General features: G+C 41.3%; 1 long non-coding RNA gene across 10 annotated transcripts; it reads left to right on the top strand.

The window, feature by feature from the left end:
- The first annotated feature begins 22,208 nt into the window (after positions 1-22,208).
- LOC123180615 (uncharacterized) lies at positions 22,209-45,004 on the top strand. Of its 10 annotated transcripts, XR_006491156.1 has the most exons (9): positions 22,209-22,484; positions 23,262-23,406; positions 24,722-24,948; positions 25,352-25,482; positions 26,517-26,620; positions 26,701-26,800; positions 32,134-33,691; positions 33,765-33,973; positions 34,066-34,279. It is a non-coding gene; the product is annotated as an uncharacterized lncRNA (long non-coding RNA). The 10 variants fall into 10 exon arrangements; XR_006491153.1 differs by lacking the exon at positions 25,352-25,482 and adding an exon at positions 44,933-45,004 and having other exon boundaries at positions 26,701-33,691; positions 34,066-37,736; XR_006491155.1 differs by lacking the exon at positions 25,352-25,482.
- Positions 45,005-72,089: the final 27,085 nt, after the last annotated feature.

The following is a 72,089-nucleotide window of genomic DNA, read 5'->3' as shown; positions in this document are numbered from 1 at the left end:
GTGATCTACTCCTAGATCACTATTGTACTCCCTTTGCCAAACTCAGTGTAGGGTATACAATAGGTCAGGTACACAGCATGGCATACTTTATAGAACCTATGGCTGAGGCATAGGGAATGACTTTCATTCTCTCTCTATTTTCTGTCGTGGTCGGGCTTTGAGTCTTACTCAATTTCACACCTTGTAACACAGGCAAGAACTCTTTCTTTGACTGTTCCATTTTGAACTACTTCAAAATCTTGTCAAGGTATGTACTCATTGAAAAACTTATCAAGCGTCTTGATCTATCTCTATAGATCTTGATGCTCAATATGTAAGCAGCTTCACCGAGGTCTTTCTTTGAAAAAACTCCTTTCAAACACTCCTTTATGCTTTGCAGAATAATTCTACATTATTTCCGATCAACAATATGTCATTCACATATACTTATCAGAAATGTTGTAGTGCTCCCACTCACTTTCTTGTAAATACAGGCCTCACCGCAAGTCTGTATAAAACTATATGCTTTGATCAACTCATCAAAGCGTATATTCCAACTCCGAGATGCTTGCACCAGTCCATAGATGGATCGCTGGAGCTTGCACATTTTGTTAACACCTTTAGGATCGACAAAACCTTCTGGTTGCATCATATACAACTCTTCTTTAATAAATCCATTAAGGAATGCAGTTTTGTTTATCCATTTGCCAGATTTCATAAAATGCGGCAGTTGCTAACATGATTCGGACAGACTTAAGCATCGCTACGGGTGAGAAGGTCTCATCGTAGTCAATCCCTTGAACTTGTCGAAAACCTTTTGCAACAAGTCGAGCTTTATAGACAGTAACATTACCGTCAGCGTCAGTCTTCTTCTTGAAGATCCATTTATTCTCGATGGCTTGCCGATCATTGGGCAAGTCAACCAAAGTCCATACTTTGTTCTCATACATGGATCCCATCTCAGATTTCATGGCCTCAAGCCATTTTGCGGTATCTGGGCTCACCATCGCTTCTTCATAGTTCGTAGGTTCGTCATGGTCTAGCAACATAACTTCCAGAACAGGATTACCGTACCACTCTGGTGCGGATCTTACTCTGTTTGACCTACGAGGTTCAGTAACAACTTGATCTGAAGTTCCATGATCATCATCATTAACTTCCTCACTAATTGGTGTAGGCGTCACAGGAAACGGTTTCTGTGATGAACTACTTTCCAATAAGGGAGTAGGTACAGTTACCTCATCAAGTTCTACTTTCCTCCCACTCACTTCTTTCGAGAGAAACTCCTTCTCTAGAAAGGATCCACTCTTAGCAACGAATGTCTTGCCTTTGGATCTGTGATAGAAGGTGTACCCAACAGTCTCCTTTGGGTATCCTATGAAGACACATTTCTCCGATTTGGGTTCGAGCTTATCAGGTTGAAGCTTTTTCACATAAGCATCGCAACCCCAAACTTTAAGAAACGACAACTTTGGTTTCTTGCCAAACCACAGTTCATAAGGCGTCGTCTCAACGGATTTCGATGGTGCCCTATTTAACGTGAATGCAGCCGTCTCTAAAGCATAACCCCAAAACGATAGCGGTAAATCAGTAAGAGACATCATAGATCGCAGCATATGTAGTAAAGTACGATTACGACATTCGGACACACCATTATGCTGTGGTGTTCCGGGTGGCGTGAGTTGCGAAACTATTCTGCATTGTTTCAAATGTAGACCAAACTCGTAACTAAAATATTCTCCTCCACGATCAGATCGTAGAAACTTTATTTTCTTGTTACGATGATTTTCAACTTCACACTGAAATTCTTTGAACTTTTCAAATGTTTCAGACTTATGTTTCATTAAGTAGATATACCCATATCTGCTTAAATCATCTGTGAAGGTGAGAAAATAACGATACCCGCCGCGAGCCTCAACATTCATCGGACCACATACATCTGTATGTATGATTTCCAACAAATCTGTTGCTCTCTCCATAGTACCGGAGAACGGCATTTTAGTCATCTTGCCCATGAGGCACGGTTCGCAAGCATCAAGTGATTCCAAAATCCCATCAGCATGGAGTTTCTTCATGCGCTTTATACCAATATGACATAAACGGCAGTGCTACAAATAAGTTGCACTATCATTATTAACTTTGCATCTTTTGGTTTCAATATTATGAACATGTGTACCACTACGATCGAGATCCAACAAACCATTTTCGTTGGTGTGTATGACCATAGAAGGTTTTATTCATGTAAACAGAACAACAATTGTTCTCTATCTTAAATGAATAACCGTATTGCAATAAACATGATCAAATCATATTCATGCTCAACACAAACACCAAATAACACTTATTTAGGTTCAACACTAATCCCGAAAGTATAGGGAGTGTGCGATGATGATCATATCAATCTTGGAACTACTTCCAACACACATCATCACTTCACCCTTAACTAGTTTCTGTTCATTCTGCAACTCCCGTTTCGAGTTACTACTCTTAGCAACTGAACTAGTATCAAATACTGAGGGGTTGCTATAAACACTAGTAAAGTACACATCAATAACATGTATATCAAATATACCTATGTTCACTTTGCCATCCTTCTTATCCGCCAATTACTTGGGGTAGTTCCGCTTCCAGTGACCAGTCCCTTTGCAGTAGAAGCACTTAGTCTCAGGCTTAGGTCCAGACTTGGGCTTCTTCACTCGAGTAGCAACTTGCTTGCCGTTCTTCTTGAAGTTTACCTTCTTCCCTTTGGCCCCTTTTCTTGAAACTAGTGGTCTTTTCAATCATCAACACTTGATGTTTTTCTTGATTTCTACCTTCGCCGATTTTAGCATCGCGAAGAGATTGGGAATTGTTTTCGTCATCCCTTGCACATTATAGTTCATCACGAAGTTCTAGTAACCTGGCGAAAGTGACTAGAGAACTTTGTCAATTACTATCTTATCCGGAAGATTAAATCCCACTTGATTCAAGGAATTGTAGTACCCAGACAATCTGAGCATATGCTCACTGATTGAGCTATTCTCCTCCATCTTTTAGCTATAGAACTTGTTGGAGACTTCATATCTCTCAACTCGGGTATTTGCTTGAAATATTAACTTCAACTCCTGGAACATCTCATATGGTCCATGACGTTCAAAACGTCTTTGAAGTACCGATTCTAAGCCGTTAAGCATGGTACAGTAAACTATCAAGTAGTCATCATATTGAGCTAGCCAAACGTTCATAACGTCTGCATCTGCTCCTGCAATAGGTCTGTCACCTAGCGGTGCATCAAGGACATAATTCTTCTGTGCAGCAATGAGGATAATCCTCTGTAGCGACCAGACCTCAAATAGTCTGATCTACCATGCACCAGTGTCATGCCTGGATCAGTAATGCTGACACGCACAGTACTTGGAGGATTTATAACAGAGTAGCAATCACACACTTATTACATCGAGTATCTCAAGAGAGAAATAAGTATGGTAAATATGGCTTAAGGCCATCTAAAATGATAACAGCGGAAGACTTGGAAGATAAGTGAGTCCATCAACTCCAACGGCATCACTGAGTATAAGACCATGACCTAAGGCACCTTACTCGTCGTCTGAAAAGTCTGCAACATGAAACGTTGCAGCCCGAAAACGGGCCAGCACATGGAATATGCTGGCAATGTAACACATAGAGAGTAATGAACATAATAATGCTATACTACATGCATATATGGCTGGTAGAAGGCTCTATGGTTACAGTTTTGCGAAAAGGCCAATTTTTCCCTACTGCAAAGGAATAAATTTTATTTAACTATCATGGTGGTTGTTAAACATTGAGAATGGTTGACAGCATTCTCAATCCCAATTAAGTATCATCATCAAACCCAACAAAATTAATTAAAGTAACATGATGAGATTCACATGATAATCCAAGTACTAGATACTCAAGATGTCCATAACCGGGGACACGGCTAACCATGATTAGTTTATACACTCTGCAGAGGTTTGTGCACTTTTCCCCACAAGACTCGATCGCCTCCGCTTGATTCTCGCACTACATGATGTTTGAGAAACGGATGACCGAGACACAGTCTTTCAGAAACAATAACTCTTTACTCCGGGTGGACAGTTACACCTACTTTCCCCTACATCTGCTAGCCCACCTCTTCAAGAGATCATGTAACCTACTCAACTATGCTAGAGCCCATAATAGCTTGTGGCTGCACACGGAAGTTTCTAGCATGAATAATCTCATGATCCCTTTGAACCTGGGTGGCGGTCCAAAAGAAAAACAGGCAATCCTGGAATACCCAGGTACCTCAATCCACCCAGATGTGAGTTTTAGTTGCCACCTTAAGGTTAACCATTAATTAACAATCTCACATCTGTCATGGTAACACTCAAACCCAATCCACGTCTACTAGCATAGCATAGCAATATGAGCAAACGTAGAAGTAACTCCCAAGGTTTGATAATAAACAGGTAATAGGTACTACCTCAACTACTTCCCAATACCCACAATTTAATTAGATCCTAATCATGCAATGTTTGAGGATTGGTCTAATGCAATAAAACTGGGTAGTAAAAGAGTATGATCAAAGTGTTACTTGCCTTGCTGATGATCCGTGAAACCTAGAGATTCGAAGTAGCAAGCGGCGCACTCCGGGTACTCTATCGCAAACAAACAAGCATACAATAAGCACTCATCTAATGCACAGGTAAAACTCAAATAAAGATCTAACCAGAAAGTTCAACTTAAGAACTCCGGTTTGCAAAAAGAATCAAATCAAACGAAGCAACGAAAGTCAAACGGTGAAAGAAACAAGCTTCGTTTACTAATCTGGATCTAGGTCAAATTTGACAGTAGAATAAACTTGTTTGAGTTGGTTAAATGGAAAGAGAATTTCGAGACAAAACTCTAGCCGCTTGAATCGCCTGATTCCGATAAATGAGCAAAAAGATAAACTAAAACGAAAAACAGATCAGAAATCGCGATCTGGGAAAATCGCGGATAATCCGACGAAAAAGAAAACTGACGAACAGTTAAACGAACGGATGTTCGTTAACTGCGACTAACCGACGAACACGTTCGTTAAAATGAACGGATCGGGCGAACGCTCACTAACTAACTAAACCGACAGAAAAAAATAAACCGATCTAAAAAATAAACCTAGGGTTCGGAAAAAAACCGAGGCGGTTTTTATAAAAAAATCGGACGGCGAACGGCGGCGGCTAACCTCTGGCGAGGCTCAGGACGGGGCTCCGGCGGGGTCGTAGGGGTGCGGCGAGGGGCGGCGGGGTGCGGGCGTCGTCGGGGAGGCGAGGGGCGTCGAGGGGCGGCGGGACGGCGGCTTCCCGTGGCGGCGGCGGCGGGCTCCTTCGGCGGCGGGCGTCGGGCGGCTCCGGTGCGGCTCCTCTCGGCGGCAGCGACTTCGGGTCAGGGGCGGGGTGAGGAGAGGGGCGGCGGGGTGCGGTATTTAAGAGGGGAGGGGGTGCCGTGGGGAGGGGGCGACGGGCGGCGGCGGGAGTCGTCCCCGATCGGGACTCGGCGGCGGCGGTCTCCAGGAGGGAGACGGCTCGCGGGGTGGGCTGGGCCGCGCGGCTGGGCTTCGGCCCAGTCGGCGCTCACGCGTTTTTTTTAAATAATTTCGCCGAACCTAAAAAATCGTAGAAAAATATATAAAAATCCAAAAATGCCAAAACAAATTTTCACCGTCTAATTAAAATAATTAGGACGAGATGAACATTTTCTTGGCCCAAAAATGCAGTTTTGAAAACGTGCAATTTTTTCTAATGCAAATAAATTGCAAATAAATCCGAATAAAATCAAATATTTGATTTTAATATTTTCCTCTAATATTTCAATTATTTTGGAGAAGTCATATTTTCTCCTCTCATTTATTTTAATACGAAATATTTTTCGAAGAGAAAAATAATTAAAACCAAAAATCCTCGTTTCATTATTTGATAAAAGTCAAATATGAAAACCGCGAAAAATCCCCAACTCTCTCCGAGGGTCCTTGAGTTGCTTAGGATTTTCGAGGATTTTGCCAAAATGCAATAAAATATGCTATGCAATGATGATCTAATGTATAACATTCCAAATTGAAAATTTGGGATGTTACAAACCTACCCCCCTTAAGATGAATCTCGCCCTCGAGATTCGGGTTGGCTAGAAAATAGGTGAGAGTGGTTCTTTCGTAGATCTTCCTCTCGCTCCCAGGTGGCTTCGTCCTCGGTATGGTGACTCCACTGAACTTTGCAAAACTTGATAACCTTGCTGCGGGTGACTCGGCTGGCATACTCAAGAATCTTAACTGGTTTCTCCTCATAGGTCAAGTCACTATCCAGCTGAATCGCTTCCAATGGCACCGTATCTCTCAGTGGTATCTCAGCCATCTCTGCGTGGCACTTCTTCAACTGGGAAACGTGAAATACATCATGAACTCCTGACAATCCTTCAGGCAATTCCAGCTTGTAAGCAACTTCTCCCATACGCTCCAAAATTTTGTATGGTCCTACAAAACGTGGCGCTAACTTTCCTTTAACTCCAAAGCGCTTAACTCCTCGAAGTGGTGATACTTGAAGATAAACTCTATCTCCGACTTCGTAAACTGTCTCCTTTCATTTAGAATCTGCATAACTCTTCTGCCTGGACTGGGCTACCTTGAGCCTATCGCGAATCAACTTCACTTTCGTTCAGACTCTTTAATCAAATCTGGTCCAAACAACTGGCGGTCTCCAACTTCGTCCCATAACAATGGTGTTCTACACCTCCTTCCGTATAAAGCTTCGAAAGGGGCCATCTTCAAACTGGTTTGATAACTGTTGTTGTAAGAAAACTCTGCATACGGCAAATTGTCGTCCCAACTAGATCCATAATCTAGCGCACAAGCTCTCAGCATATCTTCCAAAATCTGATTGACTCTCTCGGTCTGTCCGTCTGTCTGTGGATGAAAGGCTGTACTGAACTCTAGCCTGGTACCCAAAGTTTCATGTAACTGATTCCAAAACTTTGAAGTAAACTGGGTTCCTCTATCTGATACAATGGTCCTCGGAACTCCATGCAGACATACGATCCTGGTCATGTATATCTTTGCCAACTTAGCACTGGTGTAAGTGGTCTTCACTGGGATGAAATGAGCTACTTTCGTCAAACGATCGACTACAACCCATATTGAGTCATAGCCTGAACGAGTCCTGGGCAATCCCGTGATAAAATCCATGCCTAGTTTATCCCATTTCCATTCGGGTATCGGCAATGGCTGTAGCAATCCTGCTGGCTTCTGATGCTCTGCCTTCACTCTCTGACATACATCACAAACTGCTACATACTCCGCAATATCTTTCTTCATTCCGGTCCACCAGAAAGTATCCTTCAAATCCAAATACATCTTGGTATTTCCTGGGTGAATCGAATACGGTGAATCATGGGCCTCTTGCAAGATCAACTTCCTGATCTCCGGATCATTGGGCACATAAACGCGGTCCTCAAACCATAAGGTATCGTGCTCATCCTCACGAAATCCCTTGGCTTTTCCTTTGCTCATCCTTTCCTTTATCTCGTCAATCTCCTTGTCTGTCTTCTGAGCTTCTCTGATCTTTTCCATCAAGGTAGACTGAATCTCCAACGTTGCTAAATAGCCTCTTGGAACTATCTCCAAACATAGCTCGCGAAGATCCTCGGCTAATAATTTCGGTAACTCTCCGGTCATGAGGGTGTTAACATGGCTCTTGCGGCTCAACGCATCAGCTACTACGTTAGCCTTCCCTGGGTGATAATGCAATCTCATATCATAATCCTTAATGAGCTCCAACCATCTCCTTTGCCTGAGATTCAACTCCTTCTGCGTGAAAATGTACTTCAAACTCTTGTGATCCGTGTACACCTCACAGTGATTTCCGATGAAAAAATGTCTCCATGTCTTCAACGCATGCACTACGGCTGCTAACTCCAAATCATGGGTGGCATAATTCTTCTCATGGGGTTTAAGTTGTCGTGAAGCATATGAAACAACTCTTCCCTCCTGCATTGGCACTGCTCCAAGTCCTCGACGTGAAGCGTCGCAATATACTTCATAATCCTTGCGTTGATCTGGCAGAATCAGCACTGGTGATGTAACCAAACGTTTCTTCAACTCTTGGAAACTAGCTTCACATTCCTCAGTCCAATTGAACTTGGTGTCCTTCTTTAACAGCTCTGTCATGGGCTTAGCAATCCTCGAGAAATTCTCAATGAACCTCCGGTAGTATCCTGCAAGTCCAAGAAAACTCCGGATCTCTCCAACTGATGCGGGTGATTCCCAGTTTGTCACAGTGTCGACTTTGGTGGGGTCTACTGCTATTCCTTCTCCGGATATAACATGTCCGAGGAATCCAACTTCCTTCAACCAAAACTCACATTTGCTGAACTTGGCGTATAACTGATGTTCTCTGAGCTTCTCAAGTACCAAACGCAAATGTTCCTTATGCTCCTCTTCATTCTTGGAGTAGACCAAAATGTCATCAATGAACACTACGACGAACTTATCCAAAAACTCCATAAACACTTTGTTCATCAGGTTCATGAAATAGGCAGGTGCGTTAGTCAGACCAAATGACATAACGGTATACTCATACAGCCCATACCTGGTGGTAAAAGCCGTCTTAGGTATATCCTGCTCTCGAATCTTTAACTGATGGTATCCTGATCGTAGATCGATCTTGGAAAATACCTTAGCTCCTTGTAATCGGTCAAACAAATCATTGATCATCGGCAGTGGGTACTTATTTTTGATGGTCACTTCATTCAATCCACGATAATCAACAACCATCCTCAACGATCCATCTTTCTTCTCCACTAGAAGTACGGGTGATCCCCAAGGTGAAGAACTTGGGCGAATATAGCCTTTATCCAGTAACTCCTTAATCTGCTTCTTAATTTCTTCCAAATCCTTAGCGGGCATCCTGTACGGTCTCTTAGATATCGGCCCTGTGCCTGGCAAAAGTTCAATCAAAAACTCTATGTCTCTATCTGGTGGCATGCCTGGCAACTCTTCTGGAAATACATCCGGGTAATCCTTCACCACTGGTACTTCTTCCTGTACAACTCCTGATAAGGAATTTACTTGAGTCGGCATATGCCGGGATACATACTTAATCCTTCTTCCTTCTGGGGTGGTAAGCAAAATCGTCTTACTGGCGCAATCGATGTTTCCCCCATACATCGATAGCCAATCCATACCCAATATTACGTCCAAACCTTGCGACTCCAAAACTATTAGGTCTGAGGGGAAAACATGCCTACCTATGGCCAATGGCATCTGAAAACATCCTTGGCTTGCCATATACTCTGCTCCTGGCGAGGTTACTAACATAGGTGTTCTGAGAACTTTGGTGGGCAACTTAAACTTATCCACAAATCCCCTTGATATGTATGAATGCGATGCACCAGTATCAAAAAGAACGAGTGCAGTAAATGACTTAACCAAAAACTTACCTATTACTGCATCTGGCTGAGCTTCAACCTCCTCCACGCTAACGTGGTTCACATGTCCTTTGTTGAAAGGGTTCGGCTTCTTCCCAGAGCTTCCATTGCCATTTCCATTCTGGGCTTCAGGACATTCATTGGCATAATGTCCAGTCTTCTGGCACTTAAAGCAAGTGACTTGGCTCAGGTCTCTCTTAGCTGGGGTTGAAGGGTTGGTACGGTTCTGGCCGTTGCTTCCTCCATTCCCATTACCATTCTTGGGGCCATTATGGTTGTGCGAACTACCTCCTCCATGGGTATGCTGAAACTGTCCTCCCGATTTCGGGGTAAAACGTGGCTTCTGCTGAGCTCCAGAATTGTACTTCCCTTGTCCATACTTCCTCTTACGGTTTTCAATCTGCTGCTGCTTCCCTTCAATCATGAGAGCTCTATCTACCAACTCCTGGTAGTTGTTGAAGGTTGCTACCATCAACTGCATGCTCAGCTCATCATTCAGTCCTTCCAGAAACTTCTCCTGCTTGGCTGCATCTGTAGCAACGTCATCTGGAGCATAACGTGCTAACTTACTAAAGTCCTCCACATACTGGCCTACGGTGCGTCCTCCTTGGCGTAGGTTGCGAAACTCACGCTTCTTCATGGCCATAGCTCCTGCTGAAACATGGGCAGTACGGAAAGCTTGCTGAAACTGGTCCCATGTGACAGTGTCAATAGGGTGTGTGGCTGTGTAATTCTCCCACCATGATGCTGCGGGTCCATCAAGCTGATGTGCGGCAAAACGCACTCTCTCCGCATCTGTGCATCCTGCAGTGGTCAACTCCCTTCCAACTTTGCGGAGCCAATCATCTGCAACAATCGGCTCGGTGCTGCTGGAAAACACCGGCGGATTTAGCCTCAAGAAACGGGCTAAGTGATCAACAGGTGGTGGTGGTGGGTTGTTGTTGTTGTTGTTGCCTTGGTTCTGTACTAACACTTGCATCAGGGCATTCTGCTGCTGAATCAACTGAGTGATCTCCGGTGGGAAAACAAATCCGGTGTCGCGTCTCGGAGGCATCTGATAGGTTTAGAAAAGATGAGAATTTAGAATAGAATGAGGTCTAGAGGGAAAACACTACCCATATGCTCATGAGACAAACACAAACAATATCACTCAATCAAACAAGGCATACAATCGATCTAACTATCGTTAGAAAGTGCTCGGACTATACTATATACATGGGGGAAATACTACTACTGATTATGGTGGTCTACTAGAAATTTTGATCGGTCGAAGACTCCATGATATCTGCTCCAGCTTCATCAACAAAATCATCTTCACTGGGCTCCGAGTCGGTGTCGTCGATGATGATGTAGTTATCCAGGCAAGTAGAATCGTCATCTTCTCCTCCTGGTGCTGGGTCTCCCATGAATACTCCGATCTTCTGTGTCAGGTCGTCATTCTTCTCCGACAACGTGGCGATCTCCTCCTCATATCCATCGCATGTAGACTTGAGTTCTTCCTCCAACTCCGTGATCTTGGTCAATGCCTTCTTCAGATCTATCATGTCTGCGCACATCTGGTTCTCCTGGCGACGAATGTGTTGGTTTTGCTCCTGGATGAAAGCTGCAATTGATCCATCCTTCTTGGTGCTGATCATCTCCCATTGCTCATCTCGGCATCCACAAATCCGATAAATAGTATCCTTAAGCTCCCTGTGGTAGACTTCTCCAATGCGTCCCATAGAGATGTGGGCTGCCATGCTCTTCCCTAAACTCCAGGTTGGTGCATCAAAGGAAAACTCTATAGGCTCAGTGACTGGCGTAAACGTCCTTCCTGGAACTTGAACTTGAATCTTCCAGCGCTCCTCTTCTGGTAGTGTGGCTTTGTAAGTCCCGGTGAAGCTTGGTATTCCGATGTTCAGGTACTTAGTGACTTCCTTCAAGTGTCGTCCAAAAGGTGTATCTTCATCCGGTTGCATGAACTTGTTCCTTGCATCCGCCATTCCTAAAAGAGTAGAAAGTGGAGAGGAGTCAGAAATGAGAAGAGAGTAGTGTTCTAGGGTTTAAGCTTAGTGGTCGTGTCCTACAGTCAGCGTGTGCTCTGATACCACCTTTGTAGCGACCAGACCTCAAATAGTCTGATCTACCGTGCACCAGTGTCATCCCTGGATCAGTAATGCTGACACGCACAGTACTTGGAGGATTTATAACAGAGTAGCAATCACACACTTATTACATCGAGTATCTCAAGAGAGAAATAAGTATGACAAATATGGCTTAAGGCCATCTAAAACGATAACAGCGGAAGACTTGGAAGATAAGTGAGTCCATCAACTCCAACGGCATCACTGAGTATAAGACCACGACCTAAGGCACCTTACTCGTCGTCTGAAAAGTCTGCAACATGAAACGTTGCAGCCCGAAAACGGGTCAGCACATGGAATATGCTGGCAATGTAACACATAGAGAGTAATGAACATAATAATGCTATACTACATGCATATATGGCTGGTAGAAGGCTCTATGGTTACAGTTTTGCGAAAAGCCAATTTTTCCCTACTGCAAAGGAAATTTTAACTATCATGGTGTTAACATTGAGAATGGTTGACAGCATTCTCAATCCCAATTAAGTATCATCATCAAACCCAACAAAATTAATTAAAGTAACATGATGAGATTCACATGATAATCCAAGTACTAGATACTCAAGATGTCCATAACCGGGGACACGGCTAACCATGATTAGTTTATACACTCTGCAGAGGTTTGTGCACTTTTCCCCACAAGACTCGATCGCCTCCGCTTGATTCTCGCACTACATGATGTTTGAGAAACGGATGACCGAGACACAGTCTTTCAGAAACAATAACTCTTTACTCCGGGTGGACAGTTACACCTACTTTCCCCTACATCTGCTAGCCCACCTCTTCAAGAGATCATGTAACCTACTCAACTATGCTAGAGCCCATAATAGCTTGTGGCTGCACACGGAAGTTTCTAGCATGAATAATCTCATGATCCCTTTGAACCTGGGTGGCGGTCCAAAAGAAAAACAGGCAATCCTGGAATACCCAGGTACCTCAATCCACCCAGATGTGAGTTTTAGTTGCCACCTTAAGGTTAACCATTAATTAACAATCTCACATCTGTCATGGTAACCCTCAAACCCAATCCACGTCTACTAGCATAGCATAGGAATATAAGCAAACGTAGAAGTAACTCCCAAAGGTTTGATAATAAACAGGTAATAGGTACTACCTCAACTACTTCCCAATGCCCACAATTTAATTAGATCCTAATCATGCAATGTTTGAGGATTGGTCTAATACAATAAAACTGGGTAGTAGAAGAAGTATGATCAAAGTGTTACTTGCCTTGCTGATGATCCGTGAAACCTAGAGATTCGAAGTAGCAAGCGGCGCACTCCGGGTACTCTATTGCAAACAAACAAGCATACAATAAGCACTCACTAATGCACAGGTAAAACACAAATAAAAGATCCAACCAGAAAGTTCAACTTAAGAACTCCGGTTTGCAAAAACAATCAAATCAAACGAAGCAACGAAAGTCAAACGGTGAAAGAAACAAGCTTCCTTTACTAATATGGATCTAGGTCAAATTTTACAGTAGCATAAACTTGTTTGAGTTGGTTAAACGGAAAGAGAATTTCGAGACGAAACTCTAGGCGCTTGAATCGCCTGATTCCGATAAACGAGCGAAAAAATAAACTAAAACGAAAAACAGATCAGAAATCGCGATCTGGGAAAATCGCGGATAATCTGACGAAAAAGAAAACTGACGAACAGTTAAACAAACGGATGTTCGTTAACTGCGACTAACCGACGAACACGTTCGTTAAAACGAACGGATCGGGCGAACGCTCACTAACTAACTAAACCGATCTAAAAAAATAAACCTAGGGTTCGGAAAAATAAATAAACCGAGGCGGTTTTTATAAAAAAACCGGACGGCGAACGGCGGCGGCGGCTAACCTCTGGCGAGGCTCGGGACGGGGCTCCGGCGGGGTCGTAGGGGTGCGGCGAGGGGCGGCGGGGTGCGGGCGTCGTCGGGGAGACGAGGGGCGTCGAGGGACGGCGGCTTCCCGTGGCGGCGGCGTCGGGCTCCTTCGGCCGCGGGGTCGGGCGGCTCCGGTGCGGCTCCTCTCGGCGGCAGCGGCTTCGGGTCGGGGGCGGGGTGAGGAGAGGGGCGGCGGGGTGCGGTATTTAAGAGGGGGAGGGGGTGCCGTGGGGGAGGGGGCGACGGGCGGCGGCGGGAGTCGTCCCCGATCGGGACTCGGCGGCGGCGGTCTCCAGAAGGGAGACGGCTCGCGGGGTAGGCTGGGCCGTGCGGCTGGGCTTCGGCCCAGTCGGCGCTTGCGCGTTTTTTTAAATAATTTCGCCGAACCTAAAAAAAATCATAGAAAAATAAATAAAAATCCAAAAATGCAAAACAAATTTTCACCGTCTAATTAAAATAATTAGGACGAGATGAACATTTTCTTGGCCCAAAAATGCAGTTTTGAAAACGTGCAATTTTTTCTAATGCAAATAAAATTGCAAATAAAATCCGAATAAAATCAAATATTTGATTTTAATATTTTTTCCTCCAATATTTTAATTATTTTGGAGAAGTCATATTTTCTCCTCTCATTTATTTTAATACGAAATATTTTTCGGAGAGAAAAATAATTAAAACAAAAAATCCTCGTTTCATTATTTGATAAAAGTCAAATATGAAAACCGCGAAAAATCCCCAACTCTCTCCGAGGGTCCTTGAGTTGCTTAGGATTTTCGAGGATTTTGCCAAAATGCAATAAAATATGCTATGCAATGATGATCTAATGTATAACAATCCAAATTGAGAATTTGGGATGTTACATCCTCAGATCACGGATCCAATTCGCATCATTGCTACTAACATTTTTCAACTTAGTTTTCTCTAGGAACATATGAAAATAAAACAGGGGAGCTAAACGCGAGCTATTGATCTACACATAGATATGCTAATACTACCAGGACTAAGTTCATGATAAATTAAAGTTCAATTAATAATATTACTTAAGAACTCCCACTTAGATAGACATCCCTCTAATCATCTAAGTGATCACGTGATCCATATCAACTAAACCATGTTCGATCATCACGTGAGATGGAGTAGTTTTCAATGGTGAACATCACTATGTTGATCATATCTACTATATGATTCACGCTCGACCTTTCGGTCTCAGTGTTCCGAGGCCATATCTGCATATGCTAGGCTCGTCAAGTTTAACCTGAGTATTCTGTGTGTGCAAAACTGGCTTGCACCCATTGTAGATGGACGTAGAGCTTATCACACCCGATCATCACGTGGTGTGTGGGCACGACGAACTTTGGCAACGATGCATACTTAGGGAGAACACTTTTATCTTGAAATTTAGTGAGAGATCATCTTATAATGCTACCGTCAATCAAAGCAAGATAAGATGCATAAAAGATAAACATCACATGCAATCAATATAAGTGATATGATATGGCCATCATCATCTTGTGCTTGTGATCTCCATCTCCGAAGCACCGTCATGATCACCATCGTCACCGACGCGACACCTTGATCTCCATCGTAGCATCGTTGTCGTCTCGCCAATCTTATGCTTCTACGACTATCGCTACCGCTTAGTGATAAAGTAAAGCATTACAGGGCGATTGCATTGCATACAATAAAGCGACAACCATATGGCTCCTACCAGTTGCCGATAACTCAGTTACAAAACATGATCATCTCATACAATAAAATTTAGCATCATGTCTTGACCACATCACATCACAACATGCCCTGCAAAAACAAGTTAGACGTCATCTACTTTGTTGTTGCAAATATTACGTGGCTGCTACGGGCTTAGCAAGAACCGTTCTTACCTACGCATCAAAACCACAACGATAGTTTGTCAAGTTGGTGTTGTTTTAACCTTCGCAAGGACCAGGCGTAGCCACACTCGGTTCAACTAAAGTTGGAGAAACTGACACCCGCCAGCCACCTGTGTGCAAAGCACGTTGGTAGAACCAGTCTCGCGTAAGCGTACGCGTAATGTCGGTCCGGGCCGCTTCATCCAACAATACCGCCGAACCAAAGTATGACATGTTGGTAAGCAGTATGACTTATATCGCCCACAACTCACTTGTGTTCTACTCGTGCATACGACATCTACGCATAAAACCAGGCTCAGATGCCACTGTTGGGGAACGTAGTAATTTAAAAAAATTACCTACGCACACGCAAGATCATGGTGATGCATAGCAACGAGAGGGGAGAGTGTTGTCCACGTACCCTCGTAGACCGAAAGCGGAAGCGTTAGCACAACACGGTTGATGTAATCGTACGTCTTCACGATCCGACCGATCAAGTACCGAACGCACGGCACCTCCGAGTTCAGCACACGTTCAGCTCGATGACGTCCCTCGAACTCCGATCCAGCCGAGCTTTGAGGAAGAGTTTCGTCAGCACAACGGCGTGGTGACGATGATGATGTTCTACCGACGCAGGGCTTCGCCTAAGCACCGCTACGATATTATCGAGGTGGATTATGGTGAAGGGGGGCACCGCACACGGCTAAGAGATCAATGATCAATTGTTGTGTCTCCAAGGGGTGCCCCCCTCCCCGTATATAAAGGAGTGGAGGAGGGGGAGGGCCGGCCCTCTCTATGGCGCGCCCTAGGAGGAGTCCTACTCCCACCGGGAGTAGGATTCCCCCCCCCCTTCCAAGTAGTAGGAGTAGGAGTCAAGGAAAGGGGAGAGAGAAGAGAAGGAAGGAGGGGGCGCAGCCCCTCCCCCTAGTCCAATTCGGACTAGGCCTTGGGGGGCGTCCAACCTCTCCTCTCTCTTTCCCCTAAATCCCAATAAGGCCCATATACTCCCCGGCGAATTCCCGTAACTCTCCGGTACTCCGAAAAATACCCGAATCACTCGGAACCTTCCCGATGTCCGAATATAGTCGTCCAATATATCGATCTTTATGTCTCGACCATTTCGAGACTCCTCGTCATGTCCCCGATCTCATCCGGGACTCCGAACTACCTTCGGTACATCAAAACACATAAACTCATAATATAACCGTCATCGAACGTTAAGCGTGCGGACCCTACGGGTTCGAGAACAATGTAGACATGACGGAGACACGTCTCCGGTCAATAACCAATAGCGGAACCTGGATGCTCATATTGGCTCCCACATATTCTACGAAGATCTTTATCGGTCAAACCGCATAACAACATACGTTGTTCCCTTTGTCATCGGTATGTTACTTGCCCGAGATTCGATCGTCGGTATCTCAATACCTAGTTCAATCTCGTTACCGGCAAGTCTCTTTACTCGTTCCGTAATACATCATCCCGCAACTAACTCATTAGTTACAATGCTTGCAAGGCTTATAGTGATGTGCATTACTGAGTGGGCCCAGAGATACCTCTCCGACAATCGGAGTGACAAATCCTAATCTCGAAATACGCCAACCAACAAGTACCTTCGGAGACACCTGTAGAGCACCTTTATAATCACCCAGTTACGTTGTGACGTTTGGTAACACACAAAGTGTTCCTCCGGTAAACGGGGGTTGCATAATCTCATAGTCATAGAAACATGTATAAGTCATGAAGAAAGCAATACTAGAATACTAAACGATCGTGTGCTAAGCTAACGGAATGAGTCAAGTCAATCACATCATTCTCCTAATGATGTGATCCCGTTAATCAAATGACAACTCATGTCTATGACTAGGAAACATAACCATCTTTGATCAACGAGCTAGTCAAGTAGAGGCATACTAGTGACACTATGTTTGTCTATGTATTCACACATGTATTATGTTTCCGGTTAATACAATTCTAGCATGAATAATAAACATTTATCATGATATAAGGAAATATAAATAACAACTTTATTAATGCCTCTAGGGCATATTTCCTTCATTCACATCTATAGATTCATTATTATTCTCAATCAAAGACGACAAAGGCATATCATTAGGATCAGAAGAAGCACTCTTATTAGCAAACAATTTCATAAGTTCATCCATCTTTCCACTCAAAACATTAATCTCTTCTATCGCATGGACCTTTTTACTAGTAGATCTTTCGGTGTGCCATTGAGAATAATTAACCATAATATTATCTAGGAGTTTAGTAGCTTCTCCTAAAGTGATTTCCATAAAAGTGCCTCCCGCGGCCGAATCTAAAAGATTTCTAGAAGCAAAATTCAATTCGGCATAATTTTTTTGTATAATCATCCATAAATTCAAACCATGTGTAGGGCAATTACGTATCATTAATTTCATCCTCTCCCAAGCTTGCGCAACATGTTCATGATCAAGTTGCTTAAAATTCATAATATCATTTCTAAGAGAGATGATCTTAGCGGGAGGAAAATACTTAGAGATAAAAGCATCTTTGCACTTATTCCAAGAATCAATACTATTTTTAGGCAAAGACGAAAACTAAGTTTTAGCATGATCTCTAAGCGAAAACGGAAATAGCATCAATTTAACAATATCATTATCCACATCTTTCTTCTTTTGCATATCACACAAATCAACAAAATTGTTTAGATGTGTGGCGGCATCTTCACTAGGAGGGGCAGAGAATTGATCTTTCATGACAAGATTCAGCAAGGCAGCATTAATTTCACAAGATTCGGCATCGGTAATAGGAGCAATCAGAGTGCTAAGAAAATCATTGTTGTTGGTATTGGAAAAGTCACACAATTTAGTATTATCTTGAGCCAGTGTGACAAACAATCCAACACACAAGCAAACAAGAAGCAAGCGAAAAAGAGGCAAATGGAAAAGGAGGGCGAGGCAAATGGCAAATAATGTAATGCGAGGGATAAGAGTTTGTGATGGGTACTTGGTATGTCTTGACTTGACTTGACTTGACTTGGCGTAGATCTCCCCGACAATGGCGCCAGAAATCTTTCTTGCTACCTCTTGAGCACTGCGTTGGTTTTTCCCTTGAAGAGAAAAGGGTGATGCAGCAAAGTAGCGTAAGTATTTCCCTCAATGTTTGAGAACCAAGGTATCAATCCAGTAGGAGACTACACGCAAGTCGCCTCGTACCTACACAAAGAAATAAGAACCTTGCAACCAACGTGATAAAGGGGTTGTCAATCCCTTCACGGCCACTTGCAAAAGTGAGATCTGATAGAGATAATAAGATAAATATTTTTGGTATTTTTATGATATAGATTGGAAAGTAAAGATTGCAAAGTAAAATAGATTGGAAACTTATATGATGGGAAATAGACCCGGGGCCCATAGGTTTCACTAGTGGCTTCTCTCAAGATAGCATAAGTATTACGGTGGGTGAACAAATTACTGTCGAGCAATTGATAGAAAAGTGCATAATTATGAGAATATCTAGGCATGATCATGTATATAGGCATCACGTCCGCGACAAGTAGACCGAAACGATTCTGCATCTACTACTATTACTCCACACATCGACCGCTATCCAGCATGCATCTAGAGTATTAAGTTCATAAGAACATAGTAACGCATTAGGCAAGATGACATGATGTAGAGGGATAAACTCAAGCAATATGATATAAACCCCATCTTTTTATCCTCGATGGCAAACAATACAATGCGTGCCTTGCTGCCCTTGCTGTCATTGGGAAAGGACACCGCAAGATTGAACCCAAAGCTAAGCACTTCTCCCATTGCAAGAAAGATCAATCTAGTAGGCCAAACCAAACTGATAATTCGAAGAGACTTGCAAAGATAACAAATCATACATAAAAGAATTCAGAGGAGATTCAAATATTGTTCATAGATAATCTTGATCATAAACCCACAATTCATCGGATCTCGACAAACACACCGCAAAAAGAATTACATCGAATAGATCTCCAAGAAGATCAAGGAGAACTTTATATTGAGATCCAAAGAGAGAGAAGAAGCATCTATCTAATAACTATGGACCCGAAGGTCTGTGGTAAACTACTCACACATCATCGGAGAGGCTATGGTGTTGATGTAGAAGCCCTCCGTGATCGATTCCCCCTCCGGCGGAGCGCCGGAAAAGGCCCCAAGATGGGATCTCACGGGTACAGAAGGTTGTGGCGGTGGAAATAGGGTTTCGTGGTGCTCCCGGATGTTTTCGGGGTATATGAGTATATATAGGCAAAAGAAGTCGGTCAGGGGAGCCACGAGGGTGGAGGGCGCGCCTCCCTGCCTCGTGGCTTCCTCGTTGCTTGCTTGACGTCCACTCCAAGTCTCCTGGATTGCGTTTTTTCCAAAAATCACTCTCCCGAAGGTTTCATTCCGTTTGGATTCCGTTTGACCTTTTCTGCGAAACACTGAAATAGGCAAAAAAAACAACAATTTGCACTGGGCCTTTGGTTAGTAGGTTAGTCCCAAAAATAATATAAAAATGTATAATAAAGCCCATTAAACATCCAAAACAGATAATATAATAGCATGGAACAATAAAAAATTATAGATACGTTGGAGATGTATCATATTCACACATGTACTAAGTTTCCGGTTAATACAATTCTAGCATGAATAATAAACATTTATCATGATATAAGGAAATATAAATAACAACTTTATTATTGCCTCTAGGGCATATTTCCTTCAACATTAAGCAATATCGGTTCTCTAGAATCATAAGCACGAAATAACCGCATCGACATTCTTCTTGTTTCTTCCAACTAATCCTTAAATGACCCATAACCAGTAGACCCGAACCCGACATAAATAATTTTTTTATGGCGGTCACCTTTATCCCCCACACATGAAAGATGCTAAAAATACAACATGTAGCAATATGAGCTAAAATATCACATACTCGATACAGAACACACCATTTTACTGCCCAATGTCTTTCCTTTATCCACAATATCTTTCATGCTCAAATCTAAACGAGTAAAATGCATTTTGGGGGGAGGAGGTAAAATGCATTTGATGTTGAGAAAGGCAACAATAACTAATGACGTTAAGCAATATCTCATCTCTAGATTCGTAAGCAGGAAACAACTGCATCGACATGTAGCACGGTGAGCTAAACTATCACAGACTCAGTATGGGACACCTTTTTACTGCCCAATAATCTGTCCTTATCCACAATATCTTCAACGCTCAAGTCTTGATAAGTAAAATGCATTTTGTTGGGGCAGGTGGTAAAGGTAAAATGCATTTGATGTTAGGAAGGACAACAGTAATTAATGATATTAAGAAATATCTGATCTCAATAATCATAAGCATGAAATAATCTCTTTAGGCTTTCTAACTGAGAGATAAATCTCTTGATAAAAAGGTGAGTAGACATTGGGCTTTGGAATATCACCTCGATTTTCCCCGCGTTGTCCATATCGCCCATAGCGTGATCGCCATCTTGACAAATTCACCGTGAGATAGAGATTCTAGCTTCGAAAAAGCCAGTTTTTAGCATTAGTTTCATGGGTCTCCACCACATGCTCGATGAGTTGTTCATCGCCCAACGCCCACACACATCTTCACATTGTGCACTCAATAAGAGAGTGTCTCCAAGAGTCATTGCTTCCACATATTTGGCAGTTATCCGTATGGCTCATCTTTCTACGATGACGAACATCCTCGAATTGCTACAAATGTTTGGCTAACCTCCACAAGAAAGTTCTAAACTTTCCTGGTATTTGAATGTTCCATAATGATGTCCAATACTTCTCCTCGGCCGAAGCATTTGAAGAAGCTCCTTTCTCATCAAGCAAATCTTCTCTCCCATTTCTTCTGTTTACTAGCATAGGGTAGGGCGATCTAACCGAGAGGTATCCCTTTCTTTCAAGCTGCCATTGGTGTCGTGCTTAAAGGAATGCCTCTGATTGCTGCCGCATCAGAAGTAAGAAAATACGGCTGTAGTTTATCCTCTCGCCACAGCGCTGACATGTATTGGGGGATCACTCGCCAAGCATGCAACATGCCTCATAGTAGTATCTCTCGGGATCCAATTCTCGGTCCAAATCCGTGTCGATGACCGGTTCCCAATTTTCTTTATGAGTCCGTAGCACGCCCCTGCCTTCCAATATTGACCTCCTGAATTGGGAGGGATGGGAGCCGAGACCAGCAGCCAAAATGTCTTACAATGGGTAGAATTCGGCCTTTAAGATCCTTGAACAAAATGACTCAGGCATAGTCAACAACCGCCATGATTGTGGCGCAAGAAGGGCTAGGTTAAAAAGCTTGTGGTCTCTAAAATCCAAATCTCCATATTAGTTTGGTTGAGTCATTGTTTTCCAAGAAATCCAATGTGGTTTTCGATGGCCCTCCTTGCTGCCCCAAAAGAACTGACAAATTAGCTTATTGAGATGCTCATAGGGTCCTCGGGGTAGCTTGAAACAATACATAGAATAGACCGTAATCGCCTGCGCCACCTATTTAATTAAAGTTTCTTTGTGTGCTGCTGAAATTGTTCTCTCAATCCATCCTTTCATCTTCGCTCACAATCTGTCCTTTAAGTATTTTAAGGCACCCATCTTGGAAGCACCAATGTTAGATGTCATGCCTAAGTACTTCTCATTCAGAGTCTTGTATGAACATTAAGCACTCCCTTAATTTCGTGTCTGACATGTTCCCTTGCTAAAAAAAGACGGAAGAATTATTGGTGTTGATTTTTTCTCCCGAAGTTTGACAATAAAAGTCTAATAGGTTTGACACTTTCATCGTCCATGCACTATTTGTCTTAAAAAAAATAGGCTATCATCATTAAATAACACGTGGCCCCTCCCACAATCGAATGTAGTATTTTTTTTCTGGGATTACAATCGAACGTCATAGATCAGCCTGAAACGTACAACGAGGCCCAGGCCCAGCCTAGTCACGAGGCTCTCCGCTCTGGCACCTCGCGCCGCATCCTGAAACGTCGCTTTCTTCCCTAAAAAAAATGTCGCTCTCCCCTTCCTCCATCGCCTCCAGCTCCAGTGCTCCATCCGCCATCGCCTCCAGTGTTCCCTCCGTCATCGCCGGCGCACGGCACTGACCGGAAAACACGCTCTCAGATAGGCGCCAGCACCGCCGCCGCTTCCAGGTTCGGAGCGCCCTTGACCGGCAGCCGGCCTCCATTGCCCCGGCCAGGTCGCAGGTTAGTAAAAAACCTAAGTTTGTCTACAGTTCGGCGGGCACCACTTCTGCTATGTTGTTGCTATTCTGCTTTAGTTAACACTAGAATGAAGCAAATTGATATTCTGCCTGCGGACGGCTCCTTCAATCAGAACCCTGAGATGTCTAGTTTGGTCAAAATTGACATGTCAAATTGTGTGAACTCCTATTGTTGTTGATTACGAGCTAGCTAGTGTAAAATTCTGCTTTCCTGTATGGTTTCCTACTCTAATTTCTTATACCGCACTGTATGATGCGCACCGAGGGACATATCAGTTGACCAATAGTTTGGTTGCAATTTGTTACTGGTTCGACTCTCTCAAATAAGCAAAAACAACCGACAAATCAGGGAGGAACCTCCCCGGTTCCAGTTTGTATAGGAACGGGACCACCTTTTCCACCAACATCCTAAGTTATGTAGGTTTAGAAACAAAATATACGTTCACCTTTTGTTACCTGATGTCTACAGCGGAAATGATTCGCGAGCAACAGGTGTTTGATGAAGTTTGCCTTCGTGAAGAAAAACAAAAAAATTCTGTAAAATCTTGAGGGGAAGGGAAACATGGTTATTTGGTCATGGTCAACCATGTCGCTTCTTGTTATAATGGAAAACAAAAACATTACAATGTCACCAGAGAAATTAGTTCATTTAGACATTTACGATGGAAAATGTGCTAAATCCACAAATGCTAGTTGCAAACTTGCAATGAAGATTTCACCCAAATTTTCTTAACTGTCTCTTTGCTACAATTTTATGTAGGTGTAGCTCCAAGAACAGGTGTTTTGTGGCGTGTATTGATGACCAATAGCGAATACGAGTATGTGAAGAGGGAATTCGAGTTCGACCGTCACCTCCCAGCCTCCAACTGGATCATTGTGCGCTTCGATGGCTGTCATTTCCACCGGTACTGTTCATCTCTTCCTTCAAAAATGAAAAAAAAAGTGGTTAAGCAACTGCATTGACCATTTGACCATGTTAAGTTCTTAATCTAGTCCATGTACCAACGTATTTTTCTTGATTGTTTAAGTATAAGCATGTGGGAAACATGCAATGAAGGTTACTATATGCATACTTGGGAATTACTGTTGCTTCAGATTATAAATAGCTTATCTTTGTTGTTTTGTCCAGTGTCCACTAATTTCACTCCTCTTTTTGTTAGATTCTCGAAGATACACGCCTTTGAGAAACCAAATGATGAGTGCTTTAAGATTGATTAATGCTTGTGCTAGTTCTATTCTCGAGAATTTCCTGACATAGTGTTTTCTTATGGTGTCAGAGCATCTCTAGCAGACCCCTTAAAAGAGCCAAAACTGTAAAATAACCGCTTTTTACGGGATTGAGCAGAAAAACCGACCCGACCAGACCCCTCAAAATCGGCTGACCCGTATAGTTTTTTGAGGGAAACCTTAGAATAAGCCTCCAATCCCTCGGATGTTCAGGATTCGGGGCAAATTCTACTGTTCACCTTTAAAAAAGACGGTTGGCAGGAGGGAAGTTTCAGGTCCAACTGCCAGAATAGTCTCCATTTCGACCAAGATCCATCGTGCCAGTCTCGATTCCGGCCAAATTTCCAGTGGACAGGCCCGATTTGGAGCGATTCTAGTTGATTTCGGTGGGCCGACGCGAGCTCCGCGCGTGCTCCTTGGGAGGGACGGTGACATGCTGCTGCCGTCGCGGCTGTTCATCGACGGGAGGTACGTAGGCGTCGCCGACAAGGTGGTGGCGCTGCACGAGCAGTCGCGGCTCCGGTCGATGCTCCGCCGCGCAGCCGGACGCGGGCGAGGCGGCCTGCGAGGTGCGCGGCGACGCCTGATTCGTCGTGTGCGGAGGCAGACTGTGCGGTGTGCGACGGCAAGGATTCAGGGAGATGCGGGTGAAAGGAAGAAGAAGAAGACCACGGGGAATATTCGGTTTTACGGTAAATTTTTGTGTGATCTGTTCCAATGTAGCCTGCACGGTACCGCAAAACAGGTTTAAGGTTCCCCTTATAATGCTTTTGCGGTACCGCGATATAAAGGATCTGCTAGAGATGCTCTTAGCGATGAGTACAGGTATAACCAGTATAACATCTTCTCATGAAAGTTAGATTATAAAATGTATGCAAATTTTACGTTAATTTTTTTATGCAAATACTGTTGTGTATAGAGTTACTTTTGAATTGCACGGGCTTTGTTCTCAGATAATAATATCAGGTTCTCATATTTCTGTTTGCTTTGCAGTTTTGTTTTCAGAGGGGACATAATTCTATCACAGATTTCTCTACCAATAATTGCAGCAAAATTCTCTCTTTGTGTGTTTCTTACTTCACATCTGTGTATGTGATGAAGTGGAAAGATTTCTTTCCCAAATAAAGAGTTGAGAGAGGCTCCATATTTTGATGGGCGAGTTGTCTGCTATCCAAATATGAAGACGATTCATGATTATTTGGCATGGAGGCAACTGGACTGTAAGCTTCTTGAACTACAGTCGACAGTTTCCTAGTATAAGTAATAAGATTCTTGTATGCAATTGTTCGTGTTGATGTCCTCTACAATAACATCTTGTTGTGTATGTTATTTTCCCAAAGTCGTAGAAACTTCAGCAACATTAAATGAACACCAGTATGGTGTATGTATCGTCATTCGATAGATTTGTATGTCCGGTTGCTCCGTTACTTGGTCTTTTTTAGTTGATTGAGTAAGTAATGAACATATTCAATTTGAGACGTGTGTTTCAGGCCATATAAATAATAATTATAATACATGCTTCTGAAAAAAAGGCACAACAAGCATTGAAGGTAATCTAGTTTGAGTTTGAGTTGTCTTTTGTATCATTTGAATAAATTCTTTTTTGTGAACCATCTATTCTAGGGAACATTTCCTAAGGACAAAAACGAGTTGCTTTCACAACAGTTCCAAATCATCCATGATGATGAACCAGCTATGTTCTGAAAAGGATCCAGCGTTTATCGAGATAACGTAAAGGTGTCAACCATACAAAAGTAAATCATCATTAATGTTCCTACTCATTCTCACTGAGATATTTTCCATGTTTCTGTCGCAAGATATCGTTTGCACGATTTATACAAATGACCATCATAGTTTCTAATCATAACTTGGTGCAGAGATCAACCTAGCATTTCTGAATTAGCATCTGATATCCAGATAGTTAAATGTAAACAGTCTTGCTATACATTAGTTTTGAGGGATAATCGGAACTCCTTATTTGGCATTTCACGCCATTCCCTTGTCTGATATTGGTCGAATGATATAATTCTTCTAATCAGTTGTGCAGATTACATAATGTATTTCTTTTGTGGGTCTGATTGTTGAATGATGTTATTTTGTGGGACATGTTTTCCTCAACTCTTAGTTAAGATCAATTAACCCTGTAAGGTGCTCTTTCGAATACCGAACAGTGAAAATCGACGACTATGGGAATCCCATAGAAAGAACCCGGTTGGCAATTACAGTGTCAATTTTTGATAACATAGGACCTGAGTTTTGGGAAAAACGTCAAAACATTCTTCGAGAAGGTTAGTTGAATCACTATAGTTTTAGCAATGCTTCCAGTCCAACTCCATTCAACTTTTGATATATACAACCAGTACTGTATACAACATCGGTCTAACTGTGTGTTTGGGAGAAGAAAAATATAGATATGAGTATATTATAAGAAGTACGATAACATCCATAGGCTTCCATGTTGTAACTTAACTGTTGTTCGTATCAGCGCCTGCCAAATTGATCAGTGAGGACCCCTAGTTTCCTATTTATGGAATGTATGCTCCAATGCCATTTACAGTTTCTTGTCGACGGTAGTACAATATGTAACATCTGAATTTATCTGTTCACCTACACCAGTATGTATGCATTAAATTTAGTTCTTGCTTAGTGTTTTACTGTGATGAATACTTATTAATGCCCTTGTTCCTTCATTTTCTAATAGTATCCTGATGCAAGGGCTTATTACTGTTGTAGCTAGTTAGAACAACAAACCATAAGAAAATGAGTTGACTACTTGTACAATTCACAGGCCACAACAGGATCCAGTACAAGACATGCTTTTGGATGCTAGTGAAGTCCCGAAAGGGCGAAAACGAAGCTTACGATATGCTGAAGTCTTCTTTCATCATCTACGTAATCTAAATATTTGTTTGCAGTATCCTATTGAATTCTTCTGTTATCTACAGTCCCTAACTTTCTACTGTTCTCTGAAGGTCAAAGGACAAGAATGAGCTGCTCTTTCAGCCGTTTGAAATGAACTACAACAACGAACCGGCCATGTACTGAAAGGCTTCATGTGCTTACCGTGTAAAGGTATGTTTACCATCATCCAAGAACGATTTTCAACAACAATGCTGTTTGTGCTGCAGTTTCATATTAAGCATTCCAAAATAAAATGTAGCGATGCTGAAGAAACAAGATTTACTTTGCCTAATAAAAGATCAAAGTATTTTCTTTTCCAACCCTGTATGTATTACGATGATGGGTTGTGCGGAGCGGCTTATAGCTGTGCGGGGCGAGTAGGTGGTGGCTCAGGGCATGGTAGTGCAGCATCGGTGGTGGCCTGCGGTGCATCTTCTCCTTCCGCAGCGTCCGGGAAGACGACGGGATCCGGCAGTCTGCTGGGTACCCTGCTTAGCACCCCAGGCACAGCCCGCGTGCGGTGCTGCTGGAGCTAGTCATCCCCCGGCGTCGCTTCCTGGCATCTTCGCGTGGGTGCTGCGTCCGGTCCTTGGTCCTGTGCACCCACCTCGCCTGGAGCGGAGGGAGTCCTGCGGGCACCAGATGTGCGCAGCAGCAGCCTTGTCTTCGCCACCGATTGCGTGCACCAGCTCATCCCCACCCACGCCTGCTTCGTGTCTCTCCCGCTCTCCCGCGTCGACATGTTATCCGTTCCATAACCTCCAGATGCCTCTGAAAATATGGCATGCTGTCGTCGAAGCGCCAGCCCACGGCCTCCCGCTCCAGTGTGGAGGCAGAGTACCGTAGCGTGGCCAACGCCGTGGCCGAGTGTGTCTGGCTTCGACAACTCCTCGGCGAGCTCCGCTGCGCGGTCACCACTGCAACGCTGGTCTACTGCGACAACATCTCCGCCGTGTACCTATCCAGCAACCCCGTTCACCACCGTGACACCAAGCATGTCGAGCGAGAGACAAGAGGATGAGAGTTTGACCCGAGCTGGTGCGGTGGGATAGTTTTGATCCAGCGAAAATGATGCTGAGTCGTCCGATCGCGTTCAACGGCCTGGATCAAAACCCTAGCTGCCAACGGGCTTTTCGGGCCGAAAGTGCAAGCGGGCAGCAGCCGCCGCGCGCGCTGTCGCTGGGCCGAGGACACGGCCGCGGGCGGCCCAGGCCGGGTCGAGGCATTTCGCGAGGCACGGCGCGCAGGGCAGGCCGTGGGCCGGCTTTTTCCGCTGCGGGCCGAGCGCGCTGGGCCAGCTGCGTTTTCTATTTTGTTTTTTGTTATTTGTCCAGTTTTCTGGGCAGATTTCAAATAGTTTTTCTATGCAAATTTTTCAACGAAAATTTTGTTTAGACAATAAAAAAGTAAACAGAAAAATAGAAAAGTTTCTGAAAATAAAATAAAAATGAAAATAGAAAATTTTCAGAAAAAGAAATGTTCATGAATCTTATAAAGAGAATAATAAAGTTTATGAATTATTTTTTTAGTAAAAGAATTTGTTTCTGAAAAGAATAAAGTCCATGAATTTTGTATTCATGTTTTCCGCTGCAAAATAAAAATTGTTCTTTTAGAAGTGAATAGAATTAAAGTAAAAGATTAAAATGTTGCTTCTCGAATGCATTTTTGAACCAACAGGTTAAAATTGCTTAGAGAGTAAAAGAGTACAGAATTATTTCTGAATAGAATATTGTAAAGTTTTCGCTGCATGGTAAAAGTTTTATCCTCCAATTAAATTGGAACCAACGGGAAAACTTAATTGGAAGAACTGTTTTTAGCATTGTTTTTCCCTTGTGGGTGAAATAAGATGCAGATAGTTTCCGCTATGACAATAGAAAGATATTTGTTTTAAAGTTAAAATATGGTATTGTTATTTTCTTACTAACGTTGATGATAACAGTACTATAATTCTATGAGTCTTATGTTCAAAGCTTAAATCTCTGATAAATTTTGTATCAAAGTGATCATTTTTTAGAGAAGAGTTAAAGATGAAGAAATGCTCTTGAACTAGAGGAACGTATATTTCTTATTTCCGCTGCAATAAAGTTGATGATGATGATTATTTCTTAGCAAAGTTGTTTAATAGAAATACTATCATCACATTGTTTATGAGTTATATGCATTATTTCCATTTTCGTCCAACGGTGATATGGAATTAATGTAGAAGAATGAGTTTTATTCTAATTCTACCACAACGGTGATTTAGAGTATAAAAAGGAAGTTTTAAAAAGTTTAATGTGCATATTTTTTAACCAGACCAACGTAGGGTTATTTTTTATGCTCATTATTGTTGATTATTGGCTAAGTTTTCTCAGACTAAAAGTTTTCCATGCTTTCGTTCGTGAAAGCGAATGGCTGGGTACTTGTTACCCGAAAGATGACCAAGAAAGGTCATAACGTGAGGGAGTATGTTCTCTCTAAAGAATGGCTTCAAAAGAAAAGAATTCTTGGATATTAATCCAAGAAAAGAAAACAAATAGATCATTGAGAGTCTTGGTTGACGAATGTCTTTCATGTATCCTATATGAAGAAGATTTTTCAGTCAACATGATTTGAGATGAAACAAGCAACATGCGTGTTTAATTTGACCAACGTCGGATTAAGCATGTGTGTCAAAGAGCGTTCGGATTTATTTCTGAATTTCATGATTGCATATGCAGTCAAAAGAGCCAATTCTGGCATTTATGTTCCTTACAGGGAATTACCCGCATAGCGGGAAAAGAGGATTATGATAAAACCCGCATGGCGGGGAAAGTCTGGGAAAATACCTGCGTTACTGGGTAAAGTTGACATAGTATTATGTCAAAAATCCTATACGTCAGGAGAAATTTTGGCTAAGACTTATCCTGTGTGACAGGAGAAAGATATGATGACTCATGTGCGTTTAATGTGTCCCACTCTGGGAGAAAAGTATGGAGTAGCTATTATGCTTTCCTAGTATCGACCGTACGCCTTATGTGTAACGGTCATTAAGCACTCAATAAATCCAAAGAGAATAAAAGTTACAAACGAACCTAAAGATAAGAATGATATGCAAGTGTGACTTGCAAAAGTACTAATGATAAAGAACTATTTTGAGTTTCCGAAATGGAATGAGGAATAAGGAAAAAGCTCCCATACCGTTAACAGATAAATTCATTACATATGAAGTAATCAGATACATGAAGTAGATACTCAAAGTTTCCTCAATTCACAAGAGTTGTGAATGGTTTTTCGAAATTGTGGCAGAAAAGTCCTTGCCACATTTCGAGGGGGAGAAAGAAATATGAGATATCCATTAATGAAGAATGTGATCATCTGGGGGAGTACGACGATCATAATAATATCCCTAAAGAAAAGAAATAGATGTATTCCTGGATCTTTTACAGTTCCGAAAGCAGACTAAGGAATACTAAGACGGTGCTTAAAGTGCCATAAAGAAGAAAGTTTTAACAGAATAAACCCAAATAATAAAGTTTAAAGATACGCCATTTTTAGTAAAGATGGAGTAATCTGGGGGAGCATGGTATGAAAATACCTAAGACTCGAATAGATTGTATCTGGGGGAGCATGTTGTATGACTTATACAACACCTGTTGTTAGCTCCATAAAGGAGGAATGAGTAAACATGGATCTTGTGATACAGGTCCTGTAATACCTATTGCTTCTTGGAGATGAAAGACTATAGGATCAATTTGCCTGTTAGTGGCACATCATGATCGACATCATGATCTGAGTTACATCAGATGAAAGTAAAGAACACAAGGGATACTTCTTCAAGAAGTCTTTTGTGGACTAGAGCAAGTCTCTAGACAGTGGCATTTAAAGTTAGAAGAATCAGATGTTTTTTGGGTTAAAGAAAATGAGAAGACAATTGTATTCATGCAAAGTTATAGAACGGGAAATTTATTTCCTAATCCTGTGCATGTGCATGACGTCCTACTTGCTAATGGTGATGTCAATCTACTGCAGCAGGAGAAAAGAAGTTCTTGTTCTCAAAGTTCAAAAGAATGTTCTCAGTAGAGTGACTCTCGTTATAATTATTGAGATTCACCAAGAAAAAAAAAGGAGGGGGGGGGGGTATTAGGAGTGTCGCATGAGCATACTTTGAAAAGTCTCTAAAATATGCATGTGAGAAAACCTACGCCTGTTCTTATAGTAAAGGGTAATGATTTTGGGAACTTTAGTGTTCCAAGAGTCAATGTGAAATAGACCAAATGAATATGGTACCATATGCTTCAGCTGTTGGAAGCTTTATGAATGCAAAAGTGTAACATTACCGTGACATAGTTCACATATCCGGGTTGTTTTGGCAATGTCCAGTACATATTTAAATTGATGTAATGGAGTCAAAGATATCAGCCTCATGCTGAAAGAAACAAGTGCTCTCAAAAGGTTGTGAGTACAAAGATAAAAACTTGTGAAATGTACAGCGAAATCCACAATTGTCGTTGACCTTCACATTAGGAGTTTTTGTGTGGAAGAACTCTATAGAATGAATCATTTATCATCAATGTGATGCAAATATAAAGTATAGCATGATATGAGGCTGAGGGACAGGCAAAATCGTTATGGAAACCTGTACCCGGAGTTGATAATGGTTGACAGCAGCGATAACCATTTAAGTAATTCACTCCTATGACAACGAGTCAAGTGTGGTGCCAAACACATTGACACAAAGTTGTACGTTGTTAAGGAGAAAAGTCCGGAATTATGTTGAAATGCTTGGAGCATAAAAGCAACAAACAAGTTTTTGCAGATCTGCTTATTAAAGGCTTACCGCCCAGTGTGTTTGGAGAACACACAATCGACATGGGTTTTATGGTATAGTCTAAAATTTCCGGACAATAAAAGGGCCCAAGGTTAAAGAATTTGTTTCAAAACTGAGAGGTACGTTGTGGCTGTCTGATTCTATCGGCAATTGAGCTGTGACGATGAAACATGTTCTATGTACTGATCTTTTATGAAACGAGTAAAGTAAAAGTATAAGGTCAAAAGTAAAAGTTGAGATCAAGGGGGAGAATGTTAGGATGATCTCCACCGTGTGGGCCCAACGGCCCACCGGGCCCTTAGATCCGCGCCCTGATCGGGGGCGCTCAACCCACTATGGTTGACGGCCCCCAGTCACCTGCACTATATATATAAAGAGGTGGGGTAGGCGGCTCGAATTACGAGGTTCGTCGCAACACCGTACACCCCACCTAATCCCCTACCGATCTAGGGTTAGTGCAGTGCTGATGGGAAGCACCGCCACCGCTACTTTCTGCCATCACCGGCCGTCACCATGGACGGCACCGGGAGCTCCTCGCCACAAGGCTAAGGTACACACCGAATATAGATTATATCCCACTGATCTACTCCTAATTGATCCAGTAAGTTTATCATGACGTACTTAAGATTCACGTATTTAAATATGTGTGGTCTGGTTATGTGTATCATATGTCTTTTACCATTTGAGTTTCACATTTGATTCCTTTCATTTCCAGTGTGATACATAAATGATTGGGGCTTTCCAATTTGGTGCTGAAATTTAAGCAGCCACTTCAATTTAGTGCTATTCGGCACTGAGATGCAATGTAACCAATTACAGAGCTTTAATTCATGATAGACGAAAATCGCAGAATGGTGCATGTTGTGATTAATCAAGTCATTGGCTTCCCAACGATGTATTATTGGGTCACTTGTGTAGTGTTTAACATGCCCATGGGAATCAATCATGTGATCCTGTGGCTTTCGTGTTGTTCACCTCACCACATTTGATGGATGTCCAGGAGTGGTTCTGGCTAGATAGGTAATTTATTCACCCATTGTTCTTGTTCTTATTTGTTTCTTATGGTGTTGCTAAGTGTACTCATAATTATTCACAATTACATGTAAACATATTTTGCCATCCTTTAAGTTTATCATTTTTCCCACTGAAAACTGTAGGGCAATTATAACGTTGTCTTTTGTATTAGTTATGCGCTTATCCTGCTATGTAGGTATAGGAGTTACATATTTCGAATTCGCGCGTGTTAGTTACACAGGTAAGTTTTGCCTTACAAGTAACATGCTTTCTAGAATCTTGCTTCCTTTTTATCAGTTATTTTGCACTCCGTCTCACTAGAATCTTCCTTCCTTTTTGTAATGACTACGTATTTTGCACTCCGTCTCACACCTTCTTTTCTTTCATTGGATCTTACTCTCAAGTTGTCCAAGGTAATGATTTTCAGTATCTCACTGCCCTTAGGAGGGGCTCATCACATTTGCTCCTGATTCCATGTTGCCATTTCTATACATTATTTTTGGTTAATCAATTTTTGTTCTTCTGACAAGTGCCACTATTGGCAACTATCTTCAGTGCTTCTCAAATGATGATAATTAAATAAACCTCCCTTGCAAAGATGGAAAAGACCATTTAATTGTTAATTAGAAGTTGGGAGAATATTGTAACCATTCGCTGGCAGGTTGATCAAAGAGTTGTCATCATGATTATTCGCTTATTTTAATATCAAACATTTTGAGGTATATCAATCATGGTAAGTTTCTTAGCCTCTTCACATTGCACGCATAATATCTTTTGCTTTCCTAGGAATATGATAAATCCATGACTAGGATAAACACTGATATGTTGAGATCCCTACTTTTACTAATATCCTACTTCTACTGATGCCACTTTCAACTGATATTTATTCATGGCTTAAGATGAACGATACATTATGCATTGCATATGAACCATAATTTTGCTGCAGCTTTAGTTGATAATCGACAATAAAATATTTCTATAGTAATTTGTTGAATTCTGGAGTAAGCATGAAATGCATTTGCATGACCTGAGATTCGCCAATGTGCTCCTATTTTTCAAATAGGAAGGAATGAAAAGGTGGTTCAGAATTGATGGATATTCTCCCCCATGCTTGTTTACATGTGGCCATGTTTGTTGCTTATATCTCCATACTTATGTGTATTAATCAGACATTTGCTCTTTTCTGTTTGTAGACAACTGGAGTGTGTCCTTTGCATTCACTGCACATCAGTGCAGTCCAAATATTATATGCAATCAAGGTGCATATTGGTGTATATTTTTCTTTTTCTCATATATGGAAATGATAATTCATGTAATTGACATATGTTTCAGAAAAACGGAAAATATTAAATATTACGAGTCAGATATCAGATGCTGGTGTCAGGCAGTGGGCAAATGGAGAATGGAGACGATGATGCCGCGGTCCATGGAGCTGTTCGTGACGCACGATCACGCGGCGAAGGAGCAAGCGGATTCTCAGCTGACATGGTTGCAGCTGGAGGAACACCCCGCGTGGTTGAGCAGGGGCACACTTTTGAGAGGTTTGCTGACACTATTCTGTAGTGTTTGAGTTTGGTGGTGTCGAGGAAATTGAATTTTGATAGGTGTTTGCTTTGTTTGTTTGTGCTTGAAGGTTCGTGTACTTTGTGAGCACATTGGACATGCTGGAGATGGTGAATATATTCTATGCTAAAATGTTTCATCTAGATGGGGCTAACAAACGTCAAACCTAACTCATGCCCATATATATATATCTCATGTAGTGAACTCTAGATGGAGCCTTGGTAATACTTTTGTGTGTGATATCCCACGTACTGAATTTCAAGCCTTCCAATGCTCTTGTGTCACATATAGCTTCTCTTTGTTAGCTTCATTTCCTTTTGGATTTGGATTGTCTAACTGAATTATGCTCTGTGTGACTCTAATCACATATACTACTTCCTATAGTGAATCTGATTCTCTGTTGTATACTAACTGTATTGGTGCCCAGAGGGCCTGATATTTGTTCGTCGTCCGAACAATCTCACCTACTGACATATGGATTTTCTGACATTGATCTTGCCTCTAACTCAAGGCAATGTTCATCTTCACAAGTAACAGGCATAGTAGCGCAGAGGGCTGTGCGAGGAGGCGTGGAAAGGCATGTTCAACGAGTAATGAACTCTGTCCGACTAAGACATGTGCTGGTATGTAAAATGGACGCACGTGACGAGTCGGGGCACTCAAACAAGACAAGTGCGCACAGGAACGCTTCAGGAGGTGCGCCTGGGGCGCACCCCAACCACTAGTAGATGACAAGCAACAATTGGATCATCAATGAAGGTGTGGCGGCATGTCGCGTACTACACATATCTTGTACTTGTCCTCAATAGGATGATGGTGTCATATTTCGTAAGCAAATTAGTAGGTAGGAGATCATATATGCAATTATTTATATGTGCAAAATATATTAGCATGAGTAGTAGATACACTTGTATAGATATTGCCTTTTCCATTTTAGACCTTTTATAGTTGTATATGGGGCATGAGTTGGTAAACAGTACATCCTTTTCGTATGCATTTTATTCATCCCATCAGTGTTTCTAAAACTACTTTGCTACGTTTTTATTTAACTACTACTCCCTCCGTCCGAAAAAGCTTATCCCTAAAATGGATGTATCTAGCACCAAATTAGTGCTAGATCCATCCATTTGAGGAACAAATATGGGACAAGCTTTTTCAGACGGAGGGAGTACTATAAAATACTACTCCCTCCGTTTCTACATATAAGTTTTTTTTTAAAGATTTCAATACGAATTAGATAGGTATGTATATAAACGTATTTTACAATATAGATTCACTCATTTTTAAACGGACCGAGTACTAAAGTACTGACTTCGGTGGGTGATCTATCCTCTGGATCCATCCAGAGCTTATCTCTTCACATGGATACACGGTAGCTGACCACATCCACTTCCAACCTCATCTCTTCGAGGCAGCTAGTGCTGTAGTCCTTGTTCGTCAAAACTGAGACAAATGGAGGAAGGCAGGAAGGGTAGGTGAGGTGCTGGTGCTGGCCGCATGGCTGGTACTGGCCGTTGGGCGACGTAGTGTGGCGGGGCTGGAGGGAGCAGCTGCTGGGTGGTGCTCGGCCTCGACGGCCTGGCCTCGGCCGTTCTTGCCGTCGGCCTCGTCCTCGGCGCCGATTCTTCCCCATCCATGGCGCCAAGCCAAGCGTGTGTTCCTGCTCCTCTTTATTCCTGTGGCGTCGATTTCCGCCAGCGCTTTGGTCAAAGCCGAGACAAATGAAGATGGAGGTGTAGGGGAGGTGCTGGCCAGATGGCTCGTAAGCAGCTGAATCTGACCGCGTCAGTCGGCGGTCGAGCAGACAGCAGCAACTGCGCTGCTCCTGCTCGTTGGAGTGGCGCCCGTGGCAACACCACCGCCGCGGCTGCACCCCTGCCGGCCTCGGGAACCTCCATGGCTGACCTCACACAGCGCCGCCCCGTTCTGGCCTCAAACGCGCAGTCCCGCGCCATTCCTCTCCACCTTGCACCGCCGTGGCCTTCACTTGCCTCCTGCCTGTACTCCCAGCCACGGCGACCTCCTCCTCCGTGGTTGAGAACCCCATCGCCTCGGCTGACCTCTCGTGGGTGCTGCCATGTTCGAGTAGTACAAGCTCCACTCCGCTCTCCTCGAACGACGCTACCGCCACAACCTCTGCTCCGGCGAGCCCTACGTCCCCTCCTGCAGCTTTCGAATCACCATGGCCACGGCCTCGGCGCTGCTCTTCCTCCATCCATGGCAAGCGCAGCCAAGCCTGTACCTGCTCCTCGTCTTCACTTCCCTGGCACCTCCAGCAGGCACATCCCACGATCTGGCAGACGCCGGAGCTGCGAGGTGGGAGGAGGGGAGGGGGAGGGCTGGCGCGGCGAAGGAGGTCCTGGGCGAGGGAGGCGCGGACGGCGGCGAAGAGAAGGGCCGCCGGGAGTGGTCGCGAGTCGACCACCTCGCAGTCGCCGGGGATCTGGAGGCCGGCCGGCGGAGATCACCATATCTGTTTTCTATTTCTATCAGGCGGCGGATGCGGTGGGTTGGGGGCGACGGGGGTGTTGCGTCCGTCCGGGTCCTATGAACGAGCGATTCGTTTTTTTACTGTACGAATATCTTAAATCGGGAGTGCGGGTTAATTGCACGAAATAGCACGGGCTTTTCCGCAAAAAGCACGACGACGGTGAGAGAGCCGGAGTATATATAAATTAGGGATTAGGGATAGGGATTAGGGATTAGGGATTAGGGAAAGATAGCGGTCCCTTTTATCCACTAACCAGGAGTATGAAATTACCCAAAATAGGGACATGTAGTTTTGATCTCTGTCACAACCTTTTTTTACTCCCTACTATTTTTTTCCTAATATACATATGAGAAACAATTTATTTTTTTAGTTTTGATCTCTTTCACAGCCTTTTTCTTAACTCCTACTAATTTGTTCCCGATATATATATACCATGAGAAAAAATTTATTTATTTATGGCGGTCACTTTTATCCTCCAACCAGGAGTGTTAAAATGCCCAAAAATAGGAACATGTATTTTTTTATCTATGTCGCAGCCTTTTTTTTAACTCCTACTATTTTTCCTGATATACATACGAGAAACAATTTATTTATTTATTTATTTATAGCAGTCACTTTTATCCTCCAACTAGGAGTATGAAAATGCCCAAAATAGGGACATGTAGTTTTGATCACTGTCACAATCTTTTTTTACCCCCTACTAATTTTTTCCTGATATATATACAAGAAACAATTTATTATTTAGTTTTGATCTCTTTTGCAGCCTTTTTTTTAACTCCTACTAATTTTTTCCAGATATATACGTATATACCATGAGAAACAGTTTATTTATTTATGGCGGTCATTTTTATCCTCCAACCAGGAGTGTTAAAATGCCCAAAAATAGGAACATGTATTTTTTATATATGCCATAGTTTTTTAACTCCTACTATTTTTTCCTGATATATATACAAGTTATTTATTTATTTATAGCTGTCACTTTTATCCTCCAACCAGGAGTATGAAAATGCCCAAAATAGGGACATGTAGTTTTGATCTCTGTCACAACCTTGTTTCTACTCCCTACTAATTTTTCTCTAATATATATATGAGAAACAATTTATTTAGTTAGTTTTGATCTCTTTCACAACCTTTTTTTAACTCCTACTAATTTTTTCCAGATATATATACACACACCATGAGAAACAGTTTATTTATTTATGGCGGTCATTTTTATCCTCCAACCAAGAGTGTTAAAAGGCCCGAAATAGGTACATATATATTTTATCCATGTCACAGCCTTCTTTTTTAACTTCTACTATTTTTTCGTGATATATATACAAGAAACAATTTATTTATTTATTTATAGCGGCCACTTTTATCTCCAACCAGGAGTATGAAAATGCCCAAAGAAGGTACAATGCATTTAATGTTCAGGAAGACAACAATAATTAATGATATTAAGCAATATCTCATCCCTACAATCGTAAACATGAAACAACCGCATCGATATCCGTCTTGTTTCTTCCAACTAATCCTTAAATGACCCATAATCAGAAAACCCTGACCAGACATAAACAATTTATTTATGACGGTCTGTTTTATCCTCCAACATGTGAACCAAGAGTATGAAGATGCTCAAAACATAATATGTAGCACGGTGAATAAAATACCATAGACCAGATACGCAACACACCTCTTTAATGTCTAATAGTCTTTCCTTTTTTCATGATATATATATGAGAAATAATTTATTTATTTATGGCGGTCACTTTTGTCCTCCAACCAGGAGTATGAAAATGCCTAAAATAGGAACATGTAGCATGCTGAGCTAAAATATAACATACCCGATACAGAACAAACCTTTTTCAATGCCCAATAATCTTCAATGTTCAAGTCTTGACAAGTAAAATGAATTTTTACGTCAAATGCATTTTCTAAGGGTGAAGGTAAAATGCATTTGATGTTCAGAAAGACAACAATAACTAATGACATTAACATTAGCACATGGCTTTTAATTTTTTATATCTCTTGTCTTGGTGAACAAATTATTTATGGCGGTCACTTTTATCCTCCAACCAAGAGTATGAAAATGATCAAAATAGAGCACACTGCGCTAAAATATAATAGACCGATATAGAACAAACCTTTTCACTGCCCAATAATCTTCAATGCTCAAGTCCTGATAAGTAAAATGAATTTTCCGGGGGTGAAGGTAAAGTGCATTTGATGTTCAAAAAGACAACAATAACTAATGAACGGTATGGGAACAAATAGTATGAAGATGCCCAAATTAGCACATGTAGCACGGTGAGCTAAACTATCACAGACTGGGTATGGGAGACCTTTTTACTGCCCAATAATCTGTCCTTTTCCACAATATCTTCAGCGCTCAAGTCTTGATAAGTAAAATGCATTTTATTGGGAAGGGGGTAAAGGTAAAATGCATTTGATGTTGGAAAATACGACAATAATTAATGATATCAAGAAATATCTGATCTCAATAATCATAAGCATGAAACAATCTCTTTACACTTTCTAACTGAGAGATAAATCTCTCGATAAGAAGATGAGTAGACATTGGGCTTTGGAATATCGCCTTGCTTTTCTCCGCGCTGTCCATATAGCCCATAGCGTGAATGTCATCTTGACAAATTCACCGTGAGATAGAGAGTCTTGCTTTGAAAAAGCCAGTTTTTAGCATTAGTTTCATGGGTCTCCACCACATGCTCGATGAGTTCTTCGTCGCCCAACGCCCACACACATCTTGACATTGTGCACTCAATAAGGGAGTGTCTCCACGAGTCATTGCTTCCACATTTTTGGCAGCTATTCGTGTGCCTCATCTTTCTACGACGACGACATCCTCGAATGGCAACAAAGTTTTTGCTAACCTCCACAAGAAAGTTCTCATCTTTCCTGGTAATTGATTGTTCCATAATGATGTCCAACCCTTCTCCTCGGCTGAAGCATTTGAAGAAGCTCCTCTCTCATCAAGCCAATCTTCTCTCCTATTTCTTATGTTAACTAGCATGCGGTAGGCCGATCTAACTAAGAAGTACCCCTTTCTTTCAAATTGTGATGCCCAAAAGTCTGCCATTGGTGTCGTGATTAAAGGAATGCCTCTGATTGCTGCAGCATCAGAAGCAAGAAACTAGTATTTTATTTTATCTTCTCGCCACGACACTAACGTGTTGTCTATGGGATCACAAACATGTATTGGGGAATCACTCACCAAGCATGCCACATGCCTCATAGTAGTATCTCTTGGGATCAAATTCCTGGTCCAAATCCATGTCGATGATTGGTTCCCAATTCTCTTTATGAGTCCATGTGAGAGCATGCCCCTGCCTTCCAATATCGACCTCTAGACTTGGGAGCGATGGGACCCGAGACCAGCAGTCAAAATGTCTCACAATGGGTAGTATTCAGCCTTTAAGATCCTTGCATAAAATGACTCAGGCGTGGTCCACAACCGCCATGATTGTCGCGCAAGAAGGGCTAGGTGAAAAGCTTGAGGTCCCTAAAACCCAAATCCCCACATTTCTTTGGTTGAGTCACTGTTTTCCAAGAAACACGAGGAAACGTAGCATGCGATTTCAAAAAAAATTCTACGCTCACGCAAGATCTATCTAGGAGATGCATAGCAACGAGAGGGGAAGAGTGTGTCTACGTACCCTCGTAGACCGAAAGCAGAAGCGTTTGACAACGCGATTGATGTAGTCGAACTTCTTCTAGATCCGACCGATCAAGCACCGAACGTACGACACCTCAGAGTTCTGCACACGTTCAGCTCGATGATGTCCCTCGTCCTCTTGATCCAACAAAGGTGTTGAGTAAGAAGATGATTTCCGTCAGCACGACGGCGTGGTGACGGTGATGGTGAAGTGATCCGCATAGGGCTTCGACTAAGCACTGCGAAGATATGACCGGAGGCGTAAACAGTGGAGGGGCGCCGCACATGGCTAACAATTGTTGGTGTGTCTTCTAGGCGCCCCCTCCCTACGTATATATAGGTGGGAGGAGGAGGGGAGCAGCAAGGGGGCGCCCCAAGTAGGAGGAATCCTACTTGGGGGCCTCCTCCAATTCGGCCTCCTCCCTTCCTTTTTTTTACCAAGAGAAAAGGGAAGGGGGAAGGAAGGGGGGGGGAGAACCCCTTCTCCTCCTCCTCCAATTCGGCCACATGCCTAGGGGGGCGCGCCACCCCTTGTGGGCTGGTGTGCTCCCCTCTTATGGCCCATATCTCCCCCCCAGGGTTCCGATAACCCCCCCAGTACTGCGATAAATACCCGATACATTTCGGAACACTTCCGTTGTCCGAATACTATCATCCTATATATCAGTCTTTACCTCTCGACCATTTTGAGACTCCTCATCATGTCCGTGATCTCATCCGGGACTCCGAATAACATTCGGTCACCAAATCACATAACTCATATAGTACTAAATCGTCATCGAACAACATTCGAGAACTATGTAGACATGACCGAGACACTTCTCCGGTCAATAACCAATAGCGGAACCTGGATGCTCATATTTATTCCTACATATTCCACGAAGATCTTTATCGATCAAACCGTTATGACAACATACGTTATTCCCTTTGTCATCGGTATGTTACTTGCCCGAGATTCGATCGTCGGTATCTACATACCTAGTTCAATCTCGTTACCGGCAAGTCTCTTTCCTCGTTCCGTAATACATCATCCTGCAACTAACTCATTAGTTACTTTGCTTGCAAGGCTTCTTATGATGTGCATTACCGAAAGGGCCCAGAGATACCTCTCCGATACTCGGAGTGACAAATCCTTATCTTGATCTATGCCAACCCAACAAACACCTTCGGAGATACCTGTAGAGCATCTTTATAATCACCCAGTTATGTTGTGATATTTGATAGCACACAAGGTATTCCTCCGGAATTCGGGAGTTGCATAATCTCATAGTCGAAGGAATATGTATTTGACATGAAGAAAGCAATAACAATAAAACTGAACGATCAATATGCTAAGCTAACGAATGTGGGTCATGTGCATCACATCATTCTTCTAATGATGTGATCCCGTTCATCAAATGACAACACATGTCTATGGTTAGGAAACTTAACCATCTTTGATTAACGAGTTAGTCTAGTAGAGGCTTACCAAAGACACGGTGTTTTGTCTATGTATCCACACATGTATCAAGTTTCCGGTTAATACAATTCTAGTTTGAATAATAAACATTTATCATGAATAAGGAAATATAAAATAACAACTTTTATTATTGCCTCTAGGGCATATTTCCTTCAATCTCCCACTTGCACTAGAGTCAATAATCTAGATTACATTGTAATGATTCTAACACCCATGGAGTCTTTGGTGCTGATCATGTTTTGGTCATGGAAGAGGCTTAGTCAACGGGTCTGCCACATTCAGATCCATATGTATTTTGCAAATCTCTATGCCTCCCTCCTTGACTTGATCACAGATGGAGTTGAAGCGTCTTTTGGTGTGTTTGGTTCTTTTGTGAAATCTGAATTCCTTCGCCAAGGCAATTGCTCCAGTATTGTCACAAAAGATTTTTATTAGATCTGATGCACTAGGTATTACACCTAGATCAGATATGAACTCCTTTATCCAGACTCCTTCATTTGCTACTTCTGAAGCAACTATGTACTCAGCTTCAAACGTAGATCCCGCCACGACGCTCTGCTTGGAACTACACCAACTGACAGCTCCACCATTAAATATAAATACGTATCCGGTTTGTGACTTAGAGTCATCCAGATCAATGTCAAAACTAGCATCGACGTAACCATTTACGACGAGCTCTTTGTCACCTCCATAAACGAGAAACATATTTTTAGTCCTTTTCAGGTACTTCAGGATGTTCTTGACCGCTGTCCAGTGATCCACTTCTAGATTACTTTGGTACATCCCTGCTAAACTTATAGCAAGGCACACATCAGGCCTGGTACACAAAATAGCATACCTGATAGAACCTATGGCTGAGGCATAGGGAATGACTTTCATTTTCTCTCTATCTTCTGCAGTGGTCGGGCATTGAGTCTGAGTCAACTTCACACCTTGTAACACAGGCAAGAACCCTTTCTTTGACTGATCCATTTTGAACTTCTTCAAAACTTTATCAAGGTATGTGCTTTGTGAAAGTCCTATTAAGCGTCTTGATCTATCTCTATAGATCTTGATGCCCAATATATAAGCACCTTCACCGATGTCTTTCATTGAAAAACTTTTATTCAAGTATCCTTTTATGCTATCCAGAAATTCTACATCATTTCTAATCAACAATATGTCATCCACATATAATATTAGAAATGCTACAGAGCTCCCACTCACTTTCTTGTAAATACAGGCTTCTCCAAAAGTCTGTATAAAACCGTATGCTTTGATCACCTCATCAAAGTGTATATTCCAACTTCGAGATGCTTGCACCAGTACATAGATGGATCGCTGGAACTTGCACACTTTGTTAGTACCTTTAGGATCGACAAAACCTTCTGGTTGCATCATATACAACTCTTCTTTAAGAAATTCATTAAGGAATGCAGTTTTGACGTCCATTTGCCAGATTTCATAATTATAAAATGCGGCAATTTCTAACATGATTCGGACAGACTTAAGCATCGCTACGGGTGAGAAAGTCTCATCGTAGTCAACTCCTTGAACTTATCGAAAACCTTTTGCGACAAGTCGAGTTTTGTAGACAGTAACATTACCATTAGCGTGAGTCTTCTTCTTGAAGATCCATTTATTCTCTATGGCTCGCCGATCATCAGGTAAGTCAACAAAAGTCCAGACTTTGTTCTCATACATGGATCCTATCTCAGATTTCATGGCCTCAAGCCATTTATCGGAATCTGGGCTCATCATTGCTGCTTCATAGTTCGTAGGTTCGTCATGATCTAGTAACATGATTTCCAGAACGGGATTACTGTACCACTCTGGTGCGGAACGTGCTCTGGTTGACCTATGAGGTTTGGTAGTTACTTGATCTGAAGTTTCATGATCATTATCATTAGCTTCCTCTCTAGTTGGTGTAGGCATCACGGGAACGGTTTTCTGTGATGAGCTACTTTCCAATTCGAGAGAAGGTACAAGTACCTCATCAAGTTCTACTTTCCTCCCACTCACTTTTTTTGAGAGAAACTCCTTCTCTAGAAAGTTTCCATTCTTGGCAACAAACAACTTGCCTTCGGATCTGTGGTAGAAGGTGTACCCAATTGTTTCTTTAGGGTATCCTATGAAGACGCACTTCTCCGATTTGGGTTCAAGCTTATCAGGCTGAAGCCTTTTGACATAAGTGTCGCAACCCCAAACTTTAAGAAACGATAGCTTAGGTTTTTTTTTGCCAAACCATAGTTCATATGGTGTCGTCTCAATGGATTTAGACGGTGCCCTATTTAACGTGAATGCAACTGTCTCTAATGCATAACCCCAAAACGATAGTGGTAAATCGGTAAGAGACATCATAGATTGCACCATATCTTATAAAGTACGGTTATGATGTTCGGACACACCATTACGCTGTGGTGTTTCAGGTGGCGTGAGTTGTGAAACTATTCCACATTGTTTTAAATGAAGACCAAACTCGTAACTCAAATATTCGCGTCCGCGATCAGATCGTAGAAACTTTATTTTCTTGTTACGATGATTCTTCACTTCACTCTGAAATTCTTTGAACTTTTCAAATGTTTCAGACTTGTGTTTCATCAAGTAGATATACCCATATCTGCTCAAATCATCTGTGAAGGTCAGAAAATAACGGTACCCGTCGCGAGCTTCAACACTCATCGGACCGCATACATCGATATGTATTATTTTCAATAAGTCATTAGCTCGCTCCATTGTTCTGGAGAACGGCGTTTTAGTCATCTTCCCCGTGAGGCATGGTTCACAAGTATCAAATGATTCATAATCAAGTGATTCCAAAAGCACATCTGCATGGAGTTTCTTCATGCGCTTTACACCAATATGACCTAAACGGTAGTGCCACAAATATGTTGCACTATCATTATCAACTTTGCATCTTTTGGCATCAATATTATGAACATTATATCACCACAATCGAGATTCAACAAAAATAGACCACTCTTCAAGGGTGGATGACCATAAATTTTTGTGAAGTGGGGGAGAGGAAAACGAGAGGCAAATGGAAAATAATGTAAATTGCGAGGAGATGAGATTTGTGATTAGGAACCTGGTAGATGTTGATGATGTCTCCCCGGCAACGGCGCCAGAAATTGGCGACTTGACGGGGGACTATCTTGACATGATCCTCCCCGGCAACGGCGCCAGAAATTCCTTTTGATGTCTGCTAGACTACGTCGGTATTTCCCCAAAGAGGAAGGATGATGCATGATACGTCCATTTTGCATCATCTTTTCCTACTATTATTTATGATGTTTTTATCCATAATAATGCTTTTGGAGTAATTCTAATGCCTTTTCTCTCATATATGCAAGGTATACACAAGAGGGAGAATTCTGGCAGCTGGAAATCTGGACCTGGAAAAGCTACGTTAGGCCACCTATTCTGCACAACTCCAAACAAGCTGAAACTTCACGGAGATTTTCTATCAAATATATGATGAATATTGGAGCAAATAACTAACAGAGGGGGACCACCAAGTGGGCACAACCCATTATGCTATTTAATACTCCTCTGATCATGCGCATGATTATCATTTGTGAGTAGTTACTTTTGTTCTGGAGGTCACGGGAGAAATCATGTTGCAAGTAATCATGTGAACTTGATATGTGTTCGATATTTTGATAGTATGTATGTTGTGATTTCCTTAGTGGTGTCATGTGAACGTCGACTACATGACATTCACCATAATTGGGCCTAAGGGAATGCATTGTGGAGTAGCAATTATATGTTGGGTTGCTAGAGTGACAGAAGCTTAAACCCAAGTTTATGCGCTATTCCGTAAGGGACCGATTGGATCCAAAAGTTTAATGCTATGGTTAGAATTTATTCTTAATACTTTTCTCGTAGTTGCGGATGCTTGCGGGAGGGTTAATCATAAGTAGAAGTTTTGTTCAAGTAATAACAGCACCTAAGCACCGATCCACCCATATATCAAATTATCAAAGTAGCGAACACAAATCAAACCAACATGGTGAAGGTGACTAGATGAAATTCCCGTGTACCCTCAAGAACGCTTTGCTTATCACAAGAGAACGTTTGTCCTGTCCTTTTCCACAAAAGGATTGGGCTACCTTGCTGTGCTTTTTTTTACTACTATCGTTACTTGCTCGTTACAAATTATCTTGCTATCAAACTACTCTGCTACTTACAATTTCAGCACTTGCAGACATTACCTTGCTGAAAACCACTTGTCATTTCCTTCTGCTCCTTGTTGGGTTCGACACTCTTACTTATCTAAAAGAGCTACAATTGATCCCCTATACTTGTGGGTCATCAAGGCTATTTTCTAGCGCCGTTACCGGAGAGTGAAGCGCCTTTGGTAAGTGGAATTTGGTAAGGAAACATTTATATAGTGTGCTGAAATTTATTGTCACTTGTTACTATGAAAAACAATCCTTTGAGGGGTTTGTTCGGGGCATCTTCACCTCGACCGGAACCACAATTAGCTACCCCTCAACCTATTGCACCTACTGAAAATATTGAATATGAAATTCCTTCGAGTATGATAGAACAACTGCTAGCTAATCCTTATGCAGGAGATGGAACAGAACATCCTGATATGCACTTGATATATGTGGAACAAATTTGTGGATTGTTTAAGCTTGCAGGTTTACCCGGAGATGAAGTTATGCAGAAGGTTTTCCCTTTATATTTGAAGGGAAAAGCATTGGCATGGTATAGGCTATGCGATGATATTGGATCCTGGAATTGGAATCGATTGAAATTGGAGTTCCATCAAAAAATGTATCCTGTGCATCTAGTTCATCGTGATCGAAATTATATATATAATTTTTGGCCGTGTGAAGGAGAAAGTATCGCTCTAGCTTGGAGGAGGCTTAAGTCAATGTTATATTCATGCCCCAATCATGAGCTCTCAAGAGAAATTATCATTCAAAATTTTTATGCTCGGCTTTCTCGTAATGATGAAACCATGCTTGATACTTCTTGTGCTGGTTCTTTTATGACGAAGACTATTGAATTTCGGTGGGATCTTTTGGAAAGAATTAAATGCAACTTTGAAGATCGGGAGCTCGACGAAGGTAAAGAGTCAGGTATTAAACTTAAGTATGATTGTGTTAAATCTTTTATGAATACCGTTGCTTTTCAAAAGTTTAGCACTAAATATGGACTTGACTCTGAGATAGTAGCCTCCTTTTGTGAATCATTTGCTACTCATTTTGATCTCCCTAAAGAGAAGTGGTTTAAATATCACCCACCTATTAAAGAAGAATTTAAAGAACCGGTACCAATTAAAGAAGAAACCATAATTTATAATGTTGATCCAGTTGTTCCTTCTACTTACATTGAGAAACCACCTTTCCTTATTAGGATAAAGGAACATGCTAAAGTTTCAACTGTGGTTAACGAAAGCTATATTAGAACACCTAAACCCGATGAACAAATTAAATTAGAACCTAGTATTGCTATGGTTAAAGATCTCTGGGAAGAAGATATGGATGGGCATGTTATTTACTTCTGTGAAGAAGCTGCTAGAATTGCCAAACCTGATAAAAAGGATAAACATAGACATGTTGTTGGCATGCCCGTCATCTCAGTTAAAATAGGAGATCACTGTTATCATGGTTTATGTGACATAGGTGCTAGTGTGAGTGCTATTCCTTACACCTTATATCAAGAAATTATGAATGATATAGCACCCGCAGAGATAGAAGACATAGATGTTACTATTAAACTTGCTAATAGAGACACCATATCATCAATTGGGATTGTTAGAGATGTTGAAGTCTTGTGTGGGAAAATAAAATACCCTACTGATTTTCTTGTTCTTGGTTCCCCACAAAATGATTTTTGTCCCATTATATTTGGTAGACCTTTCTTGAACACCGTTAATGCTAAAATAGATTGTGAGAAACAAACTGTCGGTGTTAGTTTTGGTGATGAGTCTCATGAGTTTAATTTTTCCAAGTTTAGTAGAAAGCTTCATGAAAAATAATTGCCTAGTAAGGATGAAATAATTGGTCCTGCTTCTATTATTGTGCCAGCTACTGATCCTTGAGAACAATATTTGCTAGACCATGAAAATGATTTACGTATGCATGAAAGAAATGAAATATATAAGATTTTCTTTGAACAACATCCTCTGCTTAAATACAATTTGCCTATTGAAACTCTAAGAGGTTCTCCTCCACCTAAAGGTGATCCTGTGTTTGAATTAGAACAATTGCCAAACACTTTGAAATATGCTTATCTTGATGAAAAGAAGATATATCCTATTATTATTAGTGCTAACCTTTCAGAACATGAAGAAGAAAGATTATTGAAAGTTCTAAGGAAGCACCGATCTGCTATTGGATATGCTCTTGATGATTTAAAGGGCATTAGTCCCACTCTATTTCAGCACAAAATTAATATGAAACCTGATGCTAAACCCGTTGTTGATCACCAATGTCGGTTAAATCTGAAGATGAAAGAAGTGGTAAGAACGGAAATATTAAAACTTCTGGAAGCAGGTATACTCTATCCCATAGCTGATAGTAGATGGGCAAGTCCTGTTCATTGTGCCCCTAAGAAAGGAGGTATTACTGTTGTTCCTAATGATAAGAATGAACTTATTCCACAAAGAATTGTTAAAGGCTATAGAATGGTAATTGATTTTAGAAAATTAAACAAAGTAACTAGAAAAGATCATTACCCTCTGCCTTTTATTGATCAAATGCTAGAAAGATTATCTAAGCACACACATTTTTGCTTCCTTGATGGATTTCTGGTTTTTCACAAATACCTGTTTCTCAACCTGATCATGAAAAGACCACTTTTACTTGTCCCTTTGGAACTTATGCTTATAGACGTATGCCTTTTGGTTTATGCAATGCACCTGCTACCTTTCAAAGATGTATGACTGTTATATTCTCTGACTTTTGTGAAAATATTGTTGAGATTTTCATGGATGACTTCTCTGTTTACGGGAAGTCTTTTGATGATTGTTTAAGCAATCTTGATCGAGTTTTGTAGAGATGCGAGCAAACAAATCTAGTCTTGAACTGGGAGAGGTGCCACTTTATGGTTAATGAAGGTATTGTCTTGAGTCATAAAATTTCTGAAAGAGGTATTGAAGTGGACAAAGCTAAGGTTGATGCAATTGAGAAAATGCCATGTCCTAAAGATATCAAAGGTATTCGTAGTTTCCTAGCTCATGTTGGTTTCTATAGGAGATTTATCAAAGACTTTTCTAAAATTTCTAGGCCTCTTACGAGTCTTTTGCAAAAGGATATTCCGTTTGTTTTTTATGATGATTGTTTAGAAGCCTTTGAAACACTCAAGAAAGCCTTAATTTCTGCACCTATTGTTCAACCACCAGATTGGAACTTGCCTTTTGAAATTATGTGTGATGCTAGTGATTATGCTGTTGGTGCTGTTCTAGGACAAAGAGTTGATAAGAAACTGAATGTTATTCATTATGCTAGTAAAACTCTAGACAGTGCTCAAAGAAACTATGCAACTACTGAAAAATAATTCTTAGCAGTGGTGTTTGCTTGTGATAAATTTAGACCTTATATTGTTGATTCAAAAGTAATTGTTCACACCGATCATGCTACTATTAAATATCTTATGGAAAAGAAGGATGCTAAACCTAGACTTATTCAATGGGTTCTCCTGCTACAAGAATTCGATTTACATATCACTGATAGAAAAGGAGCTGAGAGCCCTGTAGCTGATAACTTGTTTAGGCTTGAAAATGTGCCTGATGACCCACTACCTATTGATGATAGTTTTCCTGATGAGCAATTAGCTGCAATAAATGTTGCTCATAATACTCCTTGGTATGCTGACTATGCTAATTACATTGTTGCTAAATATTTACCACCTAGCTTTACTTACCAACAAAAGAAAACATTCTTCTATGATTTAAGACACTACTTTTGGGATGACCCACATCTTTATAAAAAAGGAGTAGATGATATTATTAGACGTTGTGTACCTGAGCATGAATAGGGACAAATCCTACGAAAATGTCACTCCGAAGCTTACGGAGGACATCATGCTGGAGATAGAACGTCTCACAAGGTATTGCAGTCTGGATTTTATTGGCCTACTCTCTTCAAGGATGCCCGTAAGTTCATCTTATCTTGTGATGAATGCCAAAGAATAAGTAATATCGGTAAGCGTCAAGAAATGCCTATGAATTATTCACTTGTTGTTGAACCATTTGATGTTTGAGAATTTCATTACCTGGGACCTTTTCCTTCCTCTAATGGGTATACACATATCTTGGTTGCTGTTGATTATGTTACTAAATGGGTAGAAGATATTCCAACCAGTAGTGCTGATCACAACACCTCTATTAAAATGCTTAAGGAATTTATTTTCCCAAAGTTTGGAGTCCCTAGATATTTAATGACTGATGGTGGTTCACACTTTATTCATGGTGCTTTCCGTAAAATGCTTGCCAAGTATGATGTTAACCATAGAATTGCATCACCTTATCATCCTCAGTCTAGTGGTCAAGTTGAACTTAGCAATAGAGAAATAAAATTAATTTTGCAAAAGACTGTCAATAGGTCCAGGAAGAATTGGTCTAAGAAATTAGATGATGCACTTTGGGCTTATAGAACAACATATAAAAATCCTATGGGTATGTCTCCTTATAAAATGGTTTATGGAAAAGCTTGTCATTTGCCTCTTAAGTTAGAACATAAAGCATATTGAGCCATCAAAGAACTCAATTATGATTTCAAACTCGCTGGTGAAAACAGGTTATTTGATATTAGTTCTTTAGATGAATGGAGAACCCAAGCTTATGAAAATGCAAAATTATTCAAAGAAAAAGTTAAAAGATGGCATGATAAAAGAATCCAAAAGTGTGAGTTTAAAGTCGGAGAATATGTTCTTTTGTACAACTCTCGTTTCAGATTCTTTGCAGGAAAACTCCTCTCAAAATGGGAAGGCCCCTATGTTGTCGAGGAGGTTTATCGGTCTGGAGCCATCAAAATAAATAATGCCGAAGGTACTAACCCGAAGGTTATTAATGGGCAACGAATAAAACATTATATCTCAGGTACGCCCATTAATGTTGAAAGTAATATTATCCAAACTTTGACACCGGAAGAACACATAAAAGAGTCCTTCCGGAACACTCCAGAATCATGAAAATAAGGAGGTACATGATACGGTAAGTAAACGGACTCCAAAAAATCTGCAAAAATATTTTTTGTTAGTTTTGGAATATTTAGAAAAATAGGAAAATAAGAAACTTCTAGGAAGCGTAACCTGGTGGGCAGCCTGGCGCGCCCAGGTGGGTGGGTTGTGCCCACCTGGGACACCTTTCGGACTCCGTTTTTCTACAGCTTGCTTGTTTCCCAAGATAAAAAATCTATATATACTCCCCGAACCTGTTGATCACCATATAGCGGAAAAATCCTCTGTTCTCTTTTCTTGCTGTTTTCGGTCAGATCTATCAATATGAACTGTTACTTATTCATGAGAAGTTTATGATAAAAGCTCTATGATAAAAGCCTTATGTTTAAATTTGTTGCTGTTATAATAATGAACATGATGCTTCTATGTCCGTATTTTTTTTATCGACACCTCTCTCTCTAAGCATGTGGACATGTTTTTCGATTTCGGTTTTCGCTTGAGGACAAGCGAGGTCTAAACTTGGGGGAGTTGATACGTCCATTTTGCATCATATTTTCTTACTGTTATTTATGATGTTTTTATCCATGATAATGCTTTTTGGAATAATTCTAATGCCTTTTCTCTCATAATATGCAAGGTATACACAAGGAGTGAGAATTCTGGCAGCTGGAAATCTGGACCAGGAAAAGCTATGTCAAGCCACCTATTCTGCACAACTCCAAACAAGTTGAAACTTCATGGAGATTTTTTATCAAATATATGATGCATATTGGAGCAAATAACTACCAGAGAGAGCCCACCAGGTGGGCACAACCCACCTCGGCACGTTAGGGAGCCAAGGCGCGCCCTGGTGGGTTGTGCTCACCCAGGCCCACCCCCGGTGACCATCTTCTGGTATAAAGGTCATTTTGACCTAGAAAAATAAGGACAAGACTTCCGGGACGGAGCGCCGCCGTCTCGAGGCGGAACTTGGGTAGGAGCACTTTTGCCCTTCGGCGTAGCGATTCCGTCGGGGGAACTTCCCTCTCGGAGGGGGAAATCATCGTCATCATCATCACCAACAACTCTACCATCTTGGGGAGGGCTATCTCCATCAACATATTCAACAACACCATCTCATCTCTTGTTTTCAATCTTATTACCGAACTATAGATTGGTGCTTGTGGGTGACTAGTAGTATTGATTACATCTTGTAGTTGATTACTATATGGTTTATTTGGTGGAAGATTATATGTTTAGATCCAATATGCTATTTAATAATCCTCTGATCATGCACATGATTATCATTTGTGAGTAGTTACTTTTGTTCTTGAGGTCACGGGAGAAATCATGTTGCAAGTAATCATGTGAACTTGATATGTGTTGATATTTTGATAGTATGTATGCTGTGATTCCCTTAGTGGTGTCATGTGAACGTCGACTACATGACACTTCACCATAATTGGGCCTAAGGGAATGCATTGTGGAGTAGCAATTAGATGATGGGTTGCTAGAGTGACAGAAGCTTAAACCCCAGTTTATGCGCTATTCCGTAAGGGACCGATTGGATCCAAAAGTTTAATGCTATGGTTAGAATTTATTCTTAATACCTTTCTCGTAGTTGCGGATGCTTGCGGGAGGGTGTTATGTCTCCAATGTATCTATAATTTATGAAGTATTCATGCCATGTTTACAACAATTTTATATGGTTTTGGTATGATTTGTATGGAACTAACCCAGACTGACGCTGTTTTCAGCAGAACTACCGTGGTGTTGTTTTTTTGTGCAGAAATGAAAGTTCTCCAAATGAGCTGAAACTTTTTGACAATTTCTTTTGGAACAAAAGAGACCCCGAAGCTTCGTGGGAGGGCCAGAAGAGCCACAAGGAGGGCACAACCCACCAGGGCGCACCTGGTGGGCCTGGCTTGCCCCGGTGGGTTGTGCTCACCTGGAGGCCCATCTTAGCGGGAAACCGCCGCCCAAAAATCCTATAAATAGAGAAACCATCAGAAATAACCCTAGATCAGAAGTTCCGCCGCTGCAGGCCTCTGTAGCCACCGAAAACCAATCTAGACCCCGTTCCGGCACCCTACCGGAGGGGGGAATCATCTCCGGTGGCCATCTTCATCATCCCGGCGGCCACCACGATGAGGAGGGAGTAGTCCACCCTCGAGGCTGAGGGTTTGTACCAGTAGCTATGTGTTTAATCTCTCTCTCTATCTCTCTCTCGTGTTCTTGAGATGTCACGATCTTGATGTATCACAGGCTTTGTTAATATAGTCAGATCATATGGTGTTTTCCCCTCTCTATCTTGTTGTGATGAATTGAGTTTTTCCCTTTGAGATTTCGTTGTTATTGGATTGAATATTTTTATGGATTTGAGAACACTTGATATATGTCTTGCAATTGAATACTCGTGGTGACAATGGGATATCGTATTGATTCACTTGATATATGTTTTGGCACTCAACTCGCGGATTCCTGAGGTGACATTGGGGTAATATATGCATAGGGGTTTATGCACGTTCTTGTCTTTGTTTCTCCGGTAGAAATATTGGGGCACTCCTTGAAGTTCTTTGTGTTGGATTGAATATTATGAATCTAAATTTGCTTTGGTGTTATTTTACTACGAACTCTAGGATAGATCAAACGGAAAGAATAGCTTTGTGTTATTTTAGTACGGACTCTTGAATAGATCGAACGGAAAGAATAGCTTTGAGGTGGTTTCATACCCTACAAACAATTTATTCTTATGTTCTCCACTAGATAGGAACATTGGAGTGATTCTTCATCACTTTGAGGGATTGTAATATGATCCAATTATATTAGCATTGTTGAGAGGTTGCACTAGTGAAAGTACGGACCCTAGGCCTCATTTTCAAGCATTGCAATACCATTTTTGTGCCCGTTTACTATTTGCTACCTTGCTGTTTTTATTTATTCAGATTATAAAAATATATTTCTACCATCCATATTACACTTTTATCACCATCTCTTTGCCGAACTAGTGCACCTATACAAATTACCATTGTATTATGTGTGTTGGGGACACAAGAGATTTCTTGTATTTGGTTGCAGGGTCGTTTGAGAGAGACCATCTTCATCCTACACCTCTCACGGATTGATAAACCTTAGGTCATCTACTTGAGGAAAAATTGCTATTGTCCTACAGAACTCTGCATTTGGAGGCCCAACACGTGTCTACAAGAATAAAGTTGCATAGTAGACATCAAGCTCTTTTCTGGCACCGTTGCCGAGGAGGTGAGTGCATGAAGGTATATCTTTAGATCTTGCAATTGAATTTTTTAGTTTCTTGTTTTATCACTAGTTTGGTTTATAAAACAGAACTACATAAAAAATGGAATTGAGGTTGCATCGTATTATTGATCATCTTTATAATATCTTTCTTGAAAATGATGGTTCGGAAAATTGTGCTCAATTGTTAGAAGAAGAAGTCAATAAAATGTTTTGGCACAAAATATTTGAATGATGAGCACGATTGCAATGTTGTTAGTATGAATTGTTTGAATATCCATGATGCTAATGATATGCAAAGCCATAAGCTTGGGGATGCTATGTTTGATGAAGATGATATTCATAGTCCCCCGAGATTTGATGTGCAAATTTGTTATAATGATTGCATGCCTCCTATTTATGATGATTATATTGATGAAAGTGGATTTGGAGAGGTCGTGACTTTATTTAATGCTGAATCCACTATTTTGGAGGAGGTTGCAATTGATTATGACAACAAAGTTCCTATATATGATGATTATGGTGATGACACATATACTATATTGAATAATTATAAACATGAAACTTGTCATCATGATTTTAATTTCCAGTCACATGAGAGTTATTTTGTTAAGTTTGCTCCCACAATTATTGATGAGAATAAATTTTCTTATGTGGAGAGTAATAAATTTTCTATGCTTTGGTATTGAAAAGAATGCTTTATGTGATGGTTATATTATTGCATTTCTTCATCATGCTACTGAAAATTATTATGAGGGAGGAGCATATGCTTTTACATATTGCAATAATATCAAGTTTCTTCTCTATGTGTTGAAAGTTTTGAAGTTATGCTTGTTTTGCCTTCCTATGCTAGTTGATTCTTGTTCCCATAAGTTGTTTGCTCACAAAATCCCTATGAATAGGAAGTGGGTTATATTTAAATGTGCTAGTCATATGCTTCATGATGCTCTCTTTATGTTTCAATTCTTATCTTTTATGCGAGCATCATTGAAATCATCATGCCTAGCTTAAAAGGCATAAAAGAAACGCGCTTGTTGGGAGACAACCCAACACTTTTACCTACTGTTTTTGTGAGCTCACATGATTATGCTACTGTATTGATAAATTTTTATTGCTTTTATTTCAATAAAGTTCCAAGTAAAGCCTTGGGGATCATGTTGTGTGATAGTTGATTTGATCTTGCTGAAAAACAGAAACTTTTGCGCTCACGAAAATGATTCCCATTTTTAACATAAGAGTGATTTTGAGTTGATTGTTTTTGCAGAAGATTAATAGACAAATTTATCACGTGGTCCTAATTTTTTCATAATTTTTTGAGTAGCATAAGTATGGTTTGATTACAGATTACTACAGACAGTTCTGTTTTTGACAGATTCTGTTTTCAATGCATAGTTTGCTTGTTTCCTAGTTTATATGGCTTATATTTCTCAATATAAATTGTAGAAATGATATGCTACAGTAGTAATTGTGTGGAAACAATTATGAATATTGTCCTTGACAGTACCAAAGTGAAATGGTTTGCTCTTTATCATACTAACCTATCTCACGAAGTTCCGTTAAGTTTTGTGTGATTGAAGTTTTCAAGTTTTGGGTGAGATGTCGATATGAGGAGAATAAGAAGTGACAAGACCCTAAGCTTGGGGATGCCCAAGGCACCCCAAGGTGATATTCAAGGAAGAACCAAGCAACTAAGCTTGGGGATGCTCCGGAAGGCATCCCCTCTTTCGTCTCTAACATTGTCGGTAACCTCACTTGAAGCTATGTTTTCATTCGTCACATGATATGTGTTTTGCTTGGAGCATCATTTTTTTGGTTAGGATTTGCTTGATTTTATTTAGAATAATTTTTTGCATCCTTTATTTCAATAAAATGTGGCAATGATAGCCTTTGCCATGCTTATTTTGCAAGTATACATGTTGCTGTTTGAAAACAGAAAATTTATCGATGTTGCAAAAATTCCCTAGAAAAGTCAGAATGTGATAAAATGTTGAATTTTTTTTGAAAAATAAGCTCTGATAAATTTTCTACAGTGTGGTAAATTTTCATAACTTTTGGAGTTAGGTAAGTATTGATACTCTTGCATTCTTTACACACTGTACTGTTTTGGCAGATTGCTGTTATGTTTGCATATGTTTGCTTGTTTAATGATTCTATTTGAGGATAGGAGTATTAAATATGCAGAGGCATTTAGTATGCAATGTTGAGTAATAATTTTAGTGATTTGATACAGTAGAGAATGATAAGGTTATTGCATTGGTTTATACTAACTTATATCACGAGTTCTTGTTGAGTTTTGTGTGGATGAAGCTTTTGAGATTTAGGAAAGCCGTGATATGAGAAGAATTAAGGAGACACAAAAGCTCAAGCTTGGGGATGCCCAAGGCACCCCAAGATAATATTTCAAGAAGTCTCAAGCATCTAAGCTTGGGGACGCCCCGGTAGGCATCCCACCTTTCTCCATCGGCAATTATCGGTTAGTATCGGTTGAGCCTAAGTTTTTGCTTCTTCACATGATGTGTGCTATTCTTAGAATGTAATTTTATTTTGTTTTTGCTTTCTGTTTTAATAAAGTACTTAGATCTGATTTTTTAAATAAAATAGAGTCCTCAAATAGTTGCCAGGGAGGCTAGGTAAGCCGCATGCACATCCCGTCAAGAAGCTCTTTTCTTTGGAATTGATCTAGTGCTTCACTTGTATCTTTTTGAGCATGGTGTGCTTCAGTATTTTTGAAGAAATTCTCTCTTGCTTCACGTAAATTAATTTGAGAGAAAGAAATATTATGCTCATGATCTTCACTTATATTTGTTTGAGCTTATCAAAAGCAACACATGAAAAATAGTTCCAAAGTGATAGATATCCAAGAAGGATATAATAAAGACTTTCATGAAGATCATTGGAAAAAATAAACTTGATTCCTTGTAATAGTTTTGAGATATGATGATGTGATATGTGAGTCATGTTGATGAGTAATTATGCTTTAGTAAGAATATTGGTGTTAAGGTTTGTGATTCCCTATGCAAGCACGAAAGTCAATAGTTATGCAATGAAATTACATCCTACTTGTGGTGCATTATTCGGTGTTAATTATGCTTAATGCTTGCTTATGAGATTATTCGTTTCTTGGTTGGTCGCTTCTCAATCTTTTGCTAGCCTTCATTTTGCACTAAGTATGATCACTACTTGTGCATCCAAAATCCTTTAAACCAGTTTTGCCACATGAGTCCACTATACCTACCTATATGCGGTATTCTTTTGCCGTTCTAAGCAAATTTGTATGTGCCATCTCTAATTTTCAAAATAAATTTCTCTTTTGTGTGCTCGTACCGCTCGCGAGGCGGTGAGGGGTGGCCAATATTTTCCATGCTAGATGTGTTATTCTCACGATGAGTGTTTATTCACTTGTCATTGCACGAGAGTAAGGCAAAGGTATTAGGGATGCCCAGTCCCGAAATGAAAAATGAATTTACTTTATGTTGTCAAATAATAAATTCCTTGGAAAGTGTTGGTATGGAGGGCACCCGTGGATACGGTTAGCCATGGAAAGTGAAAGTATGGTGGAAAAAGGAATAAACTTTATTTTCTGTTTGGGAACCGGCTATGATATATCTAGCATGGAAAGTGTTGGGAGCTCTAAGTCGTTTTCGTTGGTGGGAAAAGTATGCCTCTCAAAATGTTTTTTATCTCTCAATTTTCGCTTTGAGCTCTGACACCTCTACAAATCCCTACTTCACTCTGCGAAGGGCCTTTCTTTTACTTTATGCAATTTTTATTTTTAATTTGAGTCTCCATCTTCTCTTATAAAGCACCAACTAGGAGGCACTATGATCGTACTTGAGCATTGGGTGTAGCTAATATGTGAGTGTGTTTCATGAATGGATCAATGATTGAGCATGACGGGCCAGGGATAACTTATTTTAGCGTTGATATTTTGAAAGACATGGTTGCTTGTTGGTATGCTTGAGTATTAAAGTCCTCATGTCAAAACTAGACTATTGCTTTGAACCATATAAAAGTCCAAATGTCCATGCTACAAAAGAAAAGAGTTTATGATGAATATGATAGGTAGCATTCCACAACAAAAATTCCATTTTCAATTGCTACTTTATCATGATAAGTTTTATGATAAAGAGTTGTTGTTATGATGCTAGGAGAAGTGATTGGAATTATCATTGATCAAACTTATGCACTTCGCTAGCATTCACACTTCATAAATTATTTCTTTTATCATTTACCTACTCGGGGACGAGTAGGAATTAACCTTGGGGATGCTGATACGTCTCCAACGTATCTATAATTTATGAAGTATTCATGCCATGTTTACAACAATTTTATATGGTTTTGGTATGATTTGCATGGAACTAACCCAGACTGACGCTGTTTTTAGCAGAACTACCGTGGTGTTGTTTTTTGTGCAGAAATGAAAGTTCTCCAAATGAGCTGAAACTTTTTGACAATTTTTTTTGGAACAAAAGAGACCCCGAAGCTTCGTGGGAGGGCCAGAAGAGCCACGAGGAGGGCACAACCCACAAGGGCGCGCCTAGTGGGCCTGGCTTGCCCCGGTGGGTTGTGCTCACCTCGAGGCCCATCTTAGCGTGAAACCGACGCCCAAAAATCCTATAAATAGAGAAACCATCAGAAATAACCCTAGATCAGAAGTTCCGCTGCCGCAGGCCTCTGTAGCCACCGAAAACCAATCTAGACCCTGTTTCGGCACCCTGCTAGAGGGGGGATCGTCTCCGGTGGCCATCTTCATCATCCTGGCGGCCACCACGATGAGGAGGGAGTAGTCCACCCTGGAGGCTGAGGGTTTGTACCAGTAGCTATGTGTTTAATCTCTCTCTCTCTCTCTCTCTCTCTCTCTCTCTCGTGTTCTTGAGATGTCACGATCTTGATGTATCCTGGGTTTTGTTAAGATAGTCGGATCATATGGTGTTTTCCCCTCTCTATCTTGTCACTCGTGCGTGTCGGTCCTAAACAAACGATTTTTTTACCCCTTTCCGCGACGACATTTGGAACCGTTGCCAAGTGAGTGTGTGCGATAGGGTGTCCTTCCCACACGACCCAGAGATCATGGGGGATAGGCCCTCCTGGGACCCAGGCTGGGGCCGTGTGCGATCGGGCGAGGCATCGAAACCCAATCATTTCCGTAGGTATGTACATCCCACACGGTGAATCCCAGAAATCATTTCCATAGGTATGTACATCCCACACGGTAAACCCCAGAAATCATTTCCGTAGGTATGTACATCCCACATGATGAATCCCAGAAAATCATTTCCATTCGTATGTATATCACACACAGTCAATCCAAGGAATACGTTTCCGTTCTTATGTACATCCCACACAGTCAATCCAGGGAAACGTTTCCGTTCGGATGTACATCCCACACGGTTTTATGTATACGCTCATGTGTGAAAGGTGTAACTATCACACATGCTCTGCCTTGGTTAACTGTTTGCTTTCATTAACTACATCACACACGATTTGATGTAGAAAACTGTGTGGCATTGGGCTATCCATCGCAAGCGCTTTTACTGCTAGAACCGTTTGCAAAGGTCCATGACCGTCTGTTCTATTTTTATTTTTGCCTGTAATTTATTATTCTAATTGGAAATTTTGAAATACAAAACATGCAATTCAAATTCTCAGCACAATGGTTCAACAACGAATCCATAAATAAAATTGCCAGTACAATATGTATAGTAATTACAGGATTAGGCAGCAATTAACTATGATGAACCGCAGTATTTAAAGGCGGTAAAGGTGAAGAGACATGTGTAAATCATTTTGACTGCCGACGGTGTTGAAGAAGCGGAATGCCCATAATGTGCCTTCCTGCATGCCATAGGCACGAACCACTTTTGTCCAACCCCTTGTGACGATCGGCCGCCCATCCTTCACCGCCTTCAGGAAGACTTCTAGAGCATTATCATGGTAGCATGAATTATATACTTTAAACTTAGTTGCCTCCACTCCGGTCATGTAGTTTGCAAGGTAATCATCGGTAAATAGCTTCGGAAAACACTGAAAAGAGAAAAATATCAGATACTGAGGTCTAAAAGAGTAACTTGTTGTGGGCAGGGGGAAAAGGCAAGACATTACTTACCATCCTAAAGTTCACTGTTGTCTTCAACAAAGTGTAAATAAAGAGCTTAATTCCAATCACCCGTTTCTTTCGCCTAACAATCTTTCTTAGTTTCCTCACTTGACGCTTGTTCATGAATATCTCATTTCCCCATACGCAAAAGGGATCAAAGGGTGGATCAGTACCCCTCATATATGTACCTACAAGCAACCAGTAAATGTTAGAAGCTAAACTGAGATTGCACAAATGATGTAAAATACAACTACCTATGTTCCTAAGTACAAGTATTTTTTTTGAGATTTCAATATGAACTACATACGGACGTATATAGAATTATAGATATAGTTTAGATTAGAATCTAGATTCACTCATTTTTCTCCTTATGTAGTCTATATTGGAATATCTAAAAATACTTATATTTAGGAATAGATGGTGTATAAGACATGGGATGCAGCTAACCTCGACGGCAAACAACAACATCGCCCATTGTAGCCCTGTGTAAGTACATGGAAAGCCAATGTTAACTACAACAGGGTTAACATCCACCAAAAATAGAAAATGGTAATGAAACGGCAGCATCTGTAGTGATATCTTCATTTCGAAAGAGTATCACAGTAGCAAAGGGACAGATTAAAAAATGGATACAACTGTTAATTGCAATAGGCTTAACAACATCCTAATTCATGTTTTGTAAGTTTGTAGCCATTGAAATACAACTCTTTAAAAATGGATACAACTGTTAATTGCAACAGGCTTAATGGCCATTGAAACCGGTACTGATAAAAATGCAATTGGTAGAGTTAAACATCACAGGGCAGGTGCTGCCAGAGCAGATAATGGCCCAGTTGTCTATAGAAAGGTAGGGAAAATAGCTCAAACGTGTTAGGCATGTTTACTACAACATGCTTAATACATCGACAATACATAACATAGCCATTAATTGCAACTGGTATTGGTAAGATTGAACTGGTGGGTACATACTTGGTAAGTCCTGAGAGGTAGTTGCTGCGGCACTTCATCTTGGCCGGAGCCCGCCCAAAGTCAGCGGCGGCGGAGGCGAGCTGTTCCTCCGGGTCGAAGCGTGGATCAGTGCCACTGACATGTGTACCTACAGGCAACCAGTAAATGGTAGAAGTTAAACTGCAATTGCACAAATGATGTGAAATACTGTAAGACATGGGATGCAGCTAACCTTGACGGCAAACAACAGCATCGGCCGTTATGACCCTGCGTAAGTACATGGACAAGCATGTTAAGTACAACAGGGTTAGCATCCACCAAAAAAAGCAAATGGGGCAGCATCTCTAGTATATCTTCATTGCGGAGAGTAGCATGGTAGCAAATGGACAGATTAAAAAATGGATACAACTGTTAATTGCAACAGGCTTAACAACATCCTAAGTCATGTTCTGTAGGTTTGTAGCCATTGAAATGCAACTGTTTAAAAATGGATTCAACTGTTAATTGCAACAGGCTTAATAGACATTGAAACCGGTACTGATAAAAATGCAATTGGCATAGTTAAACATCACAAGGCAGGTGCTGCCAGAGCAGAGAATGGCCCAGATGTCTATAAAAAGGTAGGGAAAGTAGCAAAAATGCGTTAGGCATGTTTACTAGAACATGCTTACACTACAAAAAAAAAGACACTTCCGTGATGATACGTGTTTGTCACAATAGGTCACGTTTTCTGTCATGCATGTACATCCATGACAAATTTATGACAGAATCAAGATAGTCATACCTATGATGTCGTAGAAGTGTTCCATGACATTACCAAAATTATCATCACGGAAGTGTCCACTTCCATGATGATAAATCGCGCGTCACAGAAGTGCTTTCGTTAAGGGTGACCGACACGTGGCATCCACCGTAACGGAACGCCGTTAAGCTATCGGGTCCGGTTTTGGATCCGATAACCCGTTAACAGCCCCGACCAATGGGGATTTTCCACGTGTAAAATCATCATTGGCTGGAGGAAAGCCTTCGGATACCAGCTCTCTTCAACTGAAGGTGCCGTACTGTTAATATCAGTGTAACTCTCAAAGGCAACACAGCTCCACGCATTTCCTTGCTATTCTTATAGGATTCAAGTGGGCAGGCCACTACAAATCCTATTCCCATGTTTACAAAATCCTACGAATCAAAGAGGCCCGACGAGTTCAAAGTGTCCATACCAACCGACCGTATAGACCTCTACACTGCAAATGTCCCTGCTCATATTCACTACAAGGAACATACTGTACTACTATCATACTCCCTCCGTTCCAAAATATAAGTCTTGGTAGAGATTTCCACTATGGATCACTTACAGATGTATCCAGATACATTTTAGAGTGTAGATTCACTCATTTTGCTCCATATGTAGTCCATGGTGGAATTTATACAAAGACTTGTATTTAGGAACGGGGAGAGTACTTATTAAAGAAGAACAGAAGAGGAACATGGTAAAGAAGAGCAAGCAGATATTGGATAATAAAATGTTCATTGCGCAGTGCCCACACATGATGAACCAGAGCGCATTAAGAAAGCAACTCCCTGCTGTCTCTCTATATGTGGTGCACGTGCTTTTTCGAAAGTAAAGTAGGAACATTAGCTGACCAATCAAATGTTATCTGTTTTAGTAATATCAGCATCATATCAGATTCGTACTTGAGCAACAAGTTTGGAATTATGAGTGGCACGTTGTTTAGCTTGATGGATTCAGGAGCAGTGCTGAGCAGGTATGATGATGGTACTGAATATAAAGGCATGTCTGCATTTGGGTCAGTCGACCATTTCAGGCGGTTGGATGAAGATCCTATGTCTCCTAACCCTTCTTCTTCCTCGTCTCTGATTCTTCCCATACAGAACACCGCACGGGCCGCCGGCCGGACCATTGGCCCCCACCGCCCGTGTTCCTCCGCCACCCCCATCCCCACCCCCGCCCCCACCCGCGTCGAGTTTTCTTCGTTCGGCGAGGCCCCACCACCGCCCCCCAACAACCAAAGTCCCCACCCAAGCCCCTTTGTTCGCACCGGCGAACTCCGGCGAGCTCTGAAAAATCGACTGACCCAATTTTGAAATTTAGTCTACTGTGATTTAACTAGTGTGGAATATAAAAGGGGAAACCATAAGCATTGGGAGTATAGTGTTGAGCGTGCCATGGCGGATCTGAAGGTGCAAACCGGACAAAGGCAACTTCGCAACCAATGTTTGCTCTCAACTAGCAAGTAAGTGATGGACAAGAAATCAGAGTAAAGCAGTGGCGATCTATTTTCTTGCTGCGATAAATAAGTTGAGCAGATACGAAAGACTACCGCCTCTGGTGCGGCACCGTGTATGCATCTGCTGAGAATTTGACGGTGCTACGGTAGCGATGGCTGTCGGCGGCGTGGAAGCAGATATAGGAGGGTAGACGGTGGCGGCGGGGCGTGGTGGATGAGACGGTCGTAGGAGTGGCGCCGGCAAGGTGGACGACTGTGGGGATGAAGCGAGAGGACGGGATGCAAGGATCCCGATCCGAAGCCGTGGATGAGAGAGGTCGATCTCTTGTAATGGACGGCGGCGTCGGGGTATCAGCTCCGGTATGGTGGAGGAGGACGGCGGTGGATGGGGTGGCGGACGGAGGAGGCTGGGGTGGAGAGGGTGTTTTGGCGCCCACGGAGTACGAATGGGGAAATGGAGGTGGAGAGGAAGGGGGAACCATGTCTTCAGGGCGCGCTTGTCTCAAATGCGAGAAAATTTACAAACTTAGCCCCCGTTTCAAATTTCCTACATCACAGCAATATTAGTCGGTTGGGGATAGGACGGTAATCTCGCATACACTGAATATTTGCCGACGAGAGTTTGTTTTTGGCGCCCACCGTGTATGAATCGGGGAGGGAGTTGATTTCGGCCGAGGACACACTGCGTTTTGGCGCCCACTTTCGATTGGAATAAAATTCTATATACATCATTTTTTATATATACTTTCAAAAGCACAACAAAGAATTCTGCTCCTTTATATGTATAATATACTTTACAAATACAATGATCTCAAAATCATAAGGTTGAATTCAAAAAATTAAACCAAATTATGTTCTACTAAAATGTATGGATCAGTAATATCTACATATTAAATAACATAGATGCGCGTGAATTCATATGAGTATGCATGTTTGATAGATCAATTTTGGTTCGAGTATGGATTACATGTATCATCATCTCGAATTCAAATATTTGAATCCCTTTTATGTTCACTCCTTTCACGCCCATCTCTCTCGCATGCATGCTCCTTCATGTAGCTATCACTCTCTTTTCTCCAGCTCACCCGCACGCTCACTTCATGTTTCTCCTATCCTCGCAAACATGGTCTCTCGACGTCTCCCTTGAGAAGTGTCACACTCTCCCTATCATTATACATTACACGGTTTTCATTATCTCTCACGTCTCTACCGTTCTCTCGTATCACTAGGTACCTAAGCTTTCTTTTTCACCGCCACACACACAGTCTCCACTGGTCTTTCACTTTGTGTTTCTCTTTATGGGATTCTCTCACACACCCTATATGTCTCTAGATATGAATCATACCACTAAAATTACTCTCTCTCTCTCCTGTAGACACAACATTTGCTGCGGTCTCCTTTTCGTCTCCATACCAGACTGACATTATTCATTTGTTTACCGATCAGACAAACTCCCCCCTCTCTCTCTCTCACACACACTGATACGTCTCCAACGTATCTATAATTTTTTATTGTTCCATGCTATTATATTATCTGTTTTGGATGTTTATGGGCTTTATTATGCACTTTTATATTATTTTTGGGACTAACCTATTGACCCAGAGCCCAGTGCCAGTTCCTGTTTTTTCCCTTGTTTTAGTGTTTCGAAGAAAAGGAATATCAAACGGAGTCGAAACGGAATGAAACCTTCTGGAGAAGTTATTTTTGGAAAGAAAGCAACCCGGGAGACTTGGAGTGCACGTCAGGAAAGCAATGAGGGAGGCACGAGGCAGGGGGCGCGCCCTCCACCCTCATGGGCCCCTCGTGGCTCCCCTGACGTATTTCTTCCTCCTATATATACCAATATACCCTAAAACCATCGGGGAACAGAATAGATCGGGAGTTCCGCCGCCGCAAGCCTCTGTAGCCACCAAAAACCAATCGGGACCCTATTCCGGCACCCTGCCGGAGGGGGGAACCCTCACCGGTGGCCATATTCATCATCCCGGCGCTCTCCATGACGAGGAGGGAGTAGTTCACCCTCGGGGCTGAGGGTATGTACCAGTAGCTATGTGTTTGATCTCTCTCTCTCTCTCTCTCTCTCTCTCTCGTGTTCTTGAGGTGATACGATCTTGATGTATCGCGAGCTTTGCTATTATAGTTGGATCTTATGATGTTTCTCCCCCTCTACTCTCTTGTAATGGATTGAGTTTTCCCTTTGAAGTAATCTTATCGGATTGAGTCTTTAATGAATTGAGAACACTTGATGTATGTCTTGCCGTGCGTATCTGTGGTGACAATGGGATATCACGTGATTCACTTGATGTATGTTTTGGTGATCAACTTGCGGGTTCCACCCATGAAACTATGCATAGGGGTTGGCACACGTTTTCATCTTGATTCTCCGGTAGAAACTTTGGGGCACTCTTTGAGGTTCTATGTGTTGGTTGAATAGATGAATCTGAGATTGTGTGATGCATATCGTATAATCATACCCACGGATACTTGAGGTGACATTGGAGTATCTAGGTGACATTAGGGTTTTGGTTGATGTGTGTCTTAAGGTGTTATTTTACTACGAGCTCTAGGGCTGTTTGTGACACTTATAGGAATAGCCCAATGGATTGATCGGAAAGAATAAGTTTGAGGTGGTTTCGTACCCTACCATAATCTCTTCGTTTGTTCTCCGCTATTAGTGACTCTGGAGTGACTCTTGCTTGCATGTTGAGGGATATTTATATGATCCAATTATGTTATTATTGTTGAGAGAACTTGCACTAGTGAAAGTATGAACCCTAGGCCTTGTTTCCTAGCATTGCAATACCGTTTATGCTCACTTTTATCATTAGTTACCTTGCTGTTTTTATATTTTCAGATTACAAAAACTCATATCTATCATCCATATTGCACTTGTATCACCATCTCTTCGCCGAACTAGTGCACCTATACAATTTACCATTGTGTTGGGTGTGTTGGGGACACAAGAGACTCTTTGTTATTTGGTTGCAGGGTTGCTTGAGGGAGACCATCTTCATCCTACGCCTCCCACGGATTGATAAACCTTAGGTCATCCACTTGTGGGAAATTTGCTACTATCCTACAAACCTCTGCACTTGGAGGCCCAACAACGTCTACAAGAAGAAGGTTGTGTAGTAGACATCAAGCTCTTTTCTGGCGCCGTTGCCGGGGAGGTGAGTGCTTGAAGGTATATCTTTAGATATTGCAATCGAATCTTTTTGTTTCTTGTTTTATCACTAGTTTAGTCTATAAAAGAAAACTACAAAAAAATGGAATTGAGTTTACCTCATACGCTTCATCTTTTTAATATCTTTCGTGAGTATGATGGGAAGGAAAATTGTGCTCAAGTACTAGAAGAAGAATTACATAGAATGCTTGGCATGAAATATGGGAATGATGAGCATGATTGCAATGTTGTTAGTATGAATTATTTGAATACCCATGATGCTAATGATATGCAAAGCCACAAGCTTGGGGATGCTATGTTTGATGAAGATGATATTTTTTTGTCCCCCAAGCTTTGATGAGCAAATTTACTATGATGAAAGCATGCCTCCTATCTATGATGATTATTGTGATGACACGTATACTTTAAAGAATAATGATAACCATGAAACTTGTCATCTTGATCTTAATTTTCAATCACATGATAGTTGTTTTGTTGAGTTTTCTCCCACTACTATTCCGAATGAGAAGAATTTTGCTTATGTGGAGAGCAGTAAATTTTCTATGCTTATAGATCATGAAAAGAATGCTTTATGTGCTGGTTATATTGTTGAATTCATTCATGATGCTACTGAAAATTATCATGAGGGAGGAATATATGCTTGTAGGAATTGCAATAATATCAAGTTTCCTCCCTATGTGCTTAAAGCTTCGAAGTTATGCTTGTTTTGCCTTCCTATGCTAGTTGATTATTGTTCTCATAAGTTGTTTGCTCACAAAATCCCTATGCATAGGAAGTGGGTTAGACTTAAATGTGCTAGTCATATTCTTCCTGATGCTCTCTTTATGTTTCAATTCTTATCTTTTATGTGAGCATCATTGAAATCATCATGCCTAGCTAGGGGCGTTAAACGTTAGCGCTTGTTGGGAGGCAACCCAATTTTATTTTAGTCCCTTGCTTTTTGGTTCTGTTTAGTTATAAATAACCAATCTAGCTTCTGTTAATATGTGGTTTTATGTTTTAATTAGTGTTTGTGCCAAGTAAGACCTATAGGATCTTCTTGGATGATAGTTATTTGATCTTGCTGAAAATTCCAGAAACTTTCTGTTCATGAAAACAATTGTTAAAAATCACCAGAACATGATAAAGTACTGATTCCAATTGCATAAGATCATTAAACAAATTGTATAGGTCGTCCTATTTTGGTAGAATTTTTGGAGTTCCAGAAGTTTGCGTTAGTTACAGATTACTACAGACTGTTCTGTTTTTGACAGATTCTGTTTTTCGTGTGTTGTTTGCTTATTTTGATGAATCCATGGCTAGTAAAAGAGTTTATAAACCATAGAGAAGTTGGAATACAGTAGGTTTAAAACAAATATAAATAAATAATGAGTTCATTACAGTACCTTGAAGTGGTGTTTTCTTTCGCTAACGGAGCTCACGAGATTTTCTGTTAAGTTTTATGTTGTGAAGTTTCAAGTTTTGGGTAAAGATTCTATGGACTACGGAATAAGGAGTGGCAAGAGCCTAAGCTTGGGGATTCCCAAGGCACCCCAAGGTAATATTCAAGGACAACCAAGAGCCTAAGCTTGGGGATGCCCCGGATGGCATCCCCTCCTTCGTCTTCGTTCGTCGGTAACTTTACTTGGAGCTATATTTTTATTCACCACATGATATGTGTTTTGCTTGGAGCGTCATGTCATTTTATTTTGTTTTGCTTGCTGTTTGAATAAAGTATCAAGATCTTAAATTCTTAAAATGGGAGAGTCTTCACATACTTGCATAATTATTGGACTACTCATTGATCTTCACTTATATCTTTTGGAGTATTTTGTTGTTTGCTCTAGTGCTTCACTTATATCTTTTAGAGCATGGTGGTAGTTTTATTTTGAAGAAATAGATGAACTCTCATGCTTCACTTATATTATTTTGAGAGTCCTAAACAGCATGGTAATTTGCTTGGGTTATGAAACTAGTCCTAATATGATGGGCATCCAAGATGGGTATAATAAAAACTTTCATATAAAGTGCATTGAATATTACGAGAAGTTTGATACTTGGTGATTGTTTTGAGATATGGAGATAGTGATATTAAAGTTGTGCTAGTTGAGTAGTTGTGAATTTGAGAAATACTTGTGTTGAAGTTTGCAAGTCCCGTAGCATGCACGTATGGTAAACGTTGTGTAACAAATTTGAAACATGAGGTGTTATTTGATTGTTTTCCTTATGAGTGGCGGTCGGGGACGAGCGATGGTCTTTTCCTACCAATCTATCCCCCTAGGAGCATGCGCGTAGTGCTTGGTTTTTGATGACTTGTAGATTTTTGCAATAAGTATGTGAGTTCTTTATGACTAATGTTGAGTCCATGGATTATACGCACTCTCACCTTTCCATCATTGCTAGCCTCTTCGGTACCGTGCATTGCCCTTTCTCATATAGAGAGTTGGTGCACACTTCGCCGGTGCATCCAAACCCCGTGATATGATACGCTCTATCACACATAAACCTCCTTATATCTTCCTCAAAACAGCCACCATACCTACCTATTATGGCATTTCCATAGCCATTCCGAGATATATTGCCATGCAACTTTCCACCGTTCCGTTTATTATGACACACTTCATCATTGTCATATTGCCTTGCATGATCATGTAGTTGACATCGTATTTGTGGCAAAGCCACCATGCATAATTATCATACATGTTACTCTTGATTCATTGCCCATCCCGGTACACCGCCGGAGGCATTCATATAGAGTCACATCTTGTTCTAGTATCGAGTTGTAATCATTGAGTTGTAAATAAATAGAAGTGTGATGATCATCATTTTCTAGAGCATTGTCCCAAGTGAGGAATAAAAAAAAAGAGAAAGGCCATAAAAAAAAGAGAAGGCCCAAAAAAATGAGAGAAAAAGAGAGAAGGGACAATGTTACTATCCTTTTACCACACTTGTGCTTCAAAGTAGCACCATAATCTTCATGATAGAGAGTCTCTTGTTTTGTCACTTTCATATACTAGTGGGAATTTTTCAATATAGAACTTGGCTTGTATATTCCAACAATGGGCCTCCTTAAGTGCGCTAGGTCTTCATGAGCAAGCAAGTTGGATGCACACCCACTTAGTTTCTTTTGTTGAGCTTTCATATATTTATAGCTCTAGTGCATCCGTTGCATGGCAATCCCTACTCCTTGCATTAACATCAATCGATGGGCATCTCCATAGCTCATTGATTAGCCTCGTTGATGTGAGACTTTCTCCCTTTTTGTCTTCTCCACATAACCCCCTTCATTATATTCTATTCCACCCATAGTGCTATCCATGGCTCACGCTCATGTATTGCGTGAAGGTTGAAAAAGTTTGAGATTACTAAAGTATGAAACAATTGCTTGGCTTGTCATCGGGGTTGTGCATGATGAGAGCATTCTTGTGTGACGAAAATGGAGCATGACTAAACTATATGATTTTGTAGAGATGAACTTTCTTTGCCCATGTTATTTTGAGAGGACATAATTGCTTAGTTAGTATGCTTGAAGTATTATTATTTTTATGTCAATATTAAACTTTGGTCTTAAATCTTATGGATCTGAATATTCTTGCCACAACAAAGAAGATTATATTGATAAATATGTTAGGTAGCATTCCACATCAAAAATTCTATTTTTATCATTTACCTACTCGAGGACGAGCAGGAATTAAGCTTGGGGATGCTGATACGTCTCCAACGTATCTATAATTTTTGATTGTTCCATGCTATTATATTATCTGTTTTGGATGTTTATGGGCTTTATTGTGCACTTTCATATTATTTTTGGGACTAACCTATTGACCCAGAGCCCAGTGCCAGTTCCTGTTTTTCCCTTGTCTCAGTGTTTCGAAGAAAAGGAATATCAAACGGAGTCGAAACGGAATGAAACCTTCTGGAGAAGTTATTTTTGGAAAGAAAGCAACCCGGGAGACTTGGAGTGCACGTCAGGAAAGCAACGAGGGAGGCACGAGGCAGGGGGGCGCGCCCACCCCTGGGCGCGCCCTCCACCCTCGTGGGCCCCTCGTGGCTCCCCTGACGTATTTCTTCCTCCTATATATACCAATATACCCTAAAACCATCGAGGAACAGAATAGATCGGAAGTTCCGCCGCCGCAAGCCTGTGTGGCCACCAAAAACCAATCGGGACCCTATTCCGGCACCCTGCCGGAGGGGGGAACCCTCACCGGTGGCCATATTCATCATCCCGGCACTCTCCATGACGAGGAGGGAGTAGTTCACCCTCGGGGCTGAGGGTATGTACCAGTAGCTATGTGTTTGATCTCTCTCTCTCTCTCTCTCTCTCTCTCTCTCTCGTGTTCTTGAGGTGATACGATCTTGATGTATCGCGAGCTTTGCTATTATAGTTGGATCTTATGATGTTTCTCCCCCTCTACTCTCTTGTAATGGATTGAGTTTTCCCTTTGAAGTAATCTTATCGGATTGAGTCTTTAATGATTTGAGAAAACTTGATGTATGTCTTGCCGTGCGTATCTGTGGTGAAAATGGGATATCACGTGATTCACTTGATGTATGTTTTGGTGATCAACTTGCGGGTTCCACCCATGAACCTATGCATAGGGGTTGGCACACGTTTTCGTCTTGATTCTCCGGTAGAAACTTTGGGGCACTCTTTGAGGTTCTATGTGTTGGTTGAATAGATGAATCTGAGATTGTGTGATGCATATCGTATAATCATACCCACGGATACTTGAGGTGACATTGGAGTATCTAGGTGACATTAGGGTTTTGGTTGATGTGTGTCTTAAGGTGTTATTTTACTACGAGCTCTAGGGCTGTTTGTGACACTTATAGGAATAGCCCAATGGATTGATCGGAAAGAATAACTTTGAGGTGGTTTCGTACCCTACCATAATCTCTTCGTTTGTTCTCCGCTATTTGTGACTTTGGAGTGACTCTTGCTTGCATGTTGAGGGATATTTATATGATCCAATTATGTTATTATTGTTGAGAGAACTTGCACTAGTGAAAGTATGAACCCTAGGCCTTGTTTCCTAGCATTGCAATACCGTTTACGCTCACTTTTATCATTAGTTACCTTGCTGTTTTTATATTTTCAGATTACAAAAACTCATATCTATCATCCATATTGCACTTGTATCACCATCTCTTCGCTGAACTAGTGCACCTATACAATTTACCATTGTGTTGGGTGTGTTGGGGACACAAGAGACTCTTTGTTATTTGGTTGCAGGGTTGCTTGAGAGAGACCATCTTCATCCTACGCCTCCCACGGATTGATAAACCTTAGGTCATCCACTTGAGGGAAATTTGCTACTGTCCTACAAACCTCTGCACTTGGAGGCCCAACAACGTCTACAAGAAGAAGGTTGTGTAGTAGACATCACACACACACACAACTCCTGCTTCGACTCCCCTTCCCGACAACCGTCTCTCTCTCTCACACACACAAAACTCTCGCTTTCGCACCCCCGTCTCGTATTTCTCTCACAAACATTTATCGACTAGCCTCTAGATAGGTTTATACACCCGCACACTCGTGCTTCCACTATCGCATACATGTCTCTCTCCCACTCCTTGTATTGATGTAGATTTTTCTTCCCTTCTTGAGACACGCCCTCTCGATCGTGCACACACACACTATTGCCTCATTTTAAGCTGATACCTCTTGCACACACACT

Source organism: Triticum aestivum, chromosome 1D (assembly GCF_018294505.1).
Source record: "Triticum aestivum cultivar Chinese Spring chromosome 1D, IWGSC CS RefSeq v2.1, whole genome shotgun sequence".
NCBI classification, from domain to species: domain Eukaryota; kingdom Viridiplantae; phylum Streptophyta; class Magnoliopsida; order Poales; family Poaceae; genus Triticum; species Triticum aestivum.
The sequence above is the reverse complement of the archived record's forward strand: the minus strand, read 5'-3'. Positions and strand labels throughout refer to the sequence as shown.